The sequence below is a fragment of the Cetorhinus maximus genome, chromosome 29 (assembly GCF_964194155.1).
Source record: "Cetorhinus maximus chromosome 29, sCetMax3.hap1.1, whole genome shotgun sequence".
NCBI classification, from domain to species: domain Eukaryota; kingdom Metazoa; phylum Chordata; class Chondrichthyes; order Lamniformes; family Cetorhinidae; genus Cetorhinus; species Cetorhinus maximus.
Genome location: NC_135907.1, coordinates 1,937,074 through 1,998,021, shown reverse-complemented (window position 1 = coordinate 1,998,021; position 60,948 = coordinate 1,937,074). Strand labels below are relative to the sequence as shown.

At 48.0% G+C, this 60,948-nt stretch overlaps 1 protein-coding gene across 2 annotated transcripts; it reads left to right on the top strand.

Annotated features, from left to right (window-relative positions):
- The first annotated feature begins 230 nt into the window (after positions 1-230).
- csdc2a (cold shock domain containing C2, RNA binding a) lies at positions 231-57,071 on the top strand. 2 transcript variants are annotated; one of them, XM_078531955.1, is made up of 4 exons: positions 231-358; positions 49,630-49,818; positions 52,800-52,922; positions 55,974-57,071. In XM_078531955.1, exons 2-4 carry the CDS (start codon positions 49,652-49,654, stop codon positions 56,134-56,136), a joined length of 453 nt encoding a protein of 150 aa, XP_078388081.1. In that variant the 5' UTR covers positions 231-358; positions 49,630-49,651; the 3' UTR covers positions 56,137-57,071. The 2 variants fall into 2 exon arrangements, with proteins under 2 accessions (XP_078388081.1, XP_078388082.1); XM_078531956.1 differs by having other exon boundaries at positions 246-358; positions 49,634-49,818.
- Positions 57,072-60,948: the final 3,877 nt, after the last annotated feature.

The following is a 60,948-nucleotide window of genomic DNA, read 5'->3' as shown; positions in this document are numbered from 1 at the left end:
CACTTGGGACCGGAAGCTGCGGAAACTTACCGGTGGGAAAGGAGGGGTGGGGCGGGGAAACGTTGGGAGAAGAAATATAAATTCGCCCCCTCCCTCCCCTTTTAAACTGGGTTAAAGTGGAGTTCCCCTTTAATTGGCTGAATCCCCGCCCATTCTGTCCTTTCGGAGCAGATGATTGACAGCCTGCAGTGATGTCATAAAGAAGGGTGGGGCTAGAATCTGTCAGTTCCCAGTGAGAGAGAGAGAGAGAGAGAATTAACATTAAGGAAAATAGCAGATAGCCAGACAACAACTGCGGAACAAGACAGGCTCCCAAATAAGGACCAGGCGACAGTCTCTGAGATTTCTGTTTGAGAACGTAAGATGTTTGTAAGGCATTTGTTATTGACGTGAAAATCATTTGGGTTTGTACGTTCTAGCAGTGGAAAATCCAGTCTGTATTGTGTGCTTTTCCTTTTCATTCTCCCAGGGTTGCAGCTTCCTCTCTTCTCTTCTCTGTATCGATGTTCGATGCAGAATAGATTTTGCTTTAGAAAGGGGAAGCACATTCCGGAGAAGAGCACTGCCCGATGCGGGAATTGTACCTGTGCGTGTTCTAACTGTTTCATCTTTGGTCACAGCTCCCATTCTCAAAGCCCCCTTTTGTGTCGTGCAGATTACCTGGGTGTGTAGGTGGGTGATGCTGTCTCTGGTCCCAAGCCCGTGCAGCCTGAGTGTTGGGTTGTGAGCTAGAGCTTTGCTACTCTTTATTCTAGGCTGACACTCCCAGTGCAGTGCCGAGGGAGTGCTGCACTGTCGAAGGTGCCGTCTCTTTGGGTGAGACGTTAAACCGCATGGGGCTGTGCCTGCCCTCTCAGGTAGACACAAAGGATCTCGTGGACGCTGTTGCAAAGAAGAGTAGGGGAGTTCTCACCGGTGGTCCTGGCCAATATTTATCCGCCAATCACTATCGCTCAAAAACAGATTATCTGGTCATTATCGCATTGCTGTTTGTGGGAGCTTGCTGTGCGCAATTTGGCTGCTGTGTTTCCTACATTACAACAATAACTACGTATCGAAAGCATTTCATTGGCTGAAAAATGTTTTGGGTTGTCCAGAGGTTGTGAACGGTGCTATAGAAATGCATATCTTTCTTTTTCTCTCCTGTCCAACAATAGGTAAACACCTCAGCTCAACTTGTTGTCTTCCCATTCCCTCCCTCAAGGGCCAGCTTTGTTGCCTCATGACCAGGTGCATTGAGACCTCCGTGAGCTGGGCTTCTTCCCTATCAGGGTGGGGTGGGGAAGGGGTGAGGCACAGGGATGTGTTGTGAAAATAGGGAGAGGGACAGAGGGTGAGAGTGAGGAAGGCACAGCAAGTGGAGAGCGGGGTGGGGTGGGGTAGAGTCGGGGAGGGGTGAGTGGCGGAGGGACAGGGAGCGAGAGTGAGGAAGGGAACAGCACACAGAGAGTGGGGGGGGCGGGCAGAGTCGGGGAGGGACAGGGACAGAGAGTGAGGAAGAAATAGCGTGTGGAGAGTGGGGGAGGGGTAGGGAGGGGAGGATGGGGAAGACGAAACAAGCAGAGAGTGGGGGAGGGGAGAGTGGCAGAGGGGAGAATGGAGACTGGGAGAGTGAGGAGGCAGACCGAGCAGATAGTGCAGGAGGGGAGAGTGGGGGAGGGGACAGTTGCTCTCAGTGACAGTATTACAGTGCGTGTCAGCCACATTAAACAGGAGAAAGAAAAGATCACTCATCTAAATATTTGATCATCAGTTGTGAGATTTACAGTGCATAATTTCTGTGAGGTATCACTTAGTACAAAAGGGTTAGTTGTCGAGTGATAGGCTATTACAAATGTTTCTTTAAAGACAAATTGATTTGTTGGTAAACTGGCTGAGAATAGATGTGTTTTGATGAGGAGCAATGCAGATGGAAGTTTCCTTAGTGTGTCTTCCTGAATTATTGACTGGCGATGCAAATGGAAATCCTTTGAAGACATTGCAGATCAGCCTACTGAATTATTATCTTACATTATTGAAGATCATGAAATGAGCATGGACCTCCTGGCTATAGACCTTGCCTCCTGCTATCGCCCCTTTTATTTGGCCACACTTTTAAATCAACATTTACCATTCAATTTTACTATGTCAACTGTCACAGTGTCATGCTAGTCTCTGGCCACCTGGTGGCTCTTGTGAATGTGAGTCTTCCCCAATTTCATCACCACCTTGTAATTGTTTTTAACTAATACAGCATCTTTCTAGAGATATCTCCCTTTTTTTCCCCAATTGTTTTTAGGAGTGAGAGATCTGAAAGTTTGTTGCTGGGTGCCATAACACACTAACATATCTCTGTACACTATTATGTTCAAACATTGACCTGAAACTGAACTGGACCAGCCATATAAATACTGAGGCTATATGAGCAGGTCAGAGGCTAGGAATCCTGTGGTGAGTAACTCACCTCCTGACTCCCCAAAACCTGTCCACCATTTACAAGGCACAAGTCAGGAGTGTGATGGAATACTCCCCACTTGCCTGGATGAGTGCAGCTCCAACAACACTCAAGACTTTCGACACCATCCAGGACATAGCAGCCCACTTTTTTAGCACCCTATCCATTGCCTTCAACATTCACTCCCTCCACCACCGATACACAGTAGCAGCAGTGTGTACCATCTACAAAATGCACTGCAGGAACTCACAAAGCCTCCTTAGACAGCACCTTCCAAACCTGTGACTTCTACCACCTAGAATGACAAGGGCAGCAGATAGACGGGAACACCACCACCTGGAAGTTCCCCTCCAAGTCACTCACCATCCTGACTTGGAAATATATCACCGTACCTTCACTGTCGCTGGGGTCAAAATCCTGGAACTCCCTCCCTAACAGCACTGTGGGTGTACCCACAGCACATGGACTGCAGTGGTTCAAGAAGGCAGCTCACCACCACCTTCTCAAGGGCAATTAGGGATGGGCAATAAATGCTGGCCTAGCCAGCGACGCCCACATCCCGTGAAAGAGTAAAAAATAGTCTCTTGCACATGAGCTTGAGGGGCTCCAATTCTTCTCTCTCTCCAGTTGCTGTGCCTTCCCCACTCTGTCCTCTCTCTCCCTCCCCCACTCCCTGCTTTCTGTGCCTTCCTCACTCTCCCACCCTGTCCCTCGTGCACTCTCCCCTCCCCCTCTCTCTCTGCTTGTTGTGCCTTCCCCATTCACCCCTCCCTACCCCTCCCCCACTCTCTGCCACTATGGTTCTGTGACAACCAATAATGATTTTACTTTTGCAGCTGTACTTTCAAATGTTGGTAAGATCGATCTCAGTGAGGGAGCTTTTACCTGGAATCGGAATGTTCTGCAGGATTTTGACTTTCTCAAACACGATGTGTGGGAAATATGAAACTGTCAGTCTCTTGCTGCCTTCAGTGGGGGATCAGCCAGGGTTTCGCGGGAGAGCATAAAAAATATTTTTAATGTCAGGACCTTCCAAATAATGCTGACTCACTGATTATGGTCCTGCCTGGCTGCATTGCAATCGCTCCCTCTGTCACTCTCTCTCATATTTAACTGATTCTGTTTATCTCTCTGAATTTCACTCTCTTTTCCCTCCACTCTCTCTCCCTCTAGACCTCCTTCACTGCACCATTCCTCACCCCCCTCCTCTCAACCCCTCCCCGTCATACCTCGTTCCCTCTCTCCCTATTCTCCAGCATCCATTCTCCCCCACCTTGCTCCTCTGCCTCCAACCCATCCATTCGCTCTACCCTCACCCCCCTCGCTGTCCACCCCCACCCCCTCCCTCTCATCCACACCCTCGCTCTCCCCCACCCCCTCGCTCTCGCCCCACCTTCCTTGCTCTCCATCCCCCCTGTTCTTTCTTTCTCCTTCTTTGACTTGTCCACTCCACTGCTGGTTTATTATTGTTTCTCTGGAGTGTCTCTGCCTGAGGAGCATAAGCAGGTTTCTTACTTTCCCTCAAAGAAGGTGGTGGTAGTGGGAGGTGTGTGCGTGTGTGTGAGACCTGGGTTTGAATCCCACCATGGCAAATGGTGAAATTTGAATTCAATAAAAACCTGGAATTAAAAGTCTAATGATGACCATGAAACCATTGCAGATTGTTGTAAAAACCCATCTGGTTCACTAATGTCCTTTAGGGAAGGAAATCTGCCATCCTTACCTGGTCTGATCTATATGTGACTCCAGACCCATAGCCATGACTTTGAAATGGCCTTGCTGTATCAAAGTCACTATAAAGGAATGAAACCGAAGGACCACCTGGCATTGACCTAGGCACAGGAAACGACAATGGCAAACCCAGCCCTGTCGACCCTGCAAAGTCCTGCTTACTAACATCTGGGGGCTAGTGCCAAAATTGGGAGAGCTGTCCCACAGACTAGTCAAGCAACAGCCTGACATAGTCATACTCACAGAATCGTATCTTACAGATCATGTCCCCGAAGCCACCATCACCATCATATGTCCTGTCCCACCGGCAGGACAGGCCCAGCACAGTGGTATACAGTTGGTATACACCAACATCGTCTCCAGACTCCATGAAGTCTCATGGCATCAGGTCAAACATCCTGCTGATTCCTCCATGTTGAACACCACTTGGAGGAAGCACTGTGGGTGGTAAGGGCACAGAATGTACTCTGGGTGGGAGACATCAATCACTGCCAAGAGTGGCTCAGTAGCACCATTACTGACCGAGCTGGCCAAGCGCTAAATGACATAGCTGCTAGACTGGGTCAGTGGCAGGTGGTGAGGGAACCAACAAGAACCTGCCTGCCACAGATACATCTGTCCATGACAGTATTGTTAGGAGTGTCCACCGCACAGTCATTGTGGAGACAAAGTCCTGCCTTCACATTGAGGATACCCTCCATCGTGTTGTGTGGCACTACCACTGTGCTAAATGGGATAGATTTTGAACAGATCTAGCAACTCAAGACTGGGCAACCATGAGGCGCTGTGGGCCATCAGCAGCAACAGAATTGTACTCAACTGCAATCTGTAACCTCATGGCCTGGCATTTCCCCCACTCTACCATTACCATCAAGCCAGGGGATCAACCCTGGTTCAATGAAGAGTGCAGGAGGGCATGCCAGGAGCAGCACCAGACATACCTGAAAATGAGGTGTCAACCTGGTGAAGCTATAACACAGGACTACTTGGGTGCCAAACAGCATAAGCAGCAAGTGATAGACAGAGCTAAGTGATCCCACAACCAACGGATCAGATCAAAGCTCTGCAGTCCTGCCACATCCAGTCGTGAATGATGGTGGACAATTAAACAACTCACTGGAGGAGATGCTCCACAAATATCCCCATCCTCAATGATGGAGGAGCCCAGCACAGCAGTGCAAAAGATAAGGCTGAAGCATTTGCTACAATCTTTAGCCAGAAGTGCCGAGTGGATGAACCATCTCAGTCTCCTCCGGAGGTCCCCAGCATCACAGATGCCAGTCTTCAGACAATGTAATTCACTCTACGTGATATCAAGAAATGGCTGAAGGCACTGGATACTGCAAAGGCTGTGGGCCCTGACAATATTCCGGCAATAGTACTGAAGACTTGTGCTCCAGAACTTGCCACGCCCCTAGCCAAGCTGTTCCAGTACAGCTACAACACTGGCATCTACCCGGCTATGTGGAAAATCGCCCAGGTATGTCCTGTACAAAAAGCAGGACAAATCCAACCCGGCCAATTACTGCCCCATCAGTCTACTCTCCATCATCAGTAAAGTAATGGAAAGGGTCATCAATGGTGCTATTAAGTGGCACTTGCTTAGCAATAACCTGCTTACTGATGCTCAATTTAGGTTCCGCCAGGGCCACTCAACTCATGACCTCATTACAGCCTTGGTTCAAATATGGACAAAACATCTGAACTCCCGAGCTGAGGTGAGAGTGACTGTCCTTGACATCAAGACCACATTTGACCGAGGATGGCACCAAGGAGCCCTAGCAAAACTGGACCAATGGGAATCAGGGGGAAAACTCTCCGCTAGTTGTAGTCATACCCAGCACAAAGGAAGATGGTTGTGGTTGTTGGAGGTCAATCATCTCAGTTCCAGGATATCACTGCAGGAGTTCCTCAGGGTAGTGTCCTCGGCCCAACCATCTTCATCTGCTTCATCAATGACCTTCATTGCATCATAAGGTCAGAAGTGGGGATGTTCGCTGATGATTGCACAATGTTTAGCACCATTTGCAACTCCTCAGATACTGAAGCAGTCCACATCAAAATGCAGCAAGTCCGGGACAATAACCAGGCTTGGGCTGACAAGTGGCAAGTAACATTCACACCACACAAGTGCCAGGCAATGACCATCTCCAACAAGAGAGAATCCAACCATTGCCCCTTGATGTTCAATGGCATTACCATCACTGAATCCTCCACTATCAACATCCTGGGGTTTACCATTGACCAGAAACTAAACTGGACTAGCCATATAAATACTGTGGCCACAAGAGCAGGTCAGAAGCTAGGAATCCTTTGGCGAGTAACTCACCTCCTGACTCCCCAAAGCCTGTCCACCATCTACAAAGCACAGGTCAGGAGTGTGATGGAATACTCTCCACTTGCCTGGATGAATGCAGCTCCCACACCTCAAGACATCATCCAGGACAAAGCAGCCCGCTTGATTGGCACCACATCCACAAATATTCACTCCCTCCACCATCGACGCACAGTAGCAGCAGTGTGTACCATCTACAAGATGCACTGCAGGAATTCACCAAGGCTCCTTCAACAGCACTTTCCAAACTCACGACCACTACCATCTAGAAGGGCAAGCGCAGCAGACACATGCTAACACCACCACCTGCTAGTACCTCTCCAAGTCATTCACTATTCTGACTTGGAAATATATCACCGTTCCTTCACTGTCGCTGGGTCAAAATCCTGGAACTCTCTTCCTAACAGCACTGTGGGTGTACCTACACCACATGGACTGCAGCGGTTCAAGAAGGCAGCTCACCACCACCTTCTCAAGGGCAATTGGGGATGGGCAATAAATGCTGGGCCCAGCCAGCGAAGCCCACATCCCGTGAATAAATAAAATAAAAATTGTATGTGGTTGGTGCGGGGGGTGAGGGGGTGGTGGGGGGGGGGGTTCAGTGTGTGTGTGGGAGTGGTTTGTGGGGTTAGTGTTTGTGTGGGGGGTGGGGTCAGTGTGTGTTGGTTAGTGGGGTCAATGTATGTGGGGGGGGTCAGTATTTGTGAGGGGGTGGGGTCAGTGTGTTTGGGGGTTGTTGGTGTGGTCAGTGTGTATGGCAGGGAAGTTGGGGTCAGTGTGTATGTGTTGGGGGTGGGGTCATTGTGTGTGTGTGTGTGGGGAGTGGGGTCAGTGTGTGTGTGTTGGGGGTGGGGTCAGTGTGTGTGTGGGGGGGTAGGTCAGTGCGTGTAGGGGGTGGTGGAGATCAGTGTGTGTGTGGGGGGATGGGGTCAGTGGCTGTGTGAGGAGGGTGGGGTCAATGTGCGGGGGGTGGGGTCAGTGTGTGTGAGGGGGTGGGGTTGCATGTGGGGGTGGGATCAGTGTGCATAGAAGGTGGGTACAGTGTGTGTGGGGGGGTGGGGGGGTCAGTGTGTGTGTGTGTGTGTGTGTGTGGGAGGGATGGTGGGGTCAGTGTGTCTATGTGGAGAGTGGGGTCAGTGTTTGTGAGGGGGTGGGGTCAGTGTGTATGGGGGTTGTTGGTGCGGTCAGTGTGTATGGCGGGGATATTGGGGTCAGTGTCTATGCGTTGGGGGTGGAGATCAGTGTGTGTGTGGGGGGGGGTTGAGGTCAGTGGCTGTGTGAGGAGGGTGGGGTCAGTGTGTGTATATGGGGGTGGGGTCAGTGTTTGTGAGGGGGTGGGGTCAGTCTGTTTGGGGGCTGTTGGTGCGGTCAGTGTGTATAGTGGGGATGTTGGGGTCAGTGTCTATGTGTTGGGGGTGGGGTCAGTGTGTGTGTTGGGGGTGGGGTCAGTGTGTGTGTGTTGGGGGTGGGGTCAGTGTGTGTGTGGGGGGTAGGTCAGTGCGTGTGGAGGGTGATGGAGGTCGGTGTGTGTGTGTGTGGGGGGCGGTTGGGGTCAGTGGCTGTGTGAGGAGGGTGGGGTCAGTGTGCGGGGGGGGTGGTGGGGTCAGTGTATTTGGGGGGGGTTGGTGGAGTCAGTGTGTGTGGGGTGGGGTCAATGTGTGTTGGGGTGGGTCAGTGCATGTGGAGGAGCTGGTGGGGTCAGTGCTTATGGGGGGGTTGTTACGTTCAGTGTGTGCGGGGAGGGTGTTGGTGGGGTCAATGTGTGTGGGGGGTGGGGTCAGTGTGTATGGAGGGGGTGGTGGAGTCAGTGTGTTTGGAGGCATGGGGTCAGTATGTGTGTGGGGGTGTGGTGTGGAACAGTGCGTGTGTGTGGAGGGGGTGGGGATCAGTGCGTGTGTGTGGGGGGGGTGGGGATCAGTGCGTGTGTGTGGAGGGGGTGGGGATCAGTGTGTGTGTGTGGGGGGGGTGGGGATCAGTGCGTGTGTGTGGGGGGGGTGGGGATCAGTGCGTGTGCGGGGGGGGTGGGGATCAGTGTGTGTGCGGGGCTGGGTGGGGCCAGCGAGTGTCGGGGGTGGTGTGGAACAGTGCGTGTGTGTGGTTTGGTGAGGTCAAATGATAAACTCAAACAGCCATGATGAAAACAGAAGTGACTAACTGCTGCACCAGCCCTGGGTTGTACTGTGCTGTGAAAATATATGGTGCCTGCAGCCTGGTGCCCTGAGCTCCCTAGTGCACTGTCCCATGTGAATGGGAGTAATCAGAATGCTCCCAGTTCGACACTGGTCTATTCTGAGTTGGTTTATGTGGGGTAGAGTCAGAGACACAGGGAATGTCCTGGCGAGGCCCAGTAGAAAAAAAATTGGTGAAATTTGAGAAAACATTTTGAGGCAGTAAATGTTGATCATTTTTGGTGTTAACACAGCCCCTTAAATTAGAATCAATTAGGCATTGAAAAGTTATTTACATCATGGCTACCAAGAGTGAAATCTGATTTAAATAGCCATTTAGTAGTACAGAATTTGAATATTGCAGAAAAAAGACACATGTTGTCGAAGCTTTTCATCTTGTACTCATCAGGACAGATTCGCAAGAATACCCAATTGTAAAAGGAACAACAATTTATACTGCATGAGAAGAGAGTGCTGATTGGTTTGCAAGTGGACTCAGATTGGTAGAGGTGTTGCCTGAATGAACCAGGGGACAGTGAACTGCCAAGCTTTTGTTCAGAATCACAGTGCAGAAGAGGCCCTTCGGCCCATCAAGTCTGCACCGACACGTGAGAAACACCTGACCTACCTACCTAATCCCATTGACCAGCACTTGGCCCATAGCCTTGAATGTTATGACGATGCCAAGTGCTCATTCAGGTACTTTTTAAAGGATGTGAGGCAACCCGCCTCCACCACCCTCCCAGGCAGCGCATTCCAGACCGTCACCACCCTCTGGGTAAAGAAGTTTTTCCTCACATCCCCCCTAAACCTCCTGCCCCTCACCTTGAACTTATGCCCCCTTGTGACTGACCCTTCAACTAAGGGGAACATCTGCTCCCTATCCACCCTGTCCATGCCCCTCATAATCTTGTACACCTCGATCAGGTCGCCCCTCAGTCTTCTCTGCTCCAACGAAAACAACCCAAGTCTATCCAACCTCTCTTCATAACTTAAATGTTTCATCCCAGGCAACATCCTGGTGAATCTCCTCTGCACCCCCTCCAGTGCAATCTCATCCTTCCTATAATGTGATGACCAGGACTGCACACACTACTCCAGCTGTGGCCTCACCAAGGTTCTATGCAACTCCAACATGACCTCCCTACTTTTGTAATCTATGCCTCGATTGATAAAGGCAAGTGTCTCATATGCCTTTTTCACCACCCCACTAACATGCCCCTCCAACTTCAGAGATCTATGGACACACACACCAAGGTCCCTTTGTTCCTGAGAACTTCCTAGTGCCATGCCGTTCATTGAATACTTCCTTGTCAAATTACTCCTTCCTCACACTTTTCAGGGTTAAATTCCATCTGCCACTTATCTGCCCATTTGACCATCCCGTCTATATCTTCCTGTAGCCCAAGACACTCAACCTCACTGTTAACCACCCGGCCAATCTTTGTGTCATCCGCAAACTTACTAATCCTACCCCCCACATAGTCATCTATGTCATTTATATAAATGACAAATAATAGGGGACCCAGCACAGATCCCAGTGGTACGCCACTGGACACTGGTTTCCAGTCACTAAAGCATCCTTCTGTCATCACCCTCTGTCTCCTACAACTAAGCCAATTTTGAATCCACCTTATCAAATTACCCTGTATCCCATGTGCCTTTGCCTTCTTTATAAGTCTCCCATATGGGACCTTGTCAAAGGCTTTGCTGAAATCCAAATAAACTACATCAACTACACTACCCTCATCTACACACCTGGTCACCTCCTCAAAAAATTCAATCAAATTTGTTAGGCATGACCTCCCTCTGACAAAGCCATGCTGACTATCCCTGATCAAACCTTGCCTCTCCAAGTGGAGATAGATACTCTCCTTCAGAAATTTCTCCAATAGTTTCCCTACCACTGATGTGAGACTCACTGGCCTGTAGGTCCCTGGCTCATCTCTACAACCCTTCTTAAATAGCGGAACCACATTAGCTGTTCTCCAGTCCTCTGACACCTCCCCCGTGGCCAGAGAGGAATTAAAAATTTGGCTCAGAGCCCCTGCGATCTCCTCCTTTGCCTCCCTTCAAGTAAACAAAATCTTGGGTGCAGCCATTCCCTGGTTCATTCCCCATGGCAATGCCTTAACCAGTCAGAGTTGATATGCCTGGTTTGAATTTAAACAAAAGCTTGGCTTTTGTTTAAGTCCTTCCTGATAGTTTTGGTCACTCAGTTCTTGTCAATCTTTTTGTTGCACTTTTTCCAGTGCTTTTAATATCCTTTTCATAAAATGGAGACCAGAACACTGATATGACACTAATGTCCTCACAAATTCCCAAAGCGCTTTGTAGCCAATGAATGACTGTTTGAGTGCAGCCTCTTTGGAACAGTAAACAACTGCGTCAGCCAATTTATACATGATGAATGACTGGAGATCTGTTCCTGAGGTGTTTGTCGAAGGAGGAATTGTTGGCCAGCAGTCATGGAGATCTCCCTCTGCTTTGAAGAGTGCCGTGGGGATCTTTAACATCCTGCTGAAAAGGCAGCAGAGTCCTTGTTTTAACAGCTCACCTGGTACCTCCAATAATGCGGCTGTACAACAATGCACTGAAGTGACAGCCTGGAAAGACCGACTTGAATTTATGTAGCATCCTTCACATTCTCAGGATGTCCCAATGCGCTCCATAGCCAATGAAATACTTTTGAAAATAGGGAAAATAGAAATAGCAGGAAATCTTTCACATCCACCTGAGAGGGCAGAAAGGGCTTTGGCTGAATCCATTTTTTTAATTTGTTCCTGGGATGTGAGCATCAATGGTAAGGCCCAACATTTATTGCCTATCAAGTGAGTGGCTTGATAGGCCACTTCAGAGGGCAGATAAGAGTCTAGCACATTGCAGAATCCCACCTAGGACAGACTGGGGATGGACGGCAGGTCTCCTCCCCGAAAGGGCATTAGTGAATCAGGTGGCTTTTTATGATAATCCAGTAGATTCATGACGGTTATTAACAAGACTATTATTTTATTCCAGATATATTAATTAAATTTAAATTCTCCCCCTGATATCCTGGTGCGATTTGAACTTTTGAAATCATTGTCTTCTTTTGTCTCCTTTAACACTGCACTGGAGTATCAGCCTGAATTAAATCTTTGGAGTGGGACTGGAACCCACAAAATTCTGAGCCAGAGGTAGGAGTCCCACTGAGCCACAGCTGAGACCTGGATTAAGTGTGCAAACCACAACTTCTGTCCCTGGGGCGAGATAACCATTTACACACTGCAGATCAAATGCCACAGCTCACCAACTGATCAACTGGTGCATTATCTACCATCCAAGCCTCTTTGTTTTCTCTCTGCTACGTGCTTTCGTTTCCTTCCTGGAATGTCAAAATCCATCTGTGGTGTGTTATTTGCTGGGAGGAGAGGGGAGGGGCTCTTATCTGGGTTACCAGTTCCCAGCGGTACTTGTGTTAAAAGTTACAGAATGTGCCAGCATGTGCTGGCACCAATTATTCCTTGAGTGACCTACATGCGAAAGGGTTCGAAAATGATCAGAACTAAAAGTGAGACTGCCCTGAGAGAGCGAGTGCGAGGCTTATCCACTGAGACCACCTCTACGATGTCTAAAGGAAATTGGATGGACACTTGAATGAAACAAACTTTGCAGAGCAACAGAGGTAGAGCAAGGGGAATAGAGCTGACTGGATTGTCCTACAAAGAAGTGGCTTTTATTTTCATTCGTTCATGGGATGTGGGCATCACTGGAAAGACCAGCATTTATTGCCCATCCCCAATTGCCCTTGAGAAGGTGGTGGTGAGCTGCCTTCTTGAACCGCTGCAGTCCCTGTGGTGTAGGTACACCCACAGTGCTGTTAGGGAGGCAGTTCCAGGATTTTGACCCAGTGACAGTGAAGGAATGACGATATATTTCCAAGTCAGGATGGTGTGTGGCTCGGAGAGGAACTTGCAGGTGGTGGTGTTCCCATGTGTCTGCTGCCCTTGTCCTTCTAGGTGGTAGAGGTCACAGGTTTGGAAGGCACTGTCAAAGGAACCTTGGCGAGTTGCTGCAGTGCATCTTGTAGATGGTACACACTGCTGCTACTGTGGTGGAAGGAGTGGATATTGAAGGTAGCGGGTGGGATGCTGATCAAGTGGGCTGCTTTGTCATGGATGGTGTTGAGCTTCTTGAGTGTTGTGGGAGCTGCACTCATCCAGGCAAGTTTGGAGTATTATCACACTCCTGACTTGTGCCTTGTAGATGGTGGACAGGCTTTGGGGAGTCAGGAGGTGAGTTACTCGCCGCAGGATTCCTAGTCTCCAACCTGCTCTTGTATTTATACGGCTAGTCCAGTTCAGTGTCTGGTCAATGCTAACCCCCAAGATGTTGATAGTTGAGGATTCAGCAATGGTAATGCCATTGAACAACAAGGAGAGATGGTTAGATTCTCTCTTGCTGGAGATGGTGATTACCTGGAACTTGTGTGGCGTAAATGTTGCTTGGACCCGATCGGCCAAATGGCCTTCCTCTGTGCCATAATGACCCCATGGCTCTATGTGCCTGTGTTTCTCTGCCGTAAATGTGATGGAGAGGTGGTGGCCATGATTATGTACCATGCATTGAGTGATGTGTTCCTGTAAAAGAAGTTCGCAGTCATGCAGCCCTGAGGATTCCAGTCTTTCCTTATTTTTAAACCCAGTGTTCTTCTTCTCCTTCATGGATTCTTTGACTTCCCTCAATGGGTAAGGGTCTGCTCAACCCTGCCCCCTCCATCACATCCTGTTGCCCACTGGCCATTACTCACTGATGGGTGACCATCAACCAGCTGTTTCTGTGGGGAAGGCACCCATTTTTCCAGATCCTCGCCCAGTATCTGCGATGGCCCTTCCAGCAGCTGTTGGTAAATTGTGGTGCAGGAAGCAGTCTGGCTTCTGGGTCTCATTGTAATGGCTTGACTGGACTGATTAAGATTGGACATCTCAACCAAGTCTGAGTTAGCACCAAATGGCGTTAGAAGTTTGGAACTCCCTTCCGCAAATGGCGGTCAATGTTAGATTAATTGTTAACTCTAAATCCGAGATGAATAGACTTCTGTTGGCGAAAGGTTTTAAGGGCTAATGGAGCAAAGGCTGAAGTTTGCTTGCAGCTCAGCCAAGATCTCGCTGACTGGCTCGAGGGGCCTCAAATAGCACATCACAAATTAAAAACCAAAAGTGTTGGAAATACTCAGCTGGTCTGTCAGCATCTGCGGAGAGAGAAACAGAGTTAGTATTTCAGGCCTGTGACCTTTCATCAGAACTGGGAAAAGTTAGAACTGTAATTGGTTTCAGAAATGAAAGGGGAGAGTGTGGGAAGAAGATCAAAAGGACAGGTTTGTGATAGGGTGGACGGCAGGAGAGATTACAAAGGGTTTCAAGTTTGGAGTGGCTAATTTTTGTAGGAAGAACACAAAAGAGAAACAATATAAAATAAAGAGCACAATTCTAAAAGGGGATTCAGGAACAAGAGGGATCTGGGCATATATGTGCATAAGTCATTGAAGGTGGCAGGACAGGTTGAGAGAGCGGGTAATAAACCATACAGTATCCTTGACTTTGTTATAGGGGCATAGGGCACAAGAGTAAGGAGGTTATGTTAAACTTGTATAAAACACTGGTTTGGCCTCAGCTGCAATATTGTGTCCAATTCTGGGCTCCACACTTTAGGAAGGATATGAAGGCATTCGAGAATGTGCAGAAAAGATTCACCTAGAATGGTTCCAGGAATGAGGAACTTCAGTTATGTAGATTGGAGAAGTTGAGACTGTTTTCCGAGGAGAAAAGAAGGTTGAGAGGAGGTTTAATAGAGATATTCAAAATCATGAGGAGTCTGGACAGATCAAAGGGAATTAGATAATTATCTGAAAAGGAAAAGCATTTTCAGGCCTGTGGGGAAAAGGCATGCTGCTGGAAGGGCCATCGCAGATACTGGGTGAGGATCTGGAAAAAGGGGTGCCTTCCCCACAGAGAGAAATAGCTGATTGATGGTCACCCATCAGTGAGTAATGGCCAGTGGGCAACAGGATGTGATGGAGGGGGCAGGGTTGAGCAGACCCTTACCCATTGAGGGAAGTCAAAGGATCCATGAAGGAGAAGAAGAACACTGGGTTTAAAAATAAGGAAGGACTGAAATCCTCAGATGAGTGGCAATGGGTTAATTTCTCCTTCAGAGGGCCAGCACAGACATGATGGGTCAAATGGCCTCCTTCTGCGCAGTAAGTATTTTATGAGTCTATGGTACAAGATCGTTGGGAGTGGGAATGGGACAATTGGAGAAACAAAAGATGTCTCTAGATGAGGTGTGAATGGCAGGATCCTGAATAGCTGCGTCTGAACGCAAAGTGAAGGAAATAAGAGAAATGAGGAAAGAAAAACCAGCAAAGAAAAAAAAATTGGGGCTGAGGTTACAATCTAAAATTGTTGAACTTCATACTAAATTCAGAAGGTTGTAAAGTAAGGACCCAGTTGAAAGATAAGGTGCGGTTCCTCAAGCTTGCATTGAACTCCGTTGGAATACTGTGGCAGGCCAAGGATGGGAAGGTCAGAGTGGCGCCAAGGTAAAGATATAAAATGGCAGGACACTGGAAGCTCAGGGTCACACTTAAGGACCAACTGGAGACGTTCAGGGGCTGAATGTCCTAATCCTGCTGCTGTGTACAGTATTAGATGGGAATGTGGAAATCGGAACACAGTCTGATCAGTCGTGATCTTATTGAATGGCGGAGCAGGCTCGAGGGGCCGAATAGTCTACCCCTGTTCCGATTCTTATGGTCACCTTATTTAAGGAAAGGTGTAAATGCATTGGAAGCAGTTCAGAGGAGGTTTACTAGATTAATACCTGGAATGGGTGGGTTGTCTTATGAAGAAAGGTTGGACAGGCTAGGCTGGAGTTTAGAAGATCAAGAGGTGACTTGATTGAAACATATAAGATCCTGAGGGGTCTTGGATGTGGAGCGGATGTTTCCTCTTGTGGGAGAATCTAGAACTAGGGGTCACTGTTTAAAAATAAGGGGTCACCCATTTAAGACAGAGATGAGGAAAAATATTTCCTCTCAGAGGGTTGTGAGACTTTGGAATTCTCTTCCTCAAAAGGTGGTTGAGGCAGAGTCTTTGAATATTTTTAAGGCAGAGGTAGATAGACTCTTGAGAACCTATCACCCCCTTGCTTATCAGGGGTAGGCAGGAATGTGGAGTTGAGGTTACAATCGGATCAGCCACGATCCTATTGAATGGCAGAGCAGGCTCGAGGGGCCGAGTGGCCTACTCCTGCTCCCAATTTCTTTGTATGTATGTTTGTCTGTACAGCTCATTTCAATGCCGTGCAATGGCTTTAAAGATGGTTCATGTCGAGCCCTTCAAAGAATATGGGTTAGAAATTGAATTGTGCCTGTTTCGCAGGCACAAAATCAGAGGAACTAGTTTCTCTGTATCCATGGTAACCTCATTCAGATTCAACCTTTCGCAGTCTGGAAAACTGGGTCAAGATCCTGGAACTCCCTCCCTAACAGCACTGTGGGTGTACCTACACCACATGGACTACAGCGGTTCAAGAAGGCGGCTCACCACCACCTTCTCAAGGGGCAATTAGGGCCGGGCAATAAATGCTGACCCACACCCCGGGAATGAATAAATATACAAAAGAAACAAAAGCTTATACACAAAGAAACAGGTATTCTATCCTCCTGTACTCCTCCCATCCTCCCCTGTCCCCTCCCCTGACGGCTTCAGATCTCTAACATTGATCACTTACATTGACAGCTGTTGATCCATTTTACCTGCCCCACGTGCCCAGCATTTACGAGGCTCTGGAAGAAATCAGGGCCAAAAACATCAGAACCATTTTGTCTGTTTGCAAATGCTGTTGACCTACACAAGAACATAGGACATAGGAGCAGGAGTAGGCCCCTGAGCCCAATCTGCCATTCAATAAGATCATGGCTGATCTGATTGTGGCCTTAACTCTGCTCTCCTGCCTGTCCCTCCCCCGACTCCCCAATAACCCTTGATTCTCTTGTCTGCCTAACTCAGCCTTGAGTATATTCAATAGCCTGGCCTCCACTACTCGCTGGGGGAGAGAATTCCAGACACCAGCAACCTTCCTTGAAGCACACTCCAGCCAACATTTATTTTTCTGTTCTGAATGTCATTTTCTTCCCCTGACTGTCCTCCTCTCTACCCTTGAAGGCATCGGCCCAAGGTGGCTACACTTCTCCGATGCCAACCGTTCCCTAGTCACTTGCCCAACTGGCCATTTTATACATGTGACCTTAGACGGTACGTGTCAGCAAGCTAGGGGCCCATTCAATCACAGGCCAGCTTGACACCATGCACAAATCGCTTTGCAGCAAGCGAGAGTGGAATAGAGGGACAGGCCTTGTCCTGGAGCCTGTTCCTGAGTGAGATCCATATTTGGGTAAGTTTGATTGGAGCAACCTGCCCTCTAACCTTTCTGAGATCGACACAGAACTGACACTGGCAGCTAAACTGGAAGCTCCTGGAACTGAAGGCAGATTATTGACCAGGTTAGGAAACTGGCTGAGCCACAGGTGACAGTTGGTAGGGGGACAATGGGCAGGTACTCTCGGTGGCACAATGTGACTAGTGATGTCCTGCAAAGACTTGCCCTCAACTAATCTTTGTATTTATTAACAACTTAGATGATGGGATAGAAAGCCTCACATCCAAATTTGCTGATTCAGGTAAGATAGACGGCATCATAAGCAGAGCAAGTGGAAGCATAAAATTACAGAGATATTAACAGTTTAATTGAACAGACAAAACTGCGGCAAATGGACTTCAATGTCGGCCAATGTGGGGTCATCCATTTTGCACCCCAAAAGGAATAGAACAGCGGATTTTCTAAAGGGTGAAAAGCTAGAAACAGTGGAGGTCCAAAGAGATTTGGGGGGTCCAGGTACACCGATCATTAAAATGTCATAGGCAGGTCTAAAAAATAATCAAAAAGGCTAATGGAATACTGGTCTTTAGAGTAATAGAGTCATTACGGCACAGAAGGAAGCCATTTGGCCCATGGAGTCATGTCTGCTCTCTGTAGAGAAATCCAATTTACTCCCATACCCCCACTCATTCCCTGTAGCCCTGAAAGTTCCCTCAAGGGTCCATCCAATTTCTTTTTGGAAGAAGAACAAGGGCAGCGGACACATGGGAACACCACCACCTGGAAGTTCCCCTCCAAGTCACTCATCATCCTGACTTGGAAATATATCGGCCGTTCCTTCATTGTCGCTTGGTCAAAATCCTGGAACTCCCTCCCTAACAGCACTGTGGGTGTACCAACACCACAAGGACTGCAGGGGTTCAAGAAGGCAGCTCACCACCACCTTCTCAAGGGCAACTAGGAATGGGCAATAAATGCTGGCCCAGCCAGCGAAGCCCACATCCTGTGAATGAATAAAAAAAAAACTGCTAGGGTAGATAGAGGGAAACTATTTCTGCTGATTGTGGAGCGGGTTGGGGGGTGGGGGGGTGGGGATACTAGCCTAAAAATTAGAGCCAGGCCTCTCAGGGGGAAAGTAGGAAACACTTCGACACACAGAAGGTGGTAAAATTCAGAACTCTTTTCTGCAAACAGCAATTGACACTAGATCAATTATTAATTGTAAATTCAAGATCGAGAGATTTCTGTTCAATAAAGCTGTTACGGAGTATCGGACAAAGGCCGCGATGGAGTTAGGGTTATGATCTAATGGCTGAGCTGGTTTGAAGGGCAAAATGGCCTCATCCTATTCATTCTTTCACGGGATTATAGATGAACGGGATTTTGTGCCAGTTAGAATATGACAGCAGACGTTTGGAGGCGCTCCAGTTTACAGAGGACATGATGTAATCTGCCTTCCTATGGGCTGCTACTGCCTGGTTTGCTGAGGCAGATCTGGCTGAAAAGAGGCGACACCAGCTCGCTATTAAACCAGGTGTAAAAAACGTCCTTGAATGTCGATAGAGAAAGAACTTGTGGTTATAAATGCCTCAGGAAATCCCAAAGCGCTAAGTGAACAGGTCCCATTAATTGCATTTCCTTTATCTGTACATCCTGTGGTTTCCTTTTAAACATCAACTCAATCTGCCCTTTGCAAACCTGTGTTGGCTGTCTAATTATCTCCTGGCTGTCTACATATTCACTAATTTAATTCTCTATTATGCAGTGCAGAAATGTAACCTAATTGGGATTAATTGACCGATAATTTCCTGGTTTTATTCCTTTACCCCTTCTTTTGACAAGGTTGGAAGGTTTGCCAGGGTCCATTCCTTTGGGACAATTCCAAAGACCTTTAGCCAATATTGGTTAGTGTTTCTGCTATCTCCTTCCAAACCATCCCCTAGGCTGCAAACCTTTTGTGCTTATTGACTTTTCCATTACGTGTCTTATTTTCCTACAGTTCCCTTTTTGAATGTTGATCTCCAGTGATGGGTCTTATCAGTCCTTCTCAGGACTTCTGGGCTCACTGTTATTTTTGAGCTCATGTCTTTTCTGTCCGAGGCTTGTCTCATGTTCTCCTTTACCATCAGTGTCAAGAAAACTGTAGTTCTGGGACAGGACCTTATGTCTCCACCTGTCTTCAGACTCAACAACACCCCGCTGGAAGCAGTCAGAAAATTCCACTACCTTGGATCTATGTTGATGGGCGACCTGTCTCTTGACGAAGAGTTCAGCACACAAACCAGATAGGCAGCCAGCAACTTTGGTCAAATAACAAAATGGACGTAGAAAAACCACAAACTGACCCGCCGAGCAAAGATGGTCATCTATAAGCCCTGCTCGATGGCAGCAAAGCCTCGATCAACCTACACCAACCTAGAAAAAAGACTCAACAACTTCCATCTCCGGTGTCTACGAAGCATCCTCAGCATCACATGGAAAGACAAAGTCACCTTGGAAGCAGTCCTTTCTAGGGCAAACGTGTTAGTGCTAATCGAGCAAAGAAGGCTTCACTGGCTTGGGCATGTGTGCAGGATAGAAGATGGCTACATCCCCAAGGATGTGCTATACTGGGAGGTAGCCCATGCCAATAGGCCAGCGGGGTACCCAAATCTCTGATTCAAGGATGCTGTCAAAAGAGACATGAAAACCTTCAATATCGATCATGACAAGTGGGAAACTCTAGCTGACGATTGATGCAAATGGTGACACCAAATGTGGCCGGGAATTCGCTCTGACCTCTCACTATTCATCCTAGTCAGAACCTATGTAGTTTAACCTTAATGCTTGGTTTGGCATTATTCCAATTAATCTGGGCTAGGTCTCCTTTCATGCCCAATACCTTTGTTCCTTTGTCTTTATTTATTTTGCATATGACTCTAATTAGGTTCTTGTCAGTATTTCCCATGTGTCCAACTATATTCAAGTCATTCACTTTCCTTTTCTGGTGCTTAGAACTAACTGAAAGGTTTCAGCTATAGCTCAGTAGGTAACACTCTTACTGAGTCAGAAGGTTGTGAGTTCCAAGTCCCACTCCAGTGCCCTGTGAACCAAGTTTAGGCTGACAGTCTGAGGGAGCGCTGCACTGTCAGAGGTGCTATATTTCAGATGAAATGATAAACCGAGGCTCTGTCTGCTCTCTCAGCTGGATGTGAAAAATCCCTTGGCACAATTCTGAAGAAGAGCAGGGTGTTCTCCCTGATGTCCTGGCCAATTTTTATCCCTGATCAACGCCACAAAAAACAATTATCTTCTCAGTAGCAAATTGCTGTTTGTGGGAGCTTGCTGTGCACAAATTGGCTGCCCTGCTTCCTACATTACAGCAGTGATGACACTTCAGAAAGACCATTGTCATCATTTACTCTTTGTGAGATCTTCCTGTTTGCAAATTTGGGCTTGATCTGACAAGTGGCAAGTAATGTTCGCACCACACAAGTGCCAGGCATTAACCATCTCCAACAAGAGAGAATCTAACCATCTCCCCATGACAAATTCAAGACAATCCACAACATTCGGAAACAAGCAACAACATTCTAAATAAAACAACCCACAGCATTCTAACAAAAAATAATTCTCCCTATCTCCCAATGTTAATGAATCCTTTAAAAAATTCCAGAATCCGAATCTTCATCTTTGCCAAAAGCAGATCAGTTCTTCCTTGGGCCATACCCTGTGTACCAAGTTTCACTGAAATCCGTCCGTTAGTTTTTTGAGATATATTGCTTACGGACTAACAGTGTCAAAAGTATTACTCCAGTGGTGAAGATGATAATGCATTAACTTTGAAGTGCATTATGACATTCTGAAGATGTAGAATTTGCTACAGAAATGCAAGATATTGCTTTTATCTCTATCCCCGCCTACTTTAGGATGGTGGTCTGTGGTGCAGCGGGTAGTGTCCCTGCCTCTGAACTAGAAGCTCTGAGTTCGAGTCCCACCCCAGGACTTAATGACCAAGGAAATTGTGTTCAGAACATGGCCAAACAGATTAAGTATCCTTCCAATGGCAGGCGGTAAGAATGGGAGAGATTCCTGGTCAGCTAGAGTTTGTTATGGCTGTCAAAATGTGAGCAGAGTTTTCAGAGCAGGTTATTGGCTGTGGATTAGCCTGAAGCCTCCTCAGTGTGATGGAAGTTCTTCATAAAAAGATTTCTTTTTTCAACTTTGTAGTTACAGAGCATCAACCAGGCAGCAAAAAGCCTGAAGAGAGTGCTGCATAATTGTAATAACATTGAGTTAACACAGTGTGGTGAAGGAATGCGCTCCAGCCCTCTTCACTTGTTTATAATGAACAGCTACTGTTCTGCAGCCAAACACAACATAATTTTAAAAAATGTATTCATTCACGGGATGTGGGTGTTGCTAATAAGGTCAGTGTTTATTGCCCATGCCTAATTGCCCTTGAGAAGATGATGGTGAGCTGCCTTCTTGGATTAATGACTTGGATTCAGGGGTAGAAAGTACTATAGCTAAATTTGCAGATGACACCAAAATAGGTGGGAAAGTAAGTTGCAATGAAGAAATAAGAAATTTACAAATGGATATGAACAGGTTAGGTGAATGGGCCAAAATTTGGCAGATGGAGTTTAACATGGATAAGTGTGAGGTTATCCATTTTGGTCGGAAGAATAAAAAGGTGACTTATTATTTAAATGGAGAGAAAATTCAGAATGCTTCAGTGCAGAGGGACCTGGGTGTCCTCATGCATGAATCGCTGAAAGCTAGTATGCAGGTACAGCAGGTAATAAGGAAGGCAAATGGAATTTTGGCATTTATTGCTAAAAGAATAGAGTATAAAAATAGGGAAGTGTTGTTGCAACTGTACAAGGCATTGGTGAGACAGCACCTGGAGCACTGTGCACTGTTTTGGTCCCCTTACTTGAGGAAGGATGTAGTTGCAATGGAGGCAGTTCAGAGGAGGTTCACTAGATTGATTCCAGAGATGCGGGGCTTGTCTTATGAGGAGAGATTGAACAGTTTCGGCCTATACTCGCTAGAGTTTAGAAGGATGAGAGGAGATCTAATTGAGGTATATAAGATGCTAAAGGGGATAGACAAAGTAGACGTGGAGCGGATGTTTCCCCTTGTGGGGCACTGTAGAACGAGAGGCCATAGTTTTAGGCTAAGGGGTGGTAGATTTAAATCAGAGATGAGGAGGAATTACTTTTTTCAAAGGGTCGTGAATCTGTGGAATTCACTACCTCAGAGTGCAGTGGATGCTGGGACGCTGAATAAATTTAAGGAGGAGATAGACAGATTTTTAATTAGTAATGGTTTGAAAGGTTATGGGGAGAGGGCGGGAAATTGGAGTTGAGGCTGAAATGAGATCAGCCATGATCGTAATGAATGGCGGGGCAGGCTTGAGGGGCTGAATTGCCTACTCCTGCCCCTAGTTCTTGTGTTCTTATGTACTTGAACCACTGCAGTCCCTATGGTGTAGGAAAGAATGTTGGAGCATCTACTCTTACTATCCATAGCTCCAGACTACAGCATGTGTGGAAAAGTACGAGCTGCAACAGCAACTTGGATTCCTGAGTGAACTGTAATGCACCACCACTTTAAGATGAGTACTCTACAGCACTATAAACTTTTCTAAGTTGCATGTTACACATTATTCACTGGTCTACAATGTACTTCCAATATGGTGATGTATTCCATTATGGTAATGCATTGGGATTTGTTCCTGTATTGAGATTGTGGGGAGGGTAGAGTGCAGCCAGAATTCTCATTTCTGCTCACTGTCCGGTGACCTTTACTGGGAGGGGTGTTGTTGTGGCATTGGGGGTGGGGGCGGTGGTCAGAATATGACCACGCCCAGCTCAGAGGTACTGCAACATGGCTCCGCTCCCCCACCACTGCTCATTAGGCACATAGAGAGCAGGCACCAGGCTGGGGGGTCTGGACAGGAGCACTGGCAATCCGTGTTTCAGCATCAACCCTTGCCTCTCTGGGAGGAGCCAATGGGGGAAATTGGGAGGAGAGAGGAAGAGCGGAAGTAAAAACAGACGCCGCAAAAATGGGATTTTTGTCCGACAGACAATTTTTCGGAGTGCACTTCCATCGTGTATCCATAACATTCCCAGCCCTGGATCTCTTCATTCGGGTCAGCACATGGTTTGGTCTCTATTCCTCCCGATGGACAAACAGGACGGACAGGGCTGAAGAGGTGCTGCATCGGCAGATGTCTGCAGCAGCACACACGTCCTGCAACTGCCCTGACTCACTGGGTCGCTCGCTTACCTCTGTCAGTCGGGGGTTTGTGGGTTCAAGCCTCGCTACAGAGGCAGAATCTTTCGCTGAGCGGGCGGGCATGCACCCAACCCGCTCGAGCGTAAAATAGCGCGCGATGACGTCGGGCGAGCGTTCCGAAGTCATCGCGCATTCCTGCGATATTTCGGCTGGCGGGATTGCGCGGGAGTCGGAGCTGCGCCCGCCATCAATTATGAAGCCAATTAAAGCCATTAAAAAGGCAATTAAGCTGGATTTTACATTGCCCGTGCGACTTTGCGCTTGTTGTATGGGCAAAATGGGCAGGCCAGCAGCAGACATTTTACAAAACCTCATCCAAGGGCGGGATAGAAAGGGTCAACAGCATAGCCAGTGTGATTAGTGAGGAGTTTAGGAGATAGTTTGCTGCTGGTTGCTTTTTGTTACTTGGCAGCTTCATCTCTGTTCGGGGCTTCATTCTTAGCATTTCCAGGCTTCACATCAGGACTCATTGGTGTCTCCAAGGCCCCTGAGGATTCAGACCATTTAGACCCTTCCAGGTATCAGACAGCCTTCCCTTACCCTGGGAATGGGGATTGTGGTCTCCGCTGGAGGCACCTCCTCTGAGGGGGAAGAGAGGGGCATAAAGGGGGAGGAGGCCAGGTTTCCCAATGCAACTTCCAGGGGAGCGACCTGTGGGAGGAGAGGCGCAGACACAAGGGGCGCAGGGCCAGCAGGTAGTCCAAGGCAGAAGGGGTTGCTGAAGACACCATTATCCTGCTGCCAGGCTTTACAGGTGGCGATGCAGCTACCTCAATATGTCCCAGGTGCAATGCCAAAGGAGGCTCCGCCTCTCCAGGGAGACTGTGACCTCCATTTGTCAGATGATTGAGACTGAGATCGTCTCCAACTGTGGGGGTGGACACCCCATGCCAGTGGCTCTGAAGGCCACAGAGGCCCTCAACTACTACGCCTCCAGCTCTTTCCAGGGGTCAGTGGACGACGTTTGTGGAATGACCCAATCAGCTGTCCACAGTTGCGTCAAGCCGGTGACAGAAGCTCTGTTCAGGCTGGTAATGACATTTATTCATTTCCGTACGGACGAGGCCAGCCAGGCTGAGTGAGCCAGAGGGTTTGCAGCGATTGCTGAGTTCCCCCCCCATCCAGGGTGCAATCAACTGCACACATGTGGCCATCAAGGCGCCATCGGGTCAGCCGGGTGCCTTTGTTAACAGGAAGGGATTCCACTCCATGAACGTCCAGATAGTTTGTGACCACAAGATGCAGATTCTGCAAGTCTGTGCAAAGTACCCTGGCAGCTCCTTTGATCCCCAGACACTGACAAAGCTGTTCACTGCTCCAGCTAGACCAGATGGATGGCTGCTGGTTGACAAAGGCTGTCTGTTGAAGAGGTGGCTTATGACGCCTCTCCACCACCCGAGAACAGAGGCAGAGCAGCGTTACAATAGGAGTCATGTCTCCACAAGGGCGCTGATAGAGAGGACCATAGGTCTTCTCAAGATGCACTTCCGATGCCTGAACCATTCAGCTGATGCACTACAATACCCCCCCCACCGATCGGGGGTGTCACTGATATTGCTTGCATGCTGCACTCTCCACAGTCTGGCACTGGCAAGGGGGGACCCACTGGAGGAAGAGGATCTGGAGGCAGCTCCAAAGGCCACAGAGGGTGAATCCGGTGGTGAGTCAGAAGAGGAGCACGGTGAGGAGAGCACTGAGGGCGTGGAGACTGACCTCTGCAACCTTCAGGGAGGCAGGGACGCCAGAGACACCCTAATCCAAATCTCCTTCAGCTGGGCTGCCAAAGATCTGCTACCGCCTCATGCCAGGGCTGCCCCCTCCATCCTGGATGTCTGAAATGACCCTTTCATTTAAACCCAAAGTCCACTCAGTGCCTGTGAAATGAAGTTTAGATCAACTCACATCCAGCATTACATACTGGCGTGCCCTGTACCTAAAGAAAAAGGTGAAGCATCCTCAGGCCATCAGAACAAAAGCAAATTTAATGTTATTGTCAAGCTGAAAGCATAATGACATGACCATTACTGGTGTTGATGTCCACACCAGCAGACATATAAACCAAACAGAACAATCCCTCTTGTGCTCATGGTGCCTTAAACTTGCATTTATGAGTGCTGAGCCTTGGTTTCCGCACCCCCCCACCCCACCCACACACCGCCCCCACACCGCCCCCATTGTCGCTGGCACCGGTATTGAAGGCAGCTGCTGACTCTGCTGTCCTGTTGGCCTTGATGACCTTGACGGTCATCCTCTGGCCAGTGGAGCCTGTGCTGGCCCCGCCTGGGAGGGAGTGGCCAGTGGCACGGTTGGCATCTCCCCAGTCGCCACAGCCTCAACAGATGCTACGGTCACTGGCGGTGGGGTGGAGAACCTGTTGCCATCATCCAGAGTGCCCTGAGAGGAGCCCACAGAGATGACAAGCAGCTCGTGTACCAACATGAGGTCACTCTGGGCCTTCTTGCTCAGCAATGATGGGCGGGCACCTAGCTGGGATACTGGGTGCCTCATCCATCTCCCACACTGGCACTGACCACCTGAGGTGATTGTCTATGTGAGGACTTGCAGGTCCGAGTGCTATCCCAGGAACCCCTGATTCTGTCTCTGGAGCTGCTTCTCCATGAGAGTCACCTCTCTCCCAATGGAGGAGGCAGTGCGCTTGGCCATGAGGGTCAACTCACCTCTCACGCTCCGCATGGACTCCTCCATAACGGCATTCCCTCATGGATCTCTGCCAGATCCTCCTGCACGTCCCGCTGGACATTCAGTATCTGCTGCCTATTGAACACCTTTGACCCAGCATCGTCCTGGTCTCCAGCACTCTCTGGCTGCTGGCGCCCTGGGCACTCTCTGCCTCTGCCTGCACCTCAAGCAAGTGTGAAGTGCCCTCACCGCAGTGCTCCGACATTCTAGCTGCTGATCTAATGCCTCCCGAGGTGCTGGTATCTGCGCTGGTGCCTGGTTCAGAGAGCGGGTATGACGCAAGTGCGTGGGGAGCAAGATGGTCCTCCGGGGTCAGGATTGGCCCTTCGGGGTCCAGAGAGTGAGTGCATTGCTGGTGAAACTAAGGGAGAACAAGGCCTTGTCATTAGTTTAAGTGTTCACACTGTCACTGTGCATGCCAGGTACCCTGGTGAGACAATGGTGATGTGCATCATGGTGCCATCGACTTTCAGTGACCAATGGGGACTCCAGTCTGGAGGCTCCCATCAATGATGAGATTTGACAGGAATGTTTGCACCCTCACCGTCGTCTGACACCCCAGCCTTTCCGCAGCCGGTTGCATGGGGAGTGTGCCGGCTCTCGAGCTCCAGGGTGTCCCGCTCGAATCTGGTCAGCAGCAGCAGGGTGGGCGGGGCCTCTGCCTGTTCGTGCCCTCTCTGATTGGTTATAGCTTGTCTTCTCCTGAAAGGACAGAGGAGCATTGATTAGTCCACTCTCTACCTGCAGCACCATTGCAGCCTGGCCATCCCCACCTGAGGAGCACCTGGCAGGGCAAATCTGAGCCGTGGCCCTCGAGCCGCAAGGCACTCAGACCAAGCAGCCAGGGCTCACCCCCTTGGCCAGCTCCGGCGTCATTGACAGTTGGCACTCAAGACTCTAACCCCTCTGAGCTCCATGAGGGGGATGGGCAGACTTTAACACATCTGCACACTGACCCATGCCAACACGGTATTCACCCTTCCTGAGCACAGCAGGTCATTGAACCTCTTCCGGCACTGCATCCATGTGCGCTGCACCACGTCACAGCTGCCCACCTGGGCTGCCACCTCCTCCCATGCCCTCTTGGTGAGGTGCGGTGGCCTCCTCCTCCCATCTCTGGGTACAAGGGTGTCCCTCCTGGCAGCCACCTCCTCCAGGAGGACCATGAGGTCCTCATCTGAGAAACAGGGGGGCCGAGTGCCCACCCACCCTGCACTCCCGCCTGGCATCTCCAGCCGCACTCGACTCCGTCACGTCAGGTAATGAGAGTTGAAGAGAGTTTCTTCCCTGGCAGCCTGCAAGGGGGCTGCCTGGACCGTTTTTAAACTAGCTGCTGGGTTGCCATTGGACCCGTTGGCTGACAGGCCCCGGCCCGGCCCTTCCCGACCAGTGAGGAGCCGTGTTTCATGCTGGGAGGGCCTTAATTGTGTGAAATCGCAGTTGGGGGCTGATCGCGGGCGGCGGCCTGTTTCCCAGCCAATCCCAGGCCTGCCATTTACACCCGCACGCCGAACTGAAAATTCTGCCCTTGAGCACAAAACCCAGGCTGTTGTACTGAGGGAGTGCTGCACTGTCAGAGGGTCAGTGCTGAGGGAGTGCTGCACTGTCAGAGGGTCAGTACTGAGGGAGTGCTGCACTGTCGGAGGGTCAGTACTGAGAGAGTGCTGCACTGTCAGAGGGTCAGTACTGAGGGAGTGCTGCACTGTCAGAGGGTCAGTACTGAGGGAGTGCTGCACTGTCAGAGGGTCAGTACTGAGGGAGTGCTGCACTGTCAGAGGGTCAGTACTGAGGGAGTGCTGCACTGTCAGAGGGTCAGTACTGAGGGAGTGCTGCACTGTCAGAGGGTCAGTACTGAGGGAGTGCTGCACTGTCGGAGGGTCAGTACTGAGGGAGTGCTGCACTGTCAGAGGGTCAGTACTGAGGGAGTGCTGCACTGTCAGAGGGTCAGTACTGAGGGAGTGCTGCACTGTCGGAGGGTCAGTACTGAGGGAGTGCTGCACTGTCAGAGGGTCAGTACTGAGGGAGTGCTGCACTGTCAGAGGGTCAGCATTGAGGGAGTGCTGCACTGTCGGAGGGTCAGTACTGAGGGAGTGCTGCACTGTCGCAGGGTCAGTACTGAGGGAGTGCTGCACTGTCGGAGGGTCAGTACTGAGGGAGTGCTGCACTGTCAGAGGGTCAGTACTGAGGGAGTGCTGCATTGTCAGAGGGTCAGTACTGAGGGAGTGCTGCACTGTCAGAGGGTCAGTACTGAGGGAGTGCTGCACTGTCAGAGGGTCAGTACTGAGGGAGTGCTGCACTGTCGGAGGGTCAGTACTGAGGGAGTGCTGCACTGTCAGAGGGTCAGTACTGAGGGAGTGCTGCACTGTCAGAGGGTCAGTACTGAGGGAGTGCTGCACTGTCGGAGGGTCAGTACTGAGGGAGTGCTGCACTGTCAGAGGGTCAGTACTGAGGGAGTGCTGCACTGTCAGAGGGTCAGTATTGAGGGAGTGCTGCACTGTCAGAGGGTCAGTACTGAGGGAGTGCTGCACTGTCGCAGGGTCAGTACTGAGGGAGTGCTGCACTGTCAGAGGGTCAGTACTGAGGGAGTGCTGCACTGTCGCAGGGTCAGTACTGAGGGAGTGCTGCACTGTCAGAGGGTCAGTACTGAGGGAGTGCTGCACTGTCAGAGGGTCAGTACTGAGGGAGTGCTGCACTGTCGGAGGGTCAGTACTGAGGGAGTGCTGCACTGTCAGAGGGTCAGTACTGAGGGAGTGCTGCACTGTCGGAGGGTCAGTACTGAGGGAATGCTGCACTGTCAGAGGGTCAGTACTGAGGGAGTGCTGCACTGTCAGAGGGTCAGTACTGAGGGAGTGCTGCACTGTCGGAGGGTCAGTACTGAGGGAGTGCTGCAGTGTCAGAGGGTCAGTACTGAGGGAGTGCTGCACTGTCGGAGGGTCAGTGCTGAGGGAGCGCTGCACTGTCGGAGGGTCAGTACTGAGGGAGTGCTGCACTGTCGGAGGGTCAGTACTGAGGGAGTGCTGCACAGTCGGAGGGTCAGTACTGAGGGAATGCTGCACTGTTGGAGGGTCAGTACTGAGGGAATGCTGCACTGTCAGAGGGTCAGTACTGAGGGAGTGCTGCACTGTCAGAGGGTCAGTACTGAGGGAGTGCTGCACTGTCGGAGGGTCAGTGCTGAGGGAGCGCTGCACTGTCGGAGGGTCAGTACTGAGGGAGTGCTGCACTGTCAGAGGGTCAGTACTGAGGGAGTGCTGCACAGTCGGAGGGTCAGTACTGAGGGAATGCTGCACTGTTGGAGGGTCAGTACTGAGGGAGTGCTGCACTATTTAAGTGTCAGTACTGAGGGAGTGCTGCACTGTTGGAGGGTCAGTACTGAGAGAGTGCTGCACTGTCGGAGGGTCAATACTGAGGGAGTGTTGCACTGTCAGAGGGTCAGTACTGAGGGAATGTTGCACTGTCGGAGGGTCAGTACTGAGGGAGTGCTGCACTGTCAGAGGGTCAGTACTGAGGGAGTGCTGCACTATTTAAGTGCCAGTACTGAGGGAGTGCTGCACTGTTGGAGGGTCAGTACTGAGAGAGTGCTGCACTGTCAGAGGGTCAGTACTGAGGGAGTGTTGCACTGTCAGAGGGTCAGTACTGAGGGAATGTTGCACTGTCGGAGGGTCGGTACTGAGGGAGCGCTGCACTGATGGATGGTCAGTACTGAGGGAGCGCTGCACTGTCGGAGGGTCAGTACTGAGGGAGTACTGCACTGTCGGAGGGTCAGTACTGAGGGAGTGCTGCACTGTCGGAGGGTCAGTACTGAGGGAGTGCTGCACTGTCAGAGGGTCAGTACTGAGGGAGTGCTGCACTGTTGGAGGGTCAGTACTGAGGGAGTGCTGCACTGTCAGAGGGTCAGTACTGAGGGAGTGCTGCACTGTCGCAGGGTCAGTACTGAGGGAGTGCTGCACTGTCGGAGGGTCAGTACTGAGGGAGTGCTGCACTGTCAGAGGGTCAGTACTGAGGGAGTGCTGCACTGACGGAAGGTCAGTTACTTAGGGAGTGCTGCTCTGTTGGAGGGTCAGTATTGAGGGAGTAATACTTTATTAGGGGGTCAGTTATTGAAGGAGTGCCGCTCGTTGGAGCGTCAGTACTGAGTGAGTGCTGCTTTGCTGGAGTGTCAGTACTGAGGGAGCACTGCATTATCGGAGGGTCAGTATTGTGGGAGTGCTGCACTGTCAGAGGATCACTGCTGAGTGAGTGCTGCTTTGTTGGAGGGTCAGTTACTGAGGGAGTGCTACTTTGTCGGAGGGTCTGTACTGAATGAGTGCTACTTTGTTGGAGGGTTAGTACTGAGGGAGTGCTGCACTGTCGGAGGGTCAGTGCTGAGGGAGCGCTGCACTGTCGGAGGGTCAGTACTGAGGGAGTGCTGCACTGTCGGAGGGTCAGTACTGAGGGAGTGCTGCACTGTCGGAGGGTCAGTACTGAGGGAGTGCTGCACAGTCGGAGGGTCAGTACTGAGGGAATGCTGCACTGTTGGAGGGTCAGTACTGAGGGAATGCTGCACTGTCAGAGGGTCAGTACTGAGGGAGTGCTGCACTGTCAGAGGGTCAGTACTGAGGGAGTGCTGCACTGTCGGAGGGTCAGTGCTGAGGGAGCGCTGCACTGTCGGAGGGTCAGTACTGAGGGAGTGCTGCACTGTCAGAGGGTCAGTACTGAGGGAGTGCTGCACAGTCGGAGGGTCAGTACTGAGGGAATGCTGCACTGTTGGAGGGTCAGTACTGAGGGAGTGCTGCACTATTTAAGTGTCAGTACTGAGGGAGTGCTGCACTGTTGGAGGGTCAGTACTGAGAGAGTGCTGCACTGTCGGAGGGTCAGTACTGAGGGAGTGTTGCACTGTCAGAGGGTCAGTACTGAGGGAATGTTGCACTGTCGGAGGGTCAGTACTGAGGGAGTGCTGCACTGTCAGAGGGTCAGTACTGAGGGAGTGCTGCACTATTTAAGTGCCAGTACTGAGGGAGTGCTGCACTGTTGGAGGGTCAGTACTGAGAGAGTGCTGCACTGTCAGAGGGTCAGTACTGAGGGAGTGTTGCACTGTCAGAGGGTCAGTACTGAGGGAATGTTGCACTGTCGGAGGGTCGGTACTGAGGGAGCGCTGCACTGATGGATGGTCAGTACTGAGGGAGCGCTGCACTGTCGGAGGGTCAGTACTGAGGGAGTACTGCACTGTCGGAGGGTCAGTACTGAGGGAGTGCTGCACTGTCGGAGGGTCAGTACTGAGGGAGTGCTGCACTGTCAGAGGGTCAGTACTGAGGGAGTGCTGCACTGTCGGAGGGTCAGTACTGAGGGAGTGCTGCACTGTCAGAGGGTCAGTACTGAGGGAGTGCTGCACTGTCGCAGGGTCAGTACTGAGGGAGTGCTGCACTGTCGGAGGGTCAGTACTGAGGGAGTGCTGCACTGTCAGAGGGTCAGTACTGAGGGAGTGCTGCACTGACGGAAGGTCAGTTACTTAGGGAGTGCTGCTCTGTTGGAGGGTCAGTATTGAGGGAGTAATACTTTATTAGGGGGTCAGTTATTGAAGGAGTGCCGCTCGTTGGAGCGTCAGTACTGAGTGAGTGCTGCTTTGCTGGAGTGTCAGTACTGAGGGAGCACTGCATTATCGGAGGGTCAGTATTGTGGGAGTGCTGCACTGTCAGAGGATCACTGCTGAGTGAGTGCTGCTTTGTTGGAGGGTCAGTTACTGAGGGAGTGCTACTTTGTCGGAGGGTCTGTACTGAATGAGTGCTACTTTGTTGGAGGGTTAGTACTGAGGGAGTGCTGCACTGTTGGAGGGTCAGTACTGAGGGAGTGCTGCACTGTTGGAGGGTCAGTACTGAGGGAGTACTGCACTGTCGGAGGGTCAGTACTGAGGGAGTGCTGCACTGTCGGAGGGTCGTACTGAGGGAGTGCTGCACTGTTGGAGGGTCAGTACTGAGGGAATGCTGCAGGTCTGTAGCTGCAGAGATGCTGTCTTTGATGAGACATTAAACCTCTCAGGTGGATGAAAAGTCCTACGGCAATATTTGAGGAAGAGCAGGGTAGTTGTCCTGGCGAATAATTATCCCTCAGCCAATACTTAAAACAGATTATCAGGTCATTTATCACACTGCAGCTTGTGGGAGCTTGCTGTGCGCAGGTCAGCTGCCACATTTCCTACATTACTGCAGTGACTACTTAAGAAATGATTTAATTTAATAGTCGAGTGTTCTGGGATGTCTGGAGCTAGTGAGACGTGGTGGGGAAATCAGGCTTTACCTTTGCAGTCAGTGTAGGTTTTCTCTCCCAGCAAAGCTGGCGATGAAGAGGTTTCCTCCATGAGCACAGACTGGTTGATTTTTTTTCAGGTGAACACTGACCCCAGGATATTGATGCAAACATCAATTGATGAGAGTGGAGTGATAGAGCTGGGGGCAATTATATCTGTCATGTGTTTTTTTTACTGCTCAAAACAAGCAGTTAAAAATAACTCTAGCGTGGGATGAATTCTGAGCAGTGACAGAATTTCACTGATGTTAAAACACCAGAAACAGGCCATTTGGTTGATCTGGTCTATTCTGGCATTTATGCTCCACACTAGCCATCCCCTATCCTTCTTTATCTCAATTTATCAGCATATCTGCTCATTGCTTTTTCCCTCATTTACTTATCCAACTGCTTCTTAACTGGACCGACCTGTGGCTACAAGAGCAGGTCAGAGGCTGGGAATTCTGCAGAGAGTAACTCACCTCCTGACTCTCCCAAAGCCTGTCCACCATCTACAAGGCACAAGTCAGGAGTGTGATGGAATACTTGCCACTTGCCTGGATGAGTGCAGCTCCCACTACACTCAAGAAGCTCGACACCATCCAGGACAAAGCAGCTCCGCTTGATTGGCACCACATCCATCACCCCTTCAGCATCCACCCCCTCCCCCACTCATGCACAGTAGCAGCAGTGTGCACCATCTACAAGATGCACTGCAGCAACTCACCAAGGTTCCTTTGACAGCACCTTCCAAACCAGTGACCTCTACCACTTAGAAGGACAAGGGCAGCAGACACATTGGAACACGGCCACCTGCAAGTTCCCCTCCAAGTCACTCAAGACTTGGAAATATATCGCCGTTCCTTCACTGTCGCTGGGTCAAAATCCTGGAACTCCCTCCCTAACAGCACTGTGGGTGTACCTACACCACACGGACTGCAGCGGCTCAAGAAGGCAGCTCACCTACCACCTTCTCAAGGGCCATCATTATTATTATTATCATTATTGGCATCCGTCCATCTCAGGCAATGTTGGACTGTGCCCAGGGTCTATGTCACTTCTACATAGAACATCGTCTCTTGTGGCTGTAGAGGCCAATTTGTGACTGGCAGTCCCTCCCACAACCGGGGCAGGCGAATTGTGTTAGCCTGAGGTTGATTTATGTGTTTTACTTGCGATGGGCTCTCTTTTCCTGCCACCTGTCTATTTCTTCTCTGCTCTGCTTTTATCCTGCCCTTCTTGATTGCTTGTCTGACTGACTTCCAGGCACTTTGATCAGCAGTGAGGACTTCCCGTGCATTGCCTCTCACCCCTGTTCAACTTGAAGTCTCGCTTAGACACCCCTGTACCACTGATGTGGGCGGCCTGTTGGTCTTGCTCCTGTGAAGCACCTTGGGATGTTTTATTACATAAAAGCTGCTACATAAATATAAAGTTGTTATTGGTGATCTATAGTCTCAATAACCCAGCCAATCAAATATAATATATATATATATCATTTCCTTGATATTGTTCTTTTTTATATAGTAAGTGGTACTGAGAATCCCAGATCATTTCAAAGTTAGTGATGTTTCAGTCACTGTTGTCCTCCATCACCTTACCCCAGGGTTGCCATAGCTTCTATTCCCTGTATCGTATCCGGACTGTAAGTCAGGTATTCACATTAACTCTCTGTCTCAAACCACTTCAGCATTTCCGCTTTCTGTTTCGCGAAATTCCACTTTAACTTAGGCTTCTTAGCCTTTCAGTTTACTGATCGAATGATACAACCCAGGGAGGGACCATTCGGCCCATCGTGTGCCTGTGCCAGCTTTTCCTGTTAAAACATATCCATCCAGAGTAATTTATTTATTCTTTCTCGGGATGTGGGCGTCGCTGGCTGGGCCAGCATTTATTGCCCATCCCTAGTTGCCCTTGAGAAGGTGGTGGTGAGCTGCCTTCTTGAACCGCTGCAGTCCATGTGGTGTAGGTACATCCACAGTGCTGTTCAGGAGGGAGTTCCAGAATTTTGACCCAGTGACAGTGAAGGAACGATGATAGGAATGGATATAAATATGTTAGAAGCAGTACAGAGGAGGTTCACTGGACTGATGCCTGGGGTAGGGGGCTTATCTTACAAGGAAAGGCTGGACAGGCTGGGCCTGTATCTATTGGAGTTTAGAATATTGAGAGGTGATTATTGAAACGTAAGATCCTGAGGGGACTTGACTGGGTAGATACTGGAAGGATGTTTCACTTTGTGGGAGAGACTAAAACTAGGGGACACAGTTTAAAAATAAGGGATCTCCCATTTAAGATGGAGATGAGAAGAAATGTTTTCTCTCAGAAGATTGTGAATTTTGGAACTCTTTTCCCCAGAGGCAGTGTCGATGAATATTTTCAAGGCAGAGGTAGATGGATTCTTGACTAATAAGGGAGTCAACAGGTGAAATGTGGAGTTGAGGCCACAATCTGATGAGCCATGATCTTATTGAATGACGGAGCAGGCTCGAGGGGCTGAGTGGCCGACTCCTGCTCCTAATTCATATGTTTGTATATGGTTCCAAGTCAGGATGGTTTGTAGTTTGGAGAGGAGCTTGCAGGTGGTGGTGTTTCCATGTGTCTGCTGTCCTTGTCCTTCTAAGTGGTAGAGGTTATGGGTTTGGAAGATGCTGTCGAAGGAGCCTGGGTGACCTATCCATTGGATAGAACTTCACATGCACACAATCTATTTCCTTAATATCACCTGCCACCACCCCTCATCCCCCACCCCCACAACTCCAACGATGCACCAAAGTGCTCCTGACATTTAAAGGGCCACCACCTGGCTCCCTGTTATTCCTGGATACGTTTCTGTCTATTTTGCGGGATTGACCAGCGTTCTGACAGTTCCCTTCATAATTCCTCTGGCTGGCTGAAGTTCTTACAGCCCTGTCCTAGAAATCCAATGGTGCCGCACCCCTTTCACAGGCGTTAAACAGACGCCTAAGGATCCAACGTGGTGGGTGGTGTGCATGTGCTCAATCCTTGCCATTTGTCATTTTGGAGGCTGCTCTATTGGTGTCCAGTCAACGGAGGAAATGTTATAAACTGAACATAAGAAATAGGGGTAGGAGTAGGCCATTCGGCCCATAGAGCCTGTCCCAACATTCAATAGGATCATCGCTGATCTGAATTAGGCCTTAATTCCATTTTCCTGCCTGATTCCCATAACCCTTGACTTCCTTGTCTATCAAAAATCTGCCTAACTCACTCTCGAATAAATTCAATGACCCAGCCTCTCACTGCTCTCCGGGGAAGAGAATTCGAAACAGTGGATGTTTGATTAAAAATATTGAAATAAGTGTTTTAGGCTGATTGTGACATTGGGCTGCCCCAGCTCCTGATTCCCCACACACTCAGTAACCCTGGTGTAAACCAGGCAGCAAAGACCCTTCAACCATGTGACTTAAAGGCCACATGCCGGTCAGTTGGCGGCTTGTTCTACTTAACCGATAATTAACTTCTGTTGGCCAATTTCTGCCTTCCGCAACTAACTTCTGACTGCTGCTAACACGGCCTCATCTTCCTGAGGGATGGAGCCATCACCACATTTCTTGCTCCTGAAATGTAGGACAGGGTCTAAAGTCGGCCGTTAGTGTGCAGGGAGCGCAGAGAGTGGTTGGTGAAAGAGATGGAGGATAAGATGGAAGTAAGGAGGGAAAATGAGACTGAGGCTTGAAGGAACCCTGCGTGATGTCTCTTCAGAGTTGCCGCTCGCCACGGACTTTCCTCCAACACAAGTCGGCACCTTAGGCAGAAGGATGGTAAAAAATGGTGGGGTGGGGTGGGGGAGGGATGGTGAAATAATGCCCCCAGGTTTTGATGGCATGTGTGTCTTCAACACTTTGTAGGTCTAGAGCCATTGTCAGTAGCTGGGACTGAATCCTTGGCTTAGTGGTAGCATTCATTCTTCTGAGTTAATAGGCGTAAGGTTCAAACCCCACTCTGACCAGTGGCGGCTCCAGCTCCGAATTCAAGTTCACTATTCAGTGAGATGTTTGTGCTCCTCGTATTGTATGGGCTGAGGAAACCTATAAAACGCTCCCCATTCGATAAGGTGCCACATCAAAGGTTATTGCGGAAAATAAAAGCTCATGGTGTAGGGGGTAACATATTGACACGGATAGAAGATTGGCTGGCTAACAGGAAGCAGAGAGTAGGCATAAATGGGTCTTTTTCAGGTTGGCAAGATGTAACGAGTGGTGTGCCACAGGGATCAGTGCTGGGACCTCAGCTGACTACAATTTATATTGGATGAGGGGATGGATGGGATGGTTGCCAAATTTGCTGGTGACACAAAGATAGATAGGAAAGTAAGTTGTGAAGTGGACATAAGACCATAAAACATGGGAGCAGAAATTAGGCCATTCGGCCCATCGAGTCTGCTCTGCCATTCAATCAAGGCTGATAAGTTTCTCAACTCCATTCTCCCACCTTCTCCCCATAACCTTTGATCTCCTTACCAATCAAGAACCTATCCATCTCGGTCTTAAATACACTCAATGACCTGGCCTCCACAGCCTTCTGTGGCAATGAATTCCATAGATTCACCACTCTCTGGCTAAAGAAGTTTCTCCTCATCTCTGTTTGAAAAGGTCTTCCCTTTAGTCTGAGGCTGTGCCCTCAGGTCCTAGTCTCTCCTACTAATGGAAACATCTTCCCCATGTCCACTCTATCCAGGCTTTTTAGTATTCTGTAAGTTTCAATCAGATCCCCCCTCATCCTTCTAAACTCCATCGAGTATAGACCCAGAGTCCTCAAACGTTCCTCATATGTTAAGCCTTTCATTCCTGGGATCATTCTCGTGAACCTCCTCCAGACCCTCTCCAGGGCCAGCACATCCTTCCTGAGATACGGGGCCCGAAATTGCTCACAATATTCTAAATATGGTCTGACCAGAGCCTTATAAAGCCTCAGCAGCACATCCCTGCTTTTACATTCTAGTCCTCTCGAAATAAATGCCAACATTGCATTTGCCTTCCTAACTACCGACTCAACCTGCAAGTTAACCTTAAGAGAATCCTGGACTAGGACTCCCAAGTCCCTTTGCACTCCAGATTTCTGAATTCTCTCCCCATTTAGAAAATAGTCTATGCCTCTTCTTCATACCAAAGTGCATGACCTCACACTTCCCCACGTTGTATTCCATCTGCCACTTCTTTGCCCATTCTCCTAACCTGTCTAAATCCTTCTGCAGCCTCCCCGCCTCCTCAATACTACCTGTCCCTCCACCTATCTTTGTATCATCTGCAAACTTAGCCAGAGTGCCCTCAGTTCCTTCATCTAGATCATTAATGTATAAAGTGAAAAGTTGTGGTCCCAACACTGACCCCTGCGGAACTCCACTAGTCACCGGCCGCCATCCTGAGAAGGACCCCCTTATCCCCACTCTCTGCCTCCTGCTAGACAGGCAATCTTCTATCCATGCTAGTACCTTGCCTCTAACCATGGGCTGTTATCTTACTGAGTAGCCTCCTGTGCGGCACCTTGTCAAAGGCCTTCTGGAAGTCCAAGTAGATAATGTCCATTGGCTCTCCTTTGTCTAACCTGCTCGTTACCTCCTCAAAGAATTCTAACAGATTTGTCAGGCATGACCTCCCTTTGATGAAACCATGCTGACTTTGCCCTATTTTATCGTGCACTTCCAAGTATTCTGATATCTCATCCTTAATAATGGACTCTAAAACCTTACCAACGACTGAGGTCAGGCTAATCGGCCTGTAATTTCCCGTCTTTTGCCTTACTCCCTTCTTAAACAGGGGGTTACATTAGCAATTTTCCAGTCCTCTGGGACCCTCCCTGACTCCAGTGATTCCTGAAAGATCACCATTAACGCCTCCAGTATCTCTTCAGCTATCTCCTACAGAACTCTGGGGTGTAATTCATCTTGTCCAGGTGATTTATCCACCTTCAGGCCTTTCAGTTTTCCTAGCATCTTCTCCTTGGTAATGGCCACCATACTCACCTCTACCCCCGACTCTCTTGAACTTTGGGGATGTTACTCGTGTCTTCCACCGTGAAGACTGACGCAAAGTACCTATTCAGTTCCTCCACCATTTCTTTGTTCCTCACTATTACTTCTCCAGCGTCATTTTCCAGTGGCCCAATGTCCACTTTTGCCTCTCTCTTACCCTTTATATGTCTAAAAAAAACTCTTGCAATCTTCTTTTATATTACTGGCTAGTTTACCCTCATATTTAATCTCCTCCCTCCTTATTTCTTTTTTAGTTGTCCTCTGTTGGTCTTTGTAGGCTTCCCAATCCCCTGGTTTCCCACTGCTCTTTGCTGCATTGTATGCTTTCTCTTTAGCTTTTATGCTGTCCCTGACTTCCCTTGTCAGCCATGGCTGCCTCGTCCTCCCTTTAGTATGCTTCTTCTTCCTAGGGATGAATTTTTGCTGTGTCTCCCAAATTACTCCCAGAAACTCCTGCTAAAGGAAGCTACATACAGATATAGATAGGCTAATTAAGAGGGCAAAAGCCTGGAAGATGGAGTATAATGTGGGCAAATGTGAAATTGTCCATAAATAAAAGAGAAGCACATTATCTAAATGGTGAGAGGTTGCAGAACTCTGAGATTCAGAGGGATGTGGATGTCCGAGTGCATGAATCACAAAAGGCTAGTGTGCAAGTGCAGCAAATAATTAGGAAAGCTAATAGAATGTTATCATTTATTGTGAGGGGAATTGAATACAAAAGTGGGGAGGTTATGCTTCAGTTGTACAGGGCACTAGTGAGACCGCATTTAGAGTATTGTGTACAGTATTGGTCACCTTATTTAAGGAAGGATGTAAATGCATTGGAAGCAGTTCAGAGAAAGTTTACCAGGCTAATACCAGGAATGGGCGGGTTGTCTTATGAGGAAAGGGTTGGACGGACTAGGCTTGTAACCACTGGAGTTTAGGAGAGTAAGAGGCAACTTAATTGAACCTTTAAGATCCTGAGGGGTCTTGACAAGGGTGGATGTGGAGAGGATGTTTCCTCTTGTGGAAGAATCTAGAGCTAGGGGTCACTGTTTAAAAATAAGGGGTCGCTCACTTAAAACAGAGATGAGGCGAAATTTTTTCTCTCTGAGGATCATGAGTCTTTGGAACTCTCTTCCTTAAAAAGCAGTGGAAGCAGAGTCTTTGAATATTTTTAAGGCAGAGGTGGACAGATTCTTGGTAAGCAAGAGGGTGGTAGGTTATTGGCTTTTGGTAAGATGCAGATTTCAGGTTACTATCAGATTAGCCATGATCTTATTAAATGGCGGAGCAGGCTCGAGGGGCTGAATAGCCTAGTCCTACTCCTTGTTTGTATGTTCGTGTGTCTGCACTCTATAGGACTAGCCTCCCTGTTGTCTGGCAAAGAGATGATAACAGCCATGGAGAGAGTGTTCATAAAAGCAAAATAGTGCAGATGCCGGAAATCTGAAATTAAAACAGAAAATGCTGGAATAACTTAACAGGTTTGGCAGCGTGTGCGGAGAGAGAGAGAGAGAGAAACAGAGTTAACGTTTCGAGTCTATATGACTCTTCTTCAGAGTTCATGTTGTGGCCTTCCAGCCTGTGAATCCTTCCATAACTTTGCAGCTCTCCCTAGAGGGGGGGAAACAGTGTGAAGATATGAAAACAACATCATCAGCTTTATTGCTTTGGTAATATAGTGTGAGTAATCTCATTATCATTCAGTGGAGTCGAGCAGTGTGATCTGATCCGTGCTGTTGCTATGCCATCACTATGGTATGTTGCTAGGATTCATTGTGATGTGGCGCTGGGTGGGATGGAAAGAGGGGCCCATTCATTCAGATTTCTTCTGCTCTATTTTTTTTCCCTTATTGCTGTCTCTCTGCCACCCCCCCCTCCACCCCACCCGCCTCACCCCTTGGTTTCTTGGGGGCTGGTTTCAGCCAAGCTGGCCGTTGATTGTCCTGTGGGTAGTAGCTTTCATCTCTTTTGGCTTCCCCTGAAGGTGCTGACCCCTTGCTAAGCTTTGGTTCAATGTACCGAGTCCCAGCTGGCCAGCGTTCAACTTGACCCTGAGTCGCCAATGCTGTTTGACTGTGGAAGCCATCACATGTAACTCTGATCCAGGCCTCACAATTCCACCAGGAGTCCCTGAAAGGGAATCGGGGACTGGAACTTTTGGCTCGTTTTCCTTTCCCTAATGGGTGCCAAGGCCAAATGTAGCACCTCAAAATGTAGCACCTCAAACACCTGACAGCAAATTCAGGAGCTGGATCGGAGGCATATTCCTGGTCTGTCCAGCTCAGCTGCTGATTGGTTGAAGCCGCAGAGTTATCAGGACCGCCAACAGAGTTGGCAGGGGCTGCTTACAAATCCCCTGCCAATGTTATTACTTCTTCTTTTCATCTTGTCCATCCTATAGACTCAGAAACCCAACTGAGCGACCAGTTGAGTTTGGTCACTGGTGTTGAGCATTGTGACCTCTGAACCAGGTGTTATTCTTCAGAAAACGGTCCTTTGTCTAATTTCAACTCATCTGTCTAGAATCCCAACCCTACCCATTCCCTCACTACCACAATCCCACACCCTCATTATACAATCCCAACCCAGCCATTATAGCATCCCAAGCCCACCACCCCATCCCCCACCCCACTGTCCCCTGGGGAAATGGTGGCACAGTGGTAGTGCCACTTGACTGATAATCCAGAGGCCCAGGCTAATGCTCTAGGGACATGGCAGCTGGTGGAATTTAAATTCAGATAATAAACCTGGAATATAAAGCTAGTCTCAGTAATGGTGACCATGAAACCATCATCAATTGTTGTAAAGACCCATCTGGTTCACTAATGTCTTTTAGGGAAGGAAATCTGCCGTCCTTACCCGGTCTGGCCTACATGTGACTCCAAACCCACAGCAAAATGGTTGACTCTTAACTGTTCTCTGAAATATCCAAGCAAGGCATTCAGTTGAAGGGTAATTAAGGAACAAATGCTGGCCTTGTCAGTGATGCCCACATCCCATGAAAGAATAAATTAATACACAGTTTTAGGTTTGTTCTTGGGATGTGGGCATCACTGGCAAGACCAGCATTTGTTGTTCATCCCCAATTGCCCATGAGAAGATGGTGGCAAGATGCCTCCTTGAACTGCTGTAGTCCATCTGGCATAGGTCCTGTTAGGAAGGGAGTTCCAGGATTTTGACCCAGCGAAAGTGAAGGAACAGTGATATATTTCCAAATCAGGATGGTGAGAGGTTTGGAGGGGAGCTTCCAGGTGGTGGTGTTCCCATCTATCTGCTGCCCTTGTCCTTCTAGATGGTAGTGGTTGTGGGTTTGGAAGGTGCTGTCTAAGGAGCCTTGGTGAATTCCTGCTGTGCATCTTGTAGATGGTACACACTGCTGCTACTGGGCGTCGGTGGTGGAGGGAGTGAATGTTTGTGGGTTGGGTACCAGTCAAGCGGCTGCTTTGTCCTGGATGGTGTCGAGACTCTTGAGTGTTGTGGGAGCTGCACTCATCCAGGCAAGTGGGGAGTATTCCATCACACTCCTGACTTGTGCCTTGTAGATGGTGGACAGGCTTTGGGGAGTCAGGAGGTGAATTACTCGATGCAGGATTCCCAGCCTCTGACCTGTTCTTGTAGCCATAGTATTTATGTGGCTAGTCCAGTTCAGTTTCTGGTCAATGGTAACCCCACAGGATGTTGATAGTGGGGGATTCAGTGATGGTAATGCCGTTGAATGTCAAGGGGGCGATAGTTGGATTCTCTCTTGTTGAAGATGATCATTACCTGGTGTTCGTGATATCTGATGGGTGGTGGCTGCGAGCTGTGTGCTTTGTGGAGCAGGAGGGGCAGGAATCTTTCATGAAGCCCCTTTTAAGGGAAGCTGTTTTAAGGTTGTTCATCGTCAGGACACATGGGAGGTGAATGACCCATCCACCTCTTCCTAAAAGCTCACTCGTGGTCCCCTATGCTGCAGATTTGTGGAATCGTGAGGCTGAAACAGGCAGGTACACTGACCGCCTACCGAAAGGCCTCTTTAGGAATGGAGATGTGAGTGCCTGTGTTGACCTGTTTGCCAACCACGGTTTGAAGCAGCTTCCAGCTTGTTAACATCAATTTATCCATGTGAAGAATCGGAATCGGAAGCCCGTGTCTCTCACTTACTCTGCCTCAGGAGTCCCACCCTCAGGATCAGGGGACGGCCATTTTGGACTGGGATAAAGAGAAATTTCATCGCACAGAAAGTTGTGAATTTTTGGAACTTTCTACCCCAGAGGCTCAGTTGTTGAGTATGTTCAGGGCAGAGGTCGATTAGATTTATGCAAAGGTAGAGTTGAGGTAGAAAATCAGGGTCATGATCTCGCTGAATTGTGAAGCAAGCTCAAGAGGCTGGATGACCTCCTCCAGCTCCAATTTCTTATGTTCAGTGTGCGTCCCTTTCTGTTTTATGTATTTCACCCTCGCTGCCTCGGTATTCTCTCTCTTTCTGTGTATCTTTCTTATTGTATATTACTCTGTGTCGTTCAAACTCTCTTTGTCCATCTGCCTCTCTCGCTCTGTCTGTGAAACCAAGCTGTTTTCTTTCCAGCTGTTTAGTGCAGAGAGAGAATCTGCACACAGTAGCTTAGAAACTTGAGGGGGTTAAAGACCTTAGCCGCTGCCAAGGTTAATCCCTCTGAGGAGGAAGAGCCTGAGAGTCTCACACTGCAGCACGTATCAGGATAAGCAGACGCAGTCTGATCCTGGCACTGGCTCAGGAGTTGGATCTCTGCTGCTCTGCGGTCAGGAAGCTTTGTCCTTTCTGAAAGATTCTTACTGCGTTCTTTCTCCTTATTTGCTCCTCACTTTCAGTTCCTTGATTTTTTTTTTTATCCCATTCCTCTGTCTCTTTCCCAAATACGCCAGCTGTTTATTGGAGCACAGTCACGGACACATCAATCAAAATATGTTTATCTCTCTTTCTCTTTTCCATCCTGTCTCTCTCTCTCTCTGTCCTTTGTGCCTCTCTTTCTCTCTCTCTCGTGCTCTGTCCTATGTGTGTGTGTCTCTCTCTCTCTCTTTTTCTGTCCTTTGTGCCTTTCTCTCTCTATTTGTCCTTTGTGTCTCTCTGTCTTGCTCTGTCCTTTGCGTGTCTCTCTCTCTCTCTCTCTCTCTCACATTGTTCTTTGGGCCAAATTTTCCTCTCCCGACACTGAGCAAGCCCATGACAGGGGATGAAATTGAGGGCATGTAGGGCTGCAATTTCAAACTTGACAAGCCATTCCTGGTGCCCACCAATTTCCCTGGGCTGGGAAATGAGGTGGGTTGTGACCCGGCACGCACTTAAAGCGATGCCCAGTTTGCCATTTAAATGCCTACTCCAAATACAATATTCACAGAATCACAGTATCTTTAAGGCACAGAAGGAGGCCATTCGGCCCCTCATGTCTGTATTCCCCTAGGTTGCTATTTTCATGGAGGTTGGTGGGCTCCTGCAGGCTGTGGGAACCATGTCAGGTAAATAACTTTGTGACCCTTGGGAAAGCCTGCTGTGGAGTTGGGAATCTTTGGACAAATAAGTTTAAAAGCTCTTGCCAACTATAACTGTCATAATTAGATGCTGTTTGAAAAGTTAAATATGTTTTCAATTCAGTGATTCATCATATGGCTCTATCCTTAAAAGGTAAGAGACCATTAAATTGACCAGCACTGCGTAAGGATTCACATGCATTAATGTACTTTCTCCACTAGATAAAGTCCACTTCTGCATTCTACAGTATTGTTATGGACAGAGGGTGATTAATTTGAACAGCCCTGATCTCTCCTCTCATTACCCGTCCATAAACAGAAAGGTGTTTTTGATTTCTGATTTCTCCCTTTATTAGTGTTAGCGTATTTTCCCCAACCCTTTGGTTTGGAGTGATCCAATCCTCTATTAATAACCCCACAGCAAGCCCGAGATAAGGCAAAATAAGAGGGTTGGATTATTTTATACACACACAAAACGCAGGAAAGGGGTTTCACAACACCCACCCCTTCTTGCACTCATACAATAGAAGAGGGATAAGGGAAAGAAAGGGGTACAGGGCAATACCACGATAAAAATAAGAGTTATGTTCACATTGAGTCCATGAATGAAAAATCCAGTGATATATTCTTTCAGAGATTAGCCGGCTGGAACTGTTGCAGGGTGGTTCCATTTTCAAGAAGCGAGGACTTCCACAGTGGGAGAAAGCACGTAGAGATGAATTAGTCTTGAAGGCACAGATACAGAAGTTCCAATATTCCAGGTGTAGATGAGGGCCAGGCACTTCACCTGGACAGAGCAATTTCTACTGCTACCTGTTAGATGATAAAATGGTGGACTGCCTGGGTTCAGTTTCACATGGCAATATTGAAAGTTCTAGTGGCTTGGTTGGGGGTGGGGAGGTGGCCGGGGGGGGCGGGGGGGGGATCATGTGACATACCTCCCACTTCATCTCCTGGGTCTTGTTCAAATGATGTATTTTCCAAGGTCTGGAATCTTAAGATGTTTAATAGAGGAATCAGGGTTCCTTTTGTCATTTGTAGACATACCGTCTCCATTGGCCAGAGCTCTGTATTAGAAGTGCAAAGGGGATTGATGCATTTCTTTGGAACTTGATTGTCGACAGTCACAGAGGTCATTAGCACCTCTTTAAAGATAACAGGGTCCCTGCCGGTTTCTGAAGGTTAAAAATTCCTCTGGTATGAGTCATGGCTAGTCAGGGTAAAGCCTTGTCCAATTTTAACAATTAAAAATAATAATTTTATAAAGTAGCCAGGTTGATGTAGATATATATATATATAGGGCAGAATATTATGCTTGAGCGTTATATCATGTGCAATGATGTCGGGTGTGCATCCCGATGTCATCGCGCACTCACATGATATTTCGTTCGGTGGGTATGCGCCGGAGTCGGCTGCGCACCACCGATAATTATAAAGCCCATTAACAATCTAATTAAATTCAACTCTACGCTGCCCATCCAACCTTACAGTTGACGGGAAGGCGAAAAGGCCAAGCGGCCTTTACATTTTTTAGAAAACTTCGTTCACAAGTGGGATGAGGTTTCCTAAAGCAAATGAGCATTAAATAAAAAACTTTATTTTGGGATTAAAAACATGCTCCATCTCCTGTGACAGAGGGGGCACGTTTTATTAAATTTTTACTGTCTTTATTAATTTTTTAAACAGCGCTGCAATCTCCCTGAGGCACGGAGCTGTCTCTGGGAGATTGAAGTGCCCTTTCTCACGCATGCACAAACTGCCCGCTCACCCTCCCTCCCCCTGCCCGCACAGTCAGCGCTCGGCACTGCCGCTCGCAATCCATGCAGGGCGGGCCTTAATTAGCCCCCCCCCCCCGCCCCCCACGTGAAATCGTGGTGTGGAGCCGATTGCGGGCGGCAGTTGGTTTCCCGACTGCCCCCCACCCACCCCCACCGAGCACCCCTGCCAAAGGCAAAATCCTGCCCATTGATATATAGATAGATATAGATATAGATAAATATATATAGATAGATAGATAGATAGATAGATAGATAGATAGATAGATAGATAGATAGATAGGGATAGATGGAGATAGATAGATAGATATAGATATAGATAAATATAGATGTATATCCATTCCTGTCTTCTGGCCAGGAGAGTGTGGAGAATCAGATATGAATCTATGTTAGGGAAGCCTGTGGTTTGATTTTCACATTGATTTAATGCCTTGACAACTGCTGTGTCTTTGATGCACTCTTCCAGTATCCACTAGGTACAGAACCATACTCCCCACTTGCCTGGATGAGTGCAGCTCTCACAACAATCAAGAAGCTTGACACCATCCAGGACAAAGCAGCCCACTTGACTGGCACCACATCCACAAACATTCACTCCCTCCACCACCGACGCACAGTGGCAGCAGTGTGTACCATCTACCAGGTGCACTGCAGGAATTCACCAAGGCTCCTTAGACAGCACCTTCCAAACCCACAACCACTACCATCTAGAAGGACAAGGGCAGCAGATACATGGGAACGCCACCACCTAGAAGTCCCCCTCCAAGTCACTCACCATCCTGACTTGGAAATATATCGCCGTTCCTTCACTGTTGCTGGGTCAAAATCCTGGAACTCCCTCCCTAACAGCACTGTGGGTGTACCTACATAACATGGGCTGCAGCGGTTCAAGAAGGTAGCTCACCACCACCTTCTCAAGGGCAATTAGGGATGGACAATAAATGCTAGCCTAGCTATCGATGCCCAGATCCCATGACTGAATTTTTAAAAATAAAGAACCAATGAGCTATATAATAACATTGGCAAGTCTTGGAAATGCTCATGAAACTGTCAACATAAGCAAAAAGCCATTTAAAAGCCCCTTAAAAAATCCCTCTTACAAGCTCATAAAATTGTCAATCAAGTACAGCCAACCATACCCCCATGAAAAAAGCTTTAATCCACTGAACATTTCCCAATCTTGTTTAAACAAACAAACAAGAATTGAGAAACCACTTAAAAGAAAGATAAACTTATTACAAGCTCAAAAAACTGAATCAAACAAAGTTAGAGTCCCCTTTGCAGATGTATACATTCCCCACAGGTTGACTCCATAAGTGCATCTTGGAGCTCAGCCATGCATTCATAATAAGATTTCATCTTGCAACTATATCAACAAATCAGGCTAAACAGATGCCCAGACATCTGTTTCATCTGATGGCCTAACTATGAGTGCCTGGCTAAGCTCCAAGAACCATTAATGGATTTAGCCCTGTGGGGAATGTTTATACAACTGAGGAAACTTTTAGCTTTATTTGACTGACAGTTTTATGAGCTTGTAATAGGTTTATCGCCCTTTAAAGTGAGTTTTCAATGCCTGTTTGTTTACTTGGACAACATTAGGAGAGCCTAAGTGAATTAAAACTTTTTTCAATGGGATTATGAATTGCTGTGTTTGATTTACAGTTTTATGAGCTTGTAAGAGGAATTTTTCTAGTGGTTTTTGAATGATTGTTTGCTTATTTTGACAGTTCCATGAGCATTTCAAAGACTTGCTAGTGTTATCACATGGCTCATTGGCTCCATACCTATGGATTCCGGAGCAGTAGGTGGAATCCGCGTTATAGGAAGGATGTGATTGCACTAGAGAGAGTGCAGAGGAGATTTATCAGGATGTTGCCTGGGCTGGAGAGCTTTAGCTATGAGGAGAGATTGGATAGACTGGGGTTATTTTCCCTGGAGCAGAGGAGGTTGAGGGGAGACATAATTGAGGTGTACAGAATTATGAGGGGCATAGATGGTGTAGACAGGAAGGAATTTTTCCCCATGGTGGAGGGATCAATAACCAGGGGGCATAGATTTATGGTAAGGGGCAGGAGGTTTAGACGGGATGTGAGGAATAACTTTTTCATGCAGAGAGTAGTGGGAATCTGGAACTCACTGCCTGAAAGGGTGGTAGAGGTAGAAACCCTCATAACATTTAAGAAGTATTTGGATGTGCACTTGCAATGTCATGGCATACAAGACTATGGGCCTAGTGCTGGAAAATTGGATTAGAATAGTTAGATACTTGTTTGACCAGCGCAGATTCGATGGGCCTAAGGGCCTTTGTCTGTGCTGTGGCCCTCTATGACTCTATGACTCTATGAGTAGGTATGGAGGGTGCATGGGAGTAAGGAAGGGTCATGGAGGTATGAAAAATGTATGGAGGGGGTATGGGGCAGAGGGTGCATGGGAGTAAGGAAGGGTCATGGAGGTATGAAAAATGTCTGGAGGGGGTATGGGGCAGAGGGGGCATGGGAGTATGGAGTGGGTATGGAAGGGGTATACTGCGGTGGGGGGATGCTGGTGTGGGGTGAGTGCTAGGGAGCCTAATAACCATGAATAGGACCACACTGGTGTTCCTGTGAACAGGGGCGAGCCTTCTAACCTGTCCACCTTGGCCTCCATTGCTGCCTTGGGCCTGCTTTGGGAGGCAGGGGGCCCCACTCCAGCCCATACCCGCCTCCTCAGGAAGAAAATTCCATGTGAATGGGCTGACTTTCAGGAGTCAGGAACATGATGTCGGGAAATGCCCCAACTCATGTTTCCCATCACTGAGGGGAAAATTAGGCCCTTTGTGTCACTCTGTCTACTTTGTGTGTGTGTGTGTGTGTGTGTGAAAGTGTGTGTGTGTCTCTCTCTCCCTCTCTCTCTGTTATTTCTCTCTCTCTCTCTCTCTCTTTCTCTGTATCTCTGTGTCTGGATCAGCTCAGAAAGGCTTTCGGCAATACTTAGTGTTGCCAACCCTCCTGGGTTGCCCGAGAGCCTCCAGAAACTAAACTTTGAACGCTCTTATTTATTAATCACAAAAATATTGGAGAGGTGGGAGGTCATGTGACAAAATCACTAGGAATACATTTAACTAGAGTTGGCAACTCGAGTGATGGTTAAGCAGGAGAGGTTAATACTCGGTCCTTTCTTTTCTGGTATGAGTTTCAGCCAAGGTGAGAATACAAGACAAACTTTGCTTTGTAGGTGATGACATGAGGCTGAGCAATCTCAGCCTATTGGCAGATACCCAGCACTTAAATTGTCAGCCTTACCTAAGGGGCATTTATCTTATGGTTTGTCCCAGGTCTTGGCAAATCAACCTACGTGCAGCACTTTCCAGACACCAAACTGGTTGCAGCCTTTGAGTAGGCCCGGAAAAAGCAAATGCCGGATCTCTGTGTTCATGTTATGTTAGTTGTATTCACCGGGTTAAGGATGAACAGGTGGAGGGTATTGATTGATTAAGTATCTTGAGCACATATTAAGTGGGACTGCTGGGGCACTGGGTTGGTAGGTAGAAGGCAGACGTATGCAATGCTGCATTCTGCAAATAAATGAAGTGATCAAGAAAAGGATTTGCATCTAGTTTCACACTGCACCCTCTGGCTTGGGATCTGTTGGTCATTCTGTGCTTGACTGATCCCCCATGTGACTCTACGGTGTGCCAGCATGATGGAACTGGTTCCTGGTCCATTACCCTGGCATGTTTGGCATTGTGCTTCCCAGATCAATGGGAGGGTCATATTATGGATCTGTGTCGGTGGCAGTAAAGGCACAGAGATCCTGCAGGCTGGGTAACAACATCATTGGAGCAATGTAAAATCAGTTTCAGAGAGAGAGCACAGAGAGAACAGGACTGCAGAGTATGAACACTAGAAGGGCAATGGCACCCGGGCACCTCCTAGTGGCCGATTTTGGGGGAGTGAACGGACAAGCCTATTGCTCAACTCCAGCATGATTGGTCTGCAATGGGGGTGGGGAGGGAAACAAGAGCAAACTGGATTCTAACGTTGGTCCCTCTCGTTCTCTCACAGACAGGAATCCTCACAAAGCACCATGTCATCCGAGCAGGGGGAGACTTCACCCTCGCAGCCCCCTGATTCACCGGCGTCCCCGCCTTTATCATACTTCCGCGACAGCATCAAAACCTGGGAGCGGAACAACTCTCTCCTTGTGGATCTGCCCAGCCCTCTCCCCACCAAACGCACCCGCACCTACTCTGCGTAAGTATTTCCCAGAGCACAGCTTTACCGATGATTACCAACTACTCTGTGGATCAATAAGCTTCTTACACACACACTGAAGTCATTGCTTATTAAGCACATGTTAAATACTCTGTACACTTAACAGGTAATACTGACAACTGGGGATTCGAACGTGTTACAATTCTGTACAGAATGTGTTCACTATCTCAGGCCTTTACGAATCCAAATCCTCATGGTGATATTTCTCTCACGCTGACTACATTACCGTTCGCAGTTTCTGCATTCCACCATTACACAAAACGTTAAAATACAATTCCACACGTGGAGAATTTCATCGAACGTGTCCCTTATCACTAAATTTAGTTCACCAACTATTTCCTTTACTTGGTGCTCTTTTTCCCACTAGGTTGGTGTAACGCCCTTTATTTGTCACCTTATCACTCTTATTCCACATTACTGCTATTACTGCTTTAACTATGTGTCTGTCCATCTTTGATTCTGTTGCCAGCAGTACTAGTCAATCTCCCAAACAACAGAAACCCCGATACTGGTCTTTCCCTTTCCATTACCCATGGAGATTTGGAATGAGTATGCAATAAGGATAGATCTTGAATTAATTCCCCCTTAACTCTGGTGATGGAGGTGTCAGCTGTGGCTCAGTTCATAGCACCCTTGCCTTTGAATCAGAGGGTTGTGGGTTCATGTCCCACTCCCGGAAACCAAGAACTGTGATTGTACTCGAAAGAGTTGCAATCTGTGACTGTTGATAACTCGAAAAGAGTTTAAGGAGTTTAACTCTGGTGATTACTTCATGCTGCAGCTGACCATTGATGGAAGGTCAGCCTCAATCCAAAGCTTAGTCATTCATGACACAGCCATTCAGCCCATTGACCCCATGCTATCCCCCCTGTACAGCAATCCAGTCAGTCCCATCTATGACCCTGATGTTTATTTCCCTCAAGTTCCTTTTTAAATCATTGATCATCTCCGCGTCCATCACCCAGTGAGTTCCATGCCATTACCACTCACTGCGTAAAAAAAGCTCTTCCCGTCACACCAGCAAACCACACACCCACCCCCACCAACCCCTGACCCCACCCCCACTACATCTCTTGCCCTAAACTTTGGGCCAGATTTTTGTGGAGGGGGCAGGAAGGTCGAGTGGGGAAACTTCCCGGCCCGGCAGACCCCTCCTTTAAACGGGTTCCTGCCCACCATATTTCCGTGTTGGGGAGGTTGGGTGGGGTGGTGGAGGTGGTGGGGGCGGGATGGAGTTGAGCCTGCCACCTCTGGAGGCAAGTCCAGGGTGGTAACAGAGGCGGGTTGATGGCCAAGCTGACAGGGGGGATGCCCACTTACTGGGACTTCGGCCCAGTTTTCCTGATGAATGCCAGGTCTTCAAACCCTCACTCCTCACCCCTGCATGCCCCTACCATGTCCCTCATATCCCCCATGCCCCCTCCATTCTCCCTCATAAACCCCAAGGCGCCTCATGCCACCTCCCCCCATGTGTCCTCCGTAGCCACTCTCCGGTATCCACCATGGGCAGACCTCAGGAGCCGCGTCTTTTAAATGAAGATTAAAAAAAGTAAACTTCTAACAATCTGATAGAGCTCTCACTCAAACACACTTCCTACTATCAAAAACTCTCATTCAGGGAACCTATTCAAAAAAATAATAAATCCCCTCAAGTGGTCAATCTGTTGTAAAAACAAATAATCATCTATTTCACTAACCACATCAAAGACAGATAATCCTTTCATAAGCTCATAAAATGGTCAATCAAAATGTGAACATAGGCACCCCCTTCTCTGCTGAGATAAGTGGTCTTGGAGCTTTTGAAATTGAGCCAAGCATTCTTAATGGGCTTAGCTATCAACAAACCATTTGGAAAGTAAACAATGGTGTTTATTGAAATTGAAAAACCAGGTGGCCTTTTTTTCCCTAAGTTACTCCAGATGTTTTGTCAATCACAGAATTTTAATGGCACAGAAGGAGGCCATTCAGCCCATCGTGTCCACACCAACTCTGCAAATGAGCATTGTGACCTAGTGCCATTGTCCTGCCTTTTTCCCGTCCCCCTGCACATTGTTTCTATTCAAATAATCCTCTAATGCCATCTTGAGTGCCTCGATTGATCCTTTTACGAGCGGGAACAGCTTCTCCCTATCTATTCTGTCTAGTCCCCTCATGATTTTGAGCATCTCTATCAAATCTCCTCTCAGCCTTCATCTCTCCAAGGAGAACAGTACCAACCTCTTCAATCTTATCTCCATAACTGAAGCTCCTCATCCCTGGAACCATTCTTGTAAACCTCTTCTGCACTCTCTCCAATGTGTTCACATCCTTCCTATAGTGTGGCGCCCAGAACTGTACACAATACTCCAGCTGAGGGCTAACCAGTGTCTTATATAAATTCAGCATAACCTCCCTGCTTGTGTACTCTATGCCCCTATTAATAAAGCCCAGGATACTTTACGCTTTATTAACTGCTCTCCCCACCTGTCCTGCCACCTTCAATGATCAATGCGCATATTCACCCAGGTCTTTCTGCTTCTGCACCCCCTTCAAAATTTCACCCCTTATTTTATATTGTCCGTCCATGTTCTTTCTACCAAAATGCATCACCTCACACTGCTCCACATTGAACTTCATCTGCCTCCTATCAAAGTAGTCCAGGAGCAAGTGGGGGTTTTTCCCCTCTGAGTGAAAGCTACTGATTGTTTTTTTCCAGTTTAAAAGAGCCCTGGGTGTTTAAATCACTTCAGATCGTTACAATAAAGATGCCATGCAGTGTTTTTTTTTTCAGTTTTGAATGCGTAAGAGCCGTCTTTCCAATTGGAGAAGAACTCTATAATGCATCTCACACTTAAACAAAGCTGATCAATGTAATGGTCAATTCAACTTGCAGGATAGAGCCCTATAATCAATCAACTGCAGAAAAAATATATATGTACCTGTTGCATTTGCGATGTTTACACTGGTCTTTCCTGTTCCAGCTCAGCTCGGGCAACACTCGGACCTTTATCGAAGGGAAAATGCAAGTGTTTCTCCAGGTCACAGGGCCATGGGTTCATTACGCCCATGGATGGGAAAGAGGACATCTTTGTACACATCTCCGAGTGAGTCAATACAGTGCCAGCTCTTGTATATTTACAACTTTGGGACAGGATGTACTCGGGTTGAGGGGGGGCGGGTGGGGGGTGTGTAATTGGTGGGTGCTTCAGCCCTGATATGGACACGGTGAAAAATTCATTCATTTAGCGAGAGAGGACATTCACAGTCGGTTAAACGACAGAGTTTGCAGCAGCGTGACTGAGAGGTCGTGAGACTACCAGTAGGAAGCAGTCTTGAGCAATTTTTTTTTTGTTTCACCCCTCCCAACCCCTGCTCCGACGTCACCACAGTTTAAACAATTCCCCCGGAGAGCATGATGCGAATAGATAGGCCCCCTTAAAGGACCCAGGCTCCGCTTGTGTCGTTAAGCAAAATGGTCGACAAACAAGGTAAGAGGCTGCCTTGAACTGGAAGAAAATACATTTTTAAAAAGAAAGACTTGCATTAATATAACGCCTTTCACAACCACCCGACACCTCAAAGCGCTTTACTGTACAACCAACCAACTTTTCGAAGCATAGTTACTGTTGTAATGTGGGAAATGCAGCAGTCAATTTTGTGCACAGCAAGCTCCCACAAACAGCAATGTTACCATGAGCAGATAATCTGCTTTTTGTGGTGTTGACTGAGGGATAAGTATTGGCCAGGACACCAGGGGGTAACTCCCCTGCTCTTCTTCGAAATAGAGCCACGGGATCTTTCGCACCCGCCCGAGCAGGGAGACGGAGCCTCAGTTTAACATCTCATCCGAAAGACAGCACCTCTGACAGTGCAGCACTCCCTCAGTACAGCACAGGAGTGTCAGCCTTGATTTTTGTGCTCAAAGAAGGAGTGAAATTCTGGTGGACCTTGGGTTATGAAGAAAGAGCAATAAACCTCTAAAAAGAGAATCTGAAAAATAAAAGTTTTTTTTAGACGTTAAAGGTTAAGGGAATGAGAAAGAGGAGTGTGGGACCAACAAAAACAGGCGGACAATAGGTTTGTTAAATGAATACTTTGGATCATGACTATTTCTGTAAAGAGGGACATGTTGCCAAAGCTTTTTGTCTTGCACTCATCAGGACAAACACAAGAATGCCAAATTTCAAACACTCACGACTCGTAGGAGGTCCCGCTGCATGTGCTGAAGGATCTGTGGGTCGGGAATCGGCCTGCTCAGTCACATGAAGACCCATGGCAGAAAGTTGCGACCCTGAGGAGACATCATCCTCGGGTCAAGGGACAGGTGATGACGATGACGGCCAATATTTATCCCTGAACCAACCCAAGAAACAAAATATTGTCACGTTACTGTTTGTGGGATCTTGCTGTGCATCAAGCCATTACACCAGTGGCTACACTTCGAATGTATTTCATTGACTGTGAGGCAATTTGGAACATCTTGTTGTCAAGCAAGGTGTTATATAACTGCAAACCTGTCTCTGAGAGGTAATAAATCCCCCAAACTTCTCGTGGAGAACTGGTCAATGTATCTGCACCCCAGACCAAACCATTCCCTCATGAACAGTCTCAATGCGACGTTTCACGAAGCAATGAGGCACAACGCAGTTTTAAGCAACATTACTCTTGTATAATAAAAGTAAAATATTGCGGATGCTGGAAATCTGAAATAAAAACAGAAAAAGTGCTGGAATAACACAGCAGGTCTGGCAGCGTCGGTGGAGAGAGAAACAGAGTTGATCTTTTGAGTCCGTATGACTCTTCTTCGGAACTGAAAGGAGGAAGAAACATGATGGGTTTTATGCTGTCGAAAGTGGGGGAGGAGCAGGAAGAACAAAAGGGAACATTAGGGATAGAAACATAGAGAATAGGAGCAGGAGTAGTTCATTCGGCCCTTCGAGCCTGCTCCACCATTCAATATGATCATGGCTGACCCTCTATCTCAACACCATACTCCCGCTCTCTCCCCATACCCCTTGATGCCTTTAGAGTCCAGAAATCTATCGATTTCCTTCTTAAATATATTCAGTGACTTGGCCTCCGCAGGCTCTGTGGTAGAGAATTCCACAGGTTCACCACCCTCTGAGTGAAGAAGTTTCTCCTCATCTCAGCCCTAAATGGCCTACCCTGTATCCTGAGATTGTGACCCCTTGTTCTAGACCCCTCCCCAGCCAGAGGAACTATCATCCCTGCATCCAGTCTGTCCATCCCTGTCAGAATTTTATATGTTTCAATGGGATCCCCTCTCATTTTTCTAAACTCCAGTGAATACAGACCTAGTCGGCCCAATCTCTCCTCATATGGCAATCCTGCCATCCCAGGAATCAGTCTGGTGAACCTTCGCTGCACTCCCTCTATGGCAAGTATATCCTTTCTTAGGTAAGGAGACCAAAACTGCACACAATACTCCAGGTGTGGTCTCACCAAGGCCCTGTACAGCTACAGTAAGACATCCTTACTCCTGTACTCAAGTCCTCTCACAAGGAAGGCCAACATACCATTTGCCGCCTTAACTGCTTGCTGCACCTGCATGCTTGCTTTCAGTGACTGGTGTACAAGGACACCCAGGTCCCTTTGTACATCAACATTTCCCAATCTATCACCATTTCAATAATACCCTGCCATTCTGTTTTTCCTACCAAAGTGGATAACTTATCCACGTTATACTGCATCTGCCATGTATTTGCCCAATCACTCAACCTGTCTAAATCACCTTGAAGCCTCTTTACACCCTCCTTGTTGCTCACATTCCCACCAAGTTTCGTGTTGCCTTAGGGGATAGGGGGGAGGGCAAGGCAGGTTAAAGGCAGATTAAATAGCAGTGATGTTCTGGAACAAAAGGCAAAGGGAGCGGTAATGGTTGGAGTACTCCCTCTACCCTATCCCAGATCGTCCTTTCTGTTCTTCCTCCCCCTCCCCACATACAGCAGAAGACACAGCACACTTCTACCCTCCTTCAGCTCTGATGAAGAGGCACATCGGACTCCAAACATTAACTCTGTTTCTGTCTCCACAGACGCGGCCCAGCTCTGCTGAACTTCACTCTTGTCTTGTTAATCGATCTCTTTCGGTGCCAAACCCTTTGACTCATCTTTCCATCTTTCTTTTTTTTAAAGCATTGAAGGAGAGTATGTGCCAGTGGAAGGAGATGAAGTCACGTACAAGGTCTGTGCTGTCCCACCCAAGAATCTGAAGTACCAAGCAGTCGAGGTGGTCATCACTCACCTGGCCCCAGGGACCAAACACGAGACCTGGTCTGGGCAGATTGTCAACTCCTGAGGGAGGCCAGGCCTGAGGGGTTGGGCCTAGGAGCCCAACCGGTGGGCCCCATTGACAGGGCCTTTTAAATGCAGCAAAACATAACAACAATAATTGTGGGGAAGAATATGTGATTTGTGAGCTGTGTATTGTTATAGACTTTAAAGGGTATGGATTTGAAAAAGAATCATATACAAAAACAAAACTGAGTTCCTACAGGGAGGGGAAGGGGGAGTGATTGTGGCCTTTTTTATTTTCACTACAGTTCTCTTGTCTCACTGCCTACGAAATATTCTTGCTTAATTTCAGCTTTTGGGCCAGATCATTCAGTTGAATTCACCTCTGAAGGCAAACCCATTATATTCGGGCGGAGTCCATTTCCTTTACTTCCCAATGGCAGAGTGGACTCAATTTAAATTTAAGATGAGTTTGTCACAGTCCGGCTACATTGGATAGGAGGAGCCCCTTGAGCCTTCTCCGCTCCATTCACTAAGACCATGGTTTATCTGTATCTTAACTCCGTCTACTTGCCTTGGTTCCGTAAACCTTAATACCCTTGCCGAATGAAAATCTAGCAATCTCAGTTTTGTCATTTTCAATTGACCCCCCCAGTCTCAACAGCTTTTTGGGAAGAGAGTTCCAGATTTCCATTACGAACATACGAACACACAAGTTAAGAGCGAGAGTAGGTCTTTCGGCCTCACAAGCCTACTCTGTCATTTGATAAGATCATGGCTGATCAGATTGTGGGGTCAACTCCACTTTCCTGTCCACCTCCTACACCCTTTTACTCCCTTGTCAATCAAGAATCTGTCTAACTCAACCTTAAAAATAGGCATTGACCCAGCCTCCACTGCTCTCTGGGGGAAGAGATTTCCACAGACCAACGACCCCCTGAGAGAAAAGAGTTCTCCTCATCTCCATCTTAAATGGGAAACCCGCCCCCTTATTTTTAAACTGTGTCCCCAAGTTCTAGCCTCTCCCACATCCCCTCAGCATCCACCCTGTCAAGTCCCCTCAGGATCTGGTATGTTTCAATAAGATCACCTCTCAGTTAAATGAACAATTTGTATGAGGAAGTGCTTCCTGATGTCAGCCCTGAACAGCTTGGCTCTAGTTTTAAGGTTACGCCTCCTTGTTTCGGACTCCCAACACCGTAGAAAATAGTTTCTCTCTACCTACGCTATAAAATCCTCTAATCATTTCAAAAACACTTTGGTTAGATCACCCCCCCTAATATACTCAATAGAGTACACGTCTAGTCTAGGAAAGTTGTATAAATGTACCGGACAATGGAAAATACTGGCCCTGCCACCGCCGTTTCCGGGGGCATTGAGGCCCCATTTTTTGTGAGTCTTGGCGGTGGGTTTAGCCGTCTCTGCTTCTGCCTGACGGAGGAGGTGCTGGATGGAGCTGGAAGCAGAAACCTGAGGCTGGAATTCGAACACTCCCTCAAAACTGTTAATACAGCCAAAAAGTGCTTTAAATTTCAGATAGCTTACTCTCAGTAGGGTCGATGGTGGCCTGACGGTAAAGTCATTAGACCAGTAATCTAGGAGGTTTAGGTTAATGCTGTGAGGCATGGGTTCAAATCCCACCACAACAGCTGGTAGAATTTAAATTCAATTAATAAATTTGGAGTATAAACTAGTTTCAGTAATAATGACCATGAAGCTATTATTGACTGCTGTAAAAACCCATCTGGCTCTCTCATGTGCTTTATTAATATTTGAAGCTTATTCAAGGTCTGATGTACCTTGACATTCCCCTCAACTTCGGTCAGAGAAGGACATGTAACTACTTGGCCTCTGAATGAAAGATCAAAATCAACCAGTATTATTACCTTTCTCCTTGGTAGATTTTTTACAACCATTTCTTAAATAGATTGTAATTTCCTGGATATTATAAGGGTGTAAGAGTAGGTGAAACTCCTCATTGAACGATCTCTGACCACAAGAGAACTGGAGTGGGCCTTTGCTGCAGAAGTCTAAATGAGGTGATTAAAGTTTTAAGCACAAGCCAATTTATTCTAGTAAGAAAATATGGTGGTTATTCAAAAGGCATAAATTGCAAGCTATGTAAATCCCGAAAAGAGAAGATAAGAGAATCCTAGGTTTAGACTTTACTTGTTACAGATATAGCATTTCAAAAGGAAGTAAGGATATCCATCAAAGAGTAAAGTAATATTACCTTAATCCCCGAGTATGTGGGATTTACTAGGTTCAGAACAGGTCTCAGGTCAATCTGCGAGAATCTGAAGATTCGAGCTTGGGTTGAGATATTTATAATGGATTTTGGGGTTGTATAAATTAATGGTTATGTGGAAGGTTGATCAATAATAGATCGCCCCTAATTAACATCCTATATGTGGTGAAAGGGCACTGGAAAAGTTTTTTTGAATTTATTCTCGAAAACTGGACCTTATGTAACAGTTAGGTTAGTCAATGTACAGTGTCCAGCAAGATAGTAAGAGTTGAGGCCTAGCATTCTTTTATCTGATTGTGGTTTTAATTATCAGCGGTAGATTGTATGTGCTAATGTCATGGCAAGTACCATAGAATACTGTTTGAAGGTGTGTGTATTCCTTATCGGTGAATTCGCATTGCTGTGAAGGGAGATAACCATGCTGCTCCTGCAAGCTGGTTTTAACCTGTTAAAATACGTTTAACTGTTAATTTTCCCAAAGTGACTTATAACCTAATATTCCTGCATTAATCCCATATTATTTGACCCTTATTCCTTCGCATAATTTCCTTCCAATAGGGAAGCAAATCTGCCGTCCTTACCTGGTCTGGCCTACACATGTGACTCCAGACCCACAGCAATGTGGTTGACTCTTAACTGCTCCCTGAAATGGCCCAGCAAGCCGCTCAGCTCAAGGGCAATTAGGGATGAGCGACAAATGAAAGAATATTAAGAAAAAATAAAAATGATCCCCTGGTCGCTCTTCAGCAATCCCAACATGGGTAATAAACCCTCTATTTTGAAGCCTCTACAGTCAAACAGCCAGCTCCTTGTTGAGTGGGGCCTATCCATAACTTGGCAGCTCTGACTGGCTAGAGGTGATCTGTTATCTCCCTGTGGTTGATATTATCATTGCTGGCGTCTCTTTGCAAATTAGGCAAGGGTGGGTCCTGAGACTTGAACAATTTCTTCTCTTCCCCGGTCACCAGTTTATCTCCTTCTCCTCAGGAACATAGGAACATGGGAGCAGGAGAAGGCCATTCAGCCCATCGAGCCTGCTCCGCCATTCAATACCATCATGGCTGATCATCCACTTCAATTCACGCTATCCCCAGATCCCTTTATGTCACTGGTATTTAGAAATCTGTCAATCTCTGCTTTAAACATACTTAATGACTGAGCTTCCACAGCCTCTGGGATAGAGAATTCCAAAGATTCACAACCCTCTGAGTAAAAAACAATCTCCTCATCTCAGTCCTAAGTGGCTTCACCCTTATTTTGAAATTGTGCCCCCTGGTTGGTTGAAATGAGTAATTATCCCTTGGGATCAGAAACCCTGGGGCCATCAGAGCTGTGCAGGGTCCTAACTACCCTCCGCTTCCTCTCATGATTAATCTATCAGCCTATCTTCAGGCTCAGGAGACTGGATTGTGATTTCTTCCCCTTCCTCACCCTGTCCCTAACACTGATCTTAGAGACCACCCCCCTCCGCCCACCCCGGTCACCTATAGCCATGACCTCAACACTGTTAAATGTATCCCAGATTATATCTGCATAACTTAAGGGTGGGTGTGTGGTGGTGGGGGGGGAGGGGGGTGAATAGCAAAGACAGGGAGGGTGGCTGATCGATTCTGAATGAATCAAAATTGTTTTGGGACATCTCAATGATGTGAAAGGTGCTATCAAAATGAACGTCCTTCCCGTTTCTTCCATACCATGGTTGTAGATGTCCGCAGCCACTCTCCATCTGCACAAGGTGGGGGACATGCAGCAAATCAAATGCGCTGGGGCTGGAGGTAGCTTCATAGGGTGCACAGTTTCTCATGGCTGAAGAGGCCAATCCGAGAGAGGCAGGTTGTGCCACAGGTGCCGTATGTGAAGTGGCTACCAGGTCAGGGGTCACTGCCGGTTGCTGTTTTCGCTGTCGGCGCCTGTTGCCGGGAACAACACGGAGGAGAAAAATGAGTGGGGCATCAAACAATTGCCATTTCCTTTGAGTTCATCATCTAGAAAAGCATTTGCAGAAGGGGAATATACGTCTGTCTGACTGGACAGGGGAGGCTGGAGGTGATAAAACCTTCAGGAATATGTCCAATCAGAGTTGGCAACCCAAGTGCAGGAAGCTTCTGATTCTGCTGTTGGAATCTGAGGAGAAAGATTTAAAGATGCCCGGTGGCTCAGTGAATGGATGGGCTTCCTGGCGTGGGAGACTCAACTAAGCAAGACCTGGGTTCAAACCCATTCTACCACAGCTTGGGTTGGGGTAACTGGTCCCAACTAGGTGAGTGTTAGAATGGGACAGAGTAACCCTCCATTACCCAAGACTTTGATGGATCAGTGATGTCCCCTCTGTTGCTGCCCATCGAACAATCCCAGCTAAATCCCTAAGATATGTCATGACCCTTTGACTTTTGGGCAATTTTTGCTGAAACAGCTCCAGCTTCCTTGGTTTCAGAAACGTAAATATTTCACTTTATTGTATGTAACTGTACAGACCAGGCCTGACAAAAATGATATCTGATGCTGAGACAGATCCCCCGAGTCTGGGGCTGAGAGTGGGCTGATAGCAAACCGCGCGCTGTACAGAAAACCAGCATGGAAAATCATGTCTAACTAACCTGCTGGGGTTTTTTTGAGGAGGTAACACAG

Coding starts and splice junctions, on each gene's coding strand:
- csdc2a (XM_078531955.1), top strand. CDS start 49,652: ATGTCATCCGAGCAGGGGGAGACTTCACCCTCGCAGCCCCCTGATTCA. Junction 49,819..52,799: donor CGCACCCGCACCTACTCTGC/GTAAGTATTTCC, acceptor TTCCTGTTCCAG/CTCAGCTCGGGCAACACTCG. Junction 52,923..55,973: donor ATCTTTGTACACATCTCCGA/GTGAGTCAATAC, acceptor TTTTTTTTAAAG/CATTGAAGGAGAGTATGTGC.